This window comes from Ambystoma mexicanum, chromosome 4q (assembly GCF_040938575.1).
Source record: "Ambystoma mexicanum isolate Mex_15411 chromosome 4q, UKY_AmexF1_1, whole genome shotgun sequence".
Taxonomy (NCBI): Eukaryota; Metazoa; Chordata; class Amphibia; order Caudata; family Ambystomatidae; genus Ambystoma; species Ambystoma mexicanum.
In genome coordinates, this window is record NC_090928.1 from 1,200,196,851 (window position 1) to 1,200,268,939 (window position 72,089).

A 72,089-nucleotide genomic window follows, 5' to 3' on the forward strand; every position below is an offset into this window, starting at 1 on the left:
TAAGTAAGCGGTATATCATTGGCTCTCAAACTATAAGGCCCTTCATTATATGGCCCTTTACAATTGGTTGGCACGCCTTGTGCCATGTCTTGAACATTCGGTTCACTTAGCAGTACGTAAGCTCATACCACAATTAGCCAAACGTCTCCCATCACAGATGCCTTCTGCCATGAAGATTGTCTTTGAACTTGGCCTTGCAGTGTATTCTTGTCTCTGGGAATATAAGGGAGTTTGGCAAGCATCGTAGTCTTGACTGGCTGGCTGCCTTTAGCCTTGACACCAGGCCAAGTTCTCAACCTTTCCTCTTGATGGGTTTGGGCTTACTAATTCATTACACCGATGTCCAGTTTCTATATAATGGCAGCTCAGACTGCAGTCTAGACACTACATATATCCAGATTCTAAGATCATTTTATCTACTTGAGTTGCTGCATCTGTACAGTTATTGAACGGCTTGCATTTTCTGCAGTGCATCACACAAATGCAATCTTCTTTTCGCATATGCAAGTTTACTCAATTCTTAACTTCATCGTCAGTTTCTATAGGGTCCATGCATTCTTTTATCCAGTCTTCATAGTGCGCCACACTCATCTCTTGTGACTCACATTCCTTCGGGGAGTTCTTCCCTTAGATTATCATCTCTTCGGGAATACATATGATAGGTTTTCTCAGAGGCTATCTTCTTTTAAATATTCTCTGTGGTATTGTCACAACGGCTGGTGTCAGGAATGGCACGATCTCAGGCTCCCAGCATACCGGAAGTAGGGGGGCCGGACTTCCTGCAGAGGCATTCAGCTGCTCCTCTACAGTGGCAAGGTTTAAGTGGCGATCTAAATCAGGAGCCATAGTCAGGCAGAATACAAGTGTGACAAAACACAATCAGTGGTGAGTTTCAAAGCAGTAATCCAAACTGGGAAACCTAGTCAGGCAAAAGTAAATGTGGCAAAATACAAACAGTGGCAAGAGTTAATGTAACAAACGTCCAGTTGGAACAACTTGTGAAGCGTTATGTAGGTGTGGCAAAATACAGTAGAGTCAATATTCAATGAAGACGTCCCATACCTGGAAGTAGCTGTGGAGGAGAGCGTGGCATCCTGCGGGGCTGCAGTGCCAGACAAACAGGGATGGATGGCGCCATAAGGAATGCACACTTTCCCTGTGTCCTTCTGGGGGCGAGCTTCAAATGTGATGTTCCAGGCCTCGTGACATGGGGAACAGCAATCGGATGCAGTGAGGGAGGGAGGAGGTGGAGTTGGCTAAGAGGAGCCAGAGAGCACGGCGAGGCTGCAAGAGCCCCAAGATTAAAAATAAATATCATATGTAACCATCCAAAGCGCGCCCCTCCCATTATGGGAGACTTCACATTGGTAAAGGAAAAGGCTGCTATGGTACGAGGCCCGTATGGGAGATGTGTCAGAAAGGAACATAGAACTGTAATGATGCAGCCCGGCAGCCTAAGGGAGTGCTCCCGAATGCCACATGCATTACTTAGGAGCTGTGGGGCATCCTGAGGGATGGCATCAGGGGGGCACTCTCCAGCTCATGGAGACGTGCCTTCAGGACTAATTTAAATCCAGTCCTTGGACAATGGCAATATCTTTTATTTCTGGGGGTAGGTAGGTCCAGTGCAAGGCCCCAGAAGTAAAAAAGGAGTGGCAACAATGTGCAGCACTGGGTGGACAGGGACAGACAGGTTGAAAACTGCTTGGAAATGAAGAGTCCGAGGTGGGAGTGACAGGGGAAGAAGTTGGCAAGAAGAGGGTTAGGGGCAGTCCACGGGTGGCTAGAAAGACAAAGGGCAGTGACTTGATCGGAGATCAATAGGACATTGACATTCCTTTGATGCGGAGGCAATGGGAAGAGCCTGTTTAGGATCTGTGAGGGGACGGTGGTGGCAGGCTATAGAGGGTATGAGTAACAATATTCAGTACTTTCTTGAGAGAAGTGAAGGAGTACAACAGGGTTGCCCAACTCCGTGCCTCGAGCGCTCGGAATCCTGATGGGTTTTCAGGGTATCCCTCATTAATATTCATGAGGAAAATTGTGCATACATTTAGAATCATTGTATGCAAATCTATCTCATGAATATTAATTGCGGGTGTCCTAAACACCTGGCATGGATCCAGCTCTCAAGGCCTGGAGTTGGACAACCCTGGAGTTGAGGAATAGGCGCATTTGGAGGCTAGAGCGTGTATTGAGTCAAATAAGAACAAGGATAGAAAAACAAGGTTTAGTGGAGTCCCTGAAAGGTGAGGACAGACTTTCCAGATGTTGAGGGGGTTCATATGAGCTGATGTCGCGATCGAGGGGAGTAACTCCCAGAGCTTGAGGTCACTGGGAAACCTAGAGGGATGTTGTTAGAAAATCAATGGGAACGGACGGGGGCGTTGGGAGGAGCGGGGGCACAGTTGAGCAGGGAGATAGATCACTTTTGACTTGTCGGAGCTGGGCATAAGGCAGAGAGATGCTCTTATGTGTGGGCTGATAGTATGGGCTCAGCGCCCAGATGCCCTCGGGTTGGGTGCGCTATACAAATTGCAAAATAAATAAATAAAAATACTTCATGGACGAAGCAGGGAAATGTGTAGTGGATTTGGGTGTCATCAGTAAATAGGTGGTAGACGAAACCGAATGGTGACATACGTTTGCTGAGTGTGGGGTTGTAAAGGGAGAAATGGAGGGGTTCAAGCACATCACTTTGGAGAGATCACAACGGCATGGGGTGGGAGTGGTACTGCCAGAGTTCCACAGGATGGATAAAGATCGGTTTGGTAGTTAGGGGCCAATACAGTTAGGCATTAAGTCTTGAATGGCTACATCAGTGAGGGTGAGCAGCATGGAAAAGTGCTTGACAACAGTGCTTTATGTGGGGAAAGGGCTTGAGGAGGCTCAGGCAGACCAGGGGGGGCATGCCTAAGTGGTGGGGGTGGGGGGTTCAGAGACAGAGGGGGGATAGCTGGAGACCAGCAAGAGCGGTGGAGTGCTTAGGTGCGTAGTCTCCTTTTGTTTCTTAATCACCGCTCAAAACCCTGCAGGTGAGTGTCTGAGCAGGTGATTAAGAAACAGGGTGCATCAAAAGAATTGCGGTGCTCTGTTTTTGTTTTTATTAGTGCGAGGTGCTAACACCTCAGGCAGCCCTTTAACTCAACATAGCCATATTGTTAAAGGGCTGCCTGCATAGTCGGGGCCTCTCAGTTTTTTGTAATCAGAAGCTCCAACCTTTAAGGCAGCCCTTTAACCATGCAACTCTTTTGCACAAAGGGGCTGCCTGAGGTGTTTGGTGCATTTAGGGCTACGTGGGGGAAGGGGGGGTGGTACAGAGCTCCGGGTCATGGGCACTTTTTGAAGACAGCCAGGGCTCCGCCACAGTTGCACTGTGTGTAAATACACAACGTATCACAACTATAGATATAGGCTGGAAGTATCCTTGGCAACAGAGAAGTCTGACGAATTGCAATACAACAAATGTAGTATATCTAATACAGTGCCCATACAATAAGAAATATATTGGCATGACGACAAGAGCCATAAAGATACGCATAGGGGAGCACCGATCCAACATCAGAACTCAAAAAAGAAATGCTCCTCTGGTAGAGCACTACATTGAGAAACAACACACAGAAAATGATTTAAGGTGGACCATATTAGAGAAAGTCAGATTACCCAAAAGAGGTGGAAACATCACAGCCCTCTTATTGAAAAGAGAACAACAATGGATATATAGGACCCGCAGCCACCTGGTGGGCTTAAATGAGGAGATCTGTTGGCAAACCTTGGCGGTCCTATAAAGTTGCTGGCCAAATAGAAATCCAGCGAAGAGGAACTGTCCGTCACCTTCTGACACTTTGGGCCATGGTCTCGACCACTGAATAGTGAGACCGCCACACTCACACTCATAACAGAAACTTACTGTTTGAATCCCTTAAATAAAAGGGGACTAAGTAGCTATATGCTGGATGTATGTGTTATGCATCACGTCAAAAATGCTTTTGAAAATCCTCAATTTATACAACACATTGGAGGATTGATATTAAATACTTCAAGAATCTTGGAGATCTGAAGTGGTCCACACTGAACCACAACCCATATGTACCCTGGGCTTCTGTTGTAGTTCCTATATGTTCAAGTGAACACGATACAATCAAGTGAACACAATATAGCCATTTATACAAACATGGCACTCTAGCAACCAATTACAATTTCTAAGTAATATTTGTGGTGAACATGATGCGGCATTAGATGCAATCATAGCCCTAGATGGCGCCGTTTCGGATCACATAACACTTTCTGTGAATATGGCACTGGAACTCCAACTCCCAGGTGACCCTGAGCCATAGTGTAGTCCACACGCGATCATGTGTGTGACGTGGCGATAAATGTAAACATCGCCCAAGATGGTACCGTACCGGATCGCACAATGCAAGGCGCTGAGAGAACAGGACAGAGGTAAGCTTATTTGGCGCCGACCACACTGTTTGCATTTAGATGCCCCGACTACGCTGTAGAGCCTTAGCCTGTAATCTCCCTTCTCACTCAGAACACGCAAGATGTTTAGAGCAACGGGGGGGGGGAACTATCTCAATGTCAGCGATACATTTGAGATTAAGGAAAGCACTTTTCAACTGTGGCCGCAAGCACCATAAACCGCGGCCGCATTGCCTACAAGCATGCTCCATATCACGAGATATACGAACCACAGGAAACATCCAGAGCAATAGATGGAGGTTCCTTAAACATCACTAATCATTATTTGTAATAGAGTCGAAATAGAGTAAATTATCTAAGTGTAGATAGTTTGGAATGCCCACAAAAGGATGTACATTACAATCTAATACTCCTCCCCACTACAGTGAATACAACTCAAGACAGAAGAGAAAGCCACACATTTCCCTTGAACATCAAAGGCATAACCGTGTATAATACAGCTGAGGCCAAGAGATCCGCAGCATATAACGGACTACATGACCTAGCACTTTGATATATAGAGGTAAGGAGAACTCTAATTCAAAGTTATAGCACCTTCTAATACATGTCTTTTAAAGGGTTTTATTAGTACTTGAGACTTACGACAGGCCCACCTGTCTTTCTTGTCTTTGTCCTTATAGGAGCAGGGATTATTCCACTAGACCCACTCTGGACCACAGAAGACATCCTATAACTCTTCATAATTTTGAAGATACTTTGAGAATACCAGAATTAATTAGTATATTTGTCCTGAAGAAAGCGGCCACTCAAAAATCCCGCTGAAACCGGTTGACTGTTTGTTAGGATGACTGGCTGATAACCCAGACCCCAATACCCTTAGAAACAAAGAAAAGGGTTTGATCAAAGTAATTGATTTAGTTATCATTTCAGATTTTCTCTCCATTACATCACAGTGGAAAGAAAACAGGTTGTTTTAAAATATTTCTATAGACCAGTTTGGTCACAGAGTCACTTTGTTGTTTTAATGATAAGACACACGCTGTGGGGGCGGAAGGATTAAATACAAAATACCGACCTCCATGTTGTGTGCACTTGAAGACATTAGGAAAGTGTTTAAGAGAGTTTAGGGTCAGGATCTCGACATCCTTTGTAGTCGGCTCAGCAGCACTTACTAGGGCCTTCAATCAATCGATACAAGATTTTTTACATTTAGGGTCATTTAGCTTTGTACTAGGGCTTCAGCGTTAGGAATAACTTTGTAATTAACTAGCCTTCTGTTTTTGGTGTGATACAATATTGAGGTATAAACGGGAGGCAACTGCCTTTCAACTCCACTTTGTAGTTACTCCGCCACAGTTAGCCAGAGCCCACTTAAAGCCCTGGTTGACAATATGAAAGACTGTAGATAGATCAGGGAGGATGGTAATAGAGGAGTGTTGTGATTGGTGAACCAAAGTGAGGAAGTTAGAGATGTGTACCAGTGATGGTCTCTTGGTTCAAATTCTGCAGACCAGGTGACCAGGTTTAGATGCATAATGTAATTATATAATAATGACCATGTGTTCAGGGAATACCAGAATTTCAAATTGTCTACAGTGCATGTTATTTCTTGAACCTCCACTAAACTCATTATAGAGTGAGTTCTATCCTTCGATGGTGACAGGCAAACATGTTTGTCTCATAAAGCACTTAATCGAAGAGGGTTCCCCCTCGATAAAAGAATAGGAAATATGAATGAACTGAAGAAAAGGCGTTGACTTCATGATTGTGTGAGACGGGCCCAGGTAGACAGCCCAGTGGAGATGCTTTAGAGATAGAACAGCCACTCATACACCTTGAGGCAGCCGGCCGGCTTATTAGATACACTTTTCATCTCCTCGTCTTAGATCCACGATGATGAGGTTTCCATTAAACTTCTCTAAGGCTTAAGAGAGAAAACGTGTCTTTGGGAACGTATGTCTGCCTCGAGTTCCTTTTGTAGATTGTGCTCAAGCGAACAGAAACCCTAAATGATATGATATGATATTTTATTTGCATCGCGCTCGTACACAAGTGTTCAGAGCGCGACTAGGCAAGGGAGGGCAACAGGGGAGAACACAACACAACAACAACAACAATCTTACTAGGCCCAGTGACATTGAGAACGCGCAAGTGCATGGGAATGGGAAAAGGGAAAAAGTGCATGGAAGGGGGAGAGTGGAAAGTGCGGAGCAGAGGAGAGCAGATAAATAATAATAAATAAAACATCAATAGAAAATGGGGGCAATCAACAGTGGTAGTGCAGCCAGCAAGTGGCAAGTGCTGTGTTTAAGGCAGCAGACTGGGTAAGTCTGATAAGTGCAGAAAAAGAAGAAAAATGGGGGAGGGCTGTAAGGGTACAGATACAGTCCCCAGTACAAGGAGTGGCCAGGAGGGAGTGCAGGAGGGTGGCAGGGTGAGCTGGTCCCTGGCCCCAGGGGACAGAGGGTGGCCAGGTGCACAGTGCCAAGAGAGAGCAGATCAGCAGAGGAGAGGGGGAGCGAAGGCGGAAGCAAAGAGGAAGGTCTTAAGGTTCTTCCTGAACCGGAGATGGTTTTCCTCAGGTTTTAGATTGGCTGGGAGGCTGTTCCAGAGAGAGGCCACAGCTGAAGATAGAGATCTACCCCCAGCTTGTTTCTTTGAAAAACGATTGACCCGAAGGGAGTTAGAGGTAGAGGAGTGAAGAGCTTGAGAGGGGAGGTATTTGCGGAGGGATAGCTGAAGGTATTTTTCACCCAGGCCCCAGAAAGACTTGTGGACAATGCAGAGGGTTTTAAATGTAATCCTTGCATCCACTGGGAGCCAATGGAGAGATTTCAGGGCTGGAGAGATACGATCCCAGGGCTTGAGGCCAAGGACAAGTCTCGCAGTCCTGTTCTGGATAAGCTGCAGAGGGCGGAGAGTAGAGGCAGGTAGATTTAGGAAGAGGCTGTTACAATAGTCCACCATGGAGAGAACCAGAGCTTGGGAAACAGTGAGCTTCTGAGGGAAGGAGAGGAAAGGAAGAGTACCTCTGAGAAGGTGCAGTAGGAAGTTTGACTTTTTAGAGACGTCAGAGATATGGGCGGAGAACGAAAGTGTGGAGTCAAAGATGACCCCAAGGTTCTTAGCCTCACAGGTAGGGGTAGGAGGAGGGCCAACGGAGGCCAGCCAGAGGGTGAGGGAGAAGGATGGAGATGGTGCGCCGATGAGGAGGATCTCCGTCTTGCTGGCATTCAGACAAAGATCATTGGCGGCACACCAATCTTGGATGGCAGTAAGGCAGTCAGAGATGAGAGAGGGAGAGGAGGTGGCTGAGGGCAGCCAGAAAATGAGTTGAGTGTCATCAGCGTAGCACTGGAAATTTGAGCAGAAAATGGCAAGGCAGTGGGCAAGAGTTGCCAGGTATTGGTTGAAGAGCCAGCGTGAGAGGTTCGACCCCTGGGGAACCTCACAGCTAGAGAGGGAGATAGATGATAGGAAGGACCCCAGTTGGACCGGGAGGGTCGGTTAGAGAGGAAAGAGGTCAGCCAGGCCAGAGCCTGATCAGTGATGCCCAGGTTATCATGGAGACGGTTGAGCAGGATGGAGTGGTTGACCGTGTCAAAGGCAGAAGAGAGATCAAGAAGGGTGAGGACAGAGGGAATGTTGGAGTCCAGGTTGGAGAGCAGATCTTCATGGATATTCAGCAGAGCAGTTTCCGTGCTTCTGGCCACTCTGAAGCCAGACTGGTGGTCATGGAGACAGCCAGCAGAGTCTGAATGAAGGTTAAGTTGAGAGATGGGCAGCTTTTCCAGGAGTTTGCCCAGAAAGGGGGTAATGTAAATAGGGCGATAGTTAGCCGGACAGGAAGGATCAGCTGTGGGTTTCTGGAGAAGAGAATGCACAAGGGAGTGCTTCAGAGAGGAGGGGAAAGATCCTGAGGCAAAGAATTGGTTGCAAAAATCGGCAAGGGCTGGAGCGAGGGTGTCAATGTGGTCCTTGATGGTTTTAGAGGAACAGGGATGAACCTGTTTTGACAAGGCTTTCATAAAACGGACTTGTCTAGCGACCTTGTCAGGGGAGAAAATAGGAAAGGAAGAGAAGGACTGTGTTGGGGTTGTTAAAGGGGGTCTGCAAGCACAGACTGAGAGGGAATGGGGGCAGGGGAGGAGAGGGTGGATAGAATGTCCTGGGTTTTTTAAATAAAGTGCAAGGCAAGGGCATTGCAGAGAGCCTGGGAGGCAAGAGGAGGGGTGGAGATTGCCGCAGGGTTAGCAAGCTCCTTGCAGATTTTAAAGAGTTCAGCAGAGTTGTTAGATGCCGCAGAGACATGGGCTTGAATGTGGGCTCTCTTCTTAGTGCAGACAGAGAGTTGGTATTGCCTTTGGAGCAAGCGACAGGCCAGTTTGTCAGAGGATGAACAAGAAGCCCTCCATTTCCTCTCAGCCGCCCTAGACCTCCGTTTAAGTGTAGCTATGTCAGATTATACCAGGAATTGCACTTGGCTTTGGGCTTCAAGTGGATCCTCATGACAGGGGCAAGAGCATCAAGAGTATCAGAGATTGAAGAGTAGAGAAGGGACAGGGTTGTGTCGGGGTGTGAGTCAGCCAGAGGAAGAGGAGGGGGAGAGAAGATGGCAGCGAAAGCCTCAGTTTACACACGCTTCATAGGTCAGATGTCCGAGAAAGTAAGTGGCAGTGTTGGGGTGGGGTTTGGCTTGGGGGGAAGAGAGTGTGAGATGGGAGGAGAGAAGGCAGTGGTGACTGCAGGAGAGAGGAGTGGTTAGAGGGATAGAGAGGGGGATGCCAGGGAATATCAAGACATCAAGTGTGTGTCCTGCAGAGTGCGTCAGGCCAGAGGGGAGGATAGAGAGGGAGAGGGAATCGCACAGGTTGCGAAAGAGCAGAGATGAGGGACAGGGAGAATCGAGGTGGATGTTGAAATCACCAAGGAGGAGGAGTTGAGTGGTTGAGGCAAGGAGGGAGGAGGAGAGGTCAGCCCACTCAGAGAGAAAAGAGGTGATTTGCCCGGGGGGGTGGGGGGGGGCGCTAGAGAGTAGCAACTGTAAGGGAGTGGCTGGGAGAGATTGAGAGCCTGCAGACAAGGCATTCAAAAGAGGAGTAAATCTGAATCGGGATGATAGTGGCAGGAATCCACTCACTAAAGCATTTGGTTCTGTCCTGAGTCTCCAACTGCTGCAAGATAAAGCTCTGAGAGCAGCCCTGGGCTTAAAAGAAATCTGACCACATATCTAATACGAGGTGAAAAGCTCAATGGCTCCTCATCAAAGCCAGAATTATCTTTAAAACCCTATGTGTCACCCACAAATGTATTTCCAAGAAAGCTTCCACCTACCTCAACAAGGCGATCTCACTTAATAAGGCCATCAGAATACTCAGATCCAACAATAGTTCTGAACTCATCGTCCCATGTTACAAAAGTACAAGGGCAGGGGGAAGCAGCTTCCCAGTACTAGCCCCAAAAATGTGGAACTCGCTCCCCGTTCCACACTAGAATGGAATCATCCCACCAGCATTTTAAGAAGACGCTAACAACATGGCTGTTCAACAAATTCTAAAACAAATACTAAATGAGCTATTGGTTCGCTGGTCGTCCCATGAGTACTACCACTGGCAAATTTCACCCATGTGCACGTTTTTTTTTACCTACACCGCCTGTAACTGTATTGTGATATTATTATACATTACCAATCAGTATGAAATGTACATAACTGTTTTCACTGAAACCAGAGATTCAAGCACACTATAACCTTGCTGCGATCTCAAATGCATCACACTCTAAATGTGTATGAAAAATAACTCTATGTCTCACTGTAACCAGAGATTCAAGCTTTTCTGTAACCTACGCCGTGATACCCACGGGTTTGGGTGTATAACAAATGCAATAAATAAATAAATACATAAATAAATAAATGCATGAATAAATGATTCCTGCTAAAGGGATTGGTTGGTTTTCTCTACCCAACTCCCACATGTGTGCGAATAGGACAGGGAGATGAGGGGTGTGAGTTAGGAAAGCTGTGGAAGAAGAAAGCTTTGTCATCCCAAACTGACATGATGGCAAGTACCCTAATTTTTCAAATATTTACATGTATGGATATATTTGTAAGAACTACATTTTAAGGCAAATCAGATGATGCTATTCTGAAGTCGGCAAGCCCTTCCTATGAAGATATACCATTTTTCTTAATTTACTGAGGAGCCGTATCAGTAAAAAATATGCCACTTCATAGTTCCCGTGTTAATATGCCACTTCACCCTCGCACCAACTTTCAAATCTCTCAGAATCAAGGTTAGGCCCAAATCAAGTTTTCATTAATAACTTTAGTTATGTTCATCACACGAAAATCGTTTTGGCATGTATTAAAGGGGCTACAGTCAACTTTAATTAATATCTGGATTTACTGTTGTGGCAAATTTGCTGCACTTTATAGGCAATAATATGTGTTTTCCTATTAACTAAACCCCAGTCTTTTCTTTATTCTTTTTAAGTTTCATTTCCCCTTAAGCACGTGATCAGCTAGAGGCTGGCTCATGTTTATCTTCACCGTCCCTTCTTGGCCTTGTAATGGCCCTGGCTGCAACACTAATGTACATGTTATGGGAGTTGTAACCTCAAGGTCACTTCTGCTGAAACAAACATGCATGGCCTTATCTGTTTCCACTGTGGTTTAAATCTAGGCAGTGTATTTCTTTGTATATTTTTAAGCAATGGCTGTGATCGATGGTTGACAATCAGTCCTCTCTCTCCAGGAACAGCAGAGGAAAGGTCTTGGAGGTTAGGTTTCATCTTCAGGAGAAATGACCAATTGCATGTAAAATTCTGCAACCAATGGCTTTTACCTGGGCCTTATATTCATGTGTAGTGTATTTCTTTAATCTCACAGTTGCAAAATACTTGAGTATCACTTCTGGATTGTCCATATATATAGGGGAGTTGTATGAGAAAACCATGTTCAAACTCTGAAACCAAGTGAGCACTTCTCATGGCATACTGTCATTTGGATGAGGAAAATGGAATTTCTTTTATTTCTTATGAATGCAAGAATCTTAGTTTCATTTAAGATTTCGGGATCACAGTCTCATGCTGCATAAATATGTTGTACATGCTGCTATGTGTCTCTTTAAGTAAAAGTGCAGCTCTCCATGGATTTAGTAAAACAGCATTGTCAGCCACATGTCTTTCTTCACCTTGCTGAAATGCACTTTTGAGATTTAAGCCCACTTTCTGTCCTTTGAGATTTAGGCCTGTTTTTGGTTCAATATGCCTCATGTCTGACATCACCATTTATGTGCTGGCCTTATATTTCAATGGGACCTCCCAAATCACTCTGGCCTCATTATTTCAGGTATTCAGGGCCTATATTTCACCCGACATAGGCCTTGGGATGCCAAAACATGAACCAAGATTTAAGAAGTTAACGCACCACACCATCTGAAAGACCAGATGTGTAGGGAGATGGGCCCTAAATCCTGTGTGAACTGTATTGATTAGTGGGACACTAAGTTATCTCTTGGGGGGGGGGACTAATAAAGAGGAAAACAGAGAACAACATGATCTACGTTTTGTGCTAGGGTGAGCTAACAAATGATGCCCATACAGTGGGGAGGGCATGATGGGCCCATTTATGTTTGTGGATTTAGCCCGCTGCTCTGCATTGAATGCGCCTCACAGTACTTCCCCATTGTTCTACCATGTTTTATACTCTATTGAATTAGCCTATTACTTTTCCCTGATTACGCCTACGGTACGAGCCTACTAATTGTTGTGTTTTTAGCCTCATTGACCTAGTCCACTGTACCTTCCGGAACATGCTCTTTGTGACCAGTTTACCAATCTTTGTGCCTTACGATCTTTGAGACTAGCCCTCTGTACCTTTTGAATGTGACCGCGGGGTCTAGCATACCAATCATTATGGTTTATGCTTCACTGAACTAGCCTACTGCACCTTATTGATTGTGCCCTCTGGGACTAGCCTACTTTTATTCAATTGCTCCACCACCTGCTCACTATGCGGTTGCTAATGCACTTCATTGCTCACTGCATCCTTATCCTATTGGCGAACCCATCCACTTTGCGCTATATACTTGCATCACTCTATAGCTCCCACCATCCTACCACCCTTGATACTACCAAGTGTATTATACCACGTCACCCTTGCCATATTGCACACAATATGCCTGGACACCCTATTACATCCACTCTCTGGCCACCTTCACTTCCCACACCTGAACTCTCCCACAACTGTCAGCACATTTCCTCCAACCTGGCATCTAATCCGTACCTCAACCCTCCAGCCCTCTCGCTACAACATTTGCCTCTAAACCTACACCCAACCAACCATGCACTCTCCTCATCAGAAACTCGAGACTCAGGTCCAGATTTCCACATATACCTCGCCAAATGTGCACTTCTCACCAAACAACGAAAGCTCCTTTACTATCTACTCCCGCTCTACCACCAAACACAACAAACATACCCAAAGTGACGAAGATCAAGGGCGCTCTCATTAACGCCAGGTCCCTCACAGCCCACACACTTGACATCGCCGACCTTATCACCACCCATGACCTTGACTTCATCGCCATTACTGAGACATGGCTTCATACTGCATCTGGCCCAATCCTTTACCTTGCTATACCCAATGGTGACTCCATTATCAGATGCAACTGTAATTCAGGCCAATCTAAAGGCGGCGGCGTCGCCTTTATACACAAAGAGAACATCAACATCAGAATTATCTCTAACATGCAAATCCCGTCAGCGGAGCTACTTTCCATCAAACTTGCCATCTGTCATGGCCACTGTGAGGGGGCACAAGTTGTGCCACAAGCAGGCTCCCACCAGAACCCTGAGGGCCTTAAAACCACTGCAAAAGGGTTCCTGGAGCCAATCCTGGCCTTTGGCACCAGCCTCATATGTAGGAAGGAAGGGCTGTTCAAACTAGGTCCCATTTATGTACATGGGCCTTTAAATCCAACTTGGAAGCACCCACACAGTCTAGTCCTAAGAACCAAGCCATGCGGTCTAGTGTTTTGTGTGTGGCAGGCCTGGAACTACTTTCCCTGGTACTACTTTACCTGGGCTCTATAAACCACACCCTGACTGCAGAACATGCTTCGTGTTATTCTGCAACCAGCAGTGTGAAGCTTGCCGTGTCCAGCTCCTGGTCTTCAGCATCTTCCTGTAATCCTGCAAGAACAAGAACACGATTATTCTGGCTTACCTGAGAAAACACCATCCAGCACTCAGCATCTCAACTGGGCTGCAATCTGTGGAAACCGAGAGAAGAAGAAATATCACTCACCTGTGAGTACTAGCTTAAGGACTTCCGGCGAACCGCTACCACAGCTGCTGTTCGAACATTGTGACCTGCAATAACGAGAAAGGAAAAAACAATGCATCGAATTCCATCAGTCTTACCTGAATTCCATCGCGCTACTCCACGCTTCCATCCGGAGCACCACAGCAACATCTGCAAAGGAAAAGAGACATATTCAGGTTCGCTTTCAGTATTAAACAACCTCACAGCGCTGTACTACCTTAACGGATTCCGGGGGGCCTGTTTTTCATCGCGCTCTCATCCACTCGCAGCACCACAGCGGCCTGTGAGGAGAAGAAGAAGAAAACACAGGTTAGCTTTAAAAGACAATAAAGGCGCTGCGCTTTGCGCTTTCTCTTACCTAGAAATGTGCCTCTCCATCCGGCACGGCAGCATCAAGACCTTCGCACCCGAAAAGAAGGAGATAAAGACATTAACAAATTCCCACCATAAACAGAACAAAGACTTACAATTAACAAACCTACCTGCCGACCAGCAGATTCGGGGTCACAGCAGGCCTGGGCCCAAGGAAGGCGAACTGCACCAGTGAAGCAACTCAGGCAGCTCGCCAACAAACATCAAGCACCCATGCACAAGAACCGCAGGACGGATAGCTCACCCTACAAATAACTAAGATTCATTATTCAGCACTGGGCAACTACGCATCCAGGGTTCCAGATCTCAGAGCCTTCCAGACGCCCCCGGGGATATCAGGTGAGCGTAACACATCTCTCCTAACAAGACTGCTACTCTGCACCTCGTCTATAGACCTCCTGTCCCCCTCAATACCTTCATTGATGATTTTACATCATCCCACTAGAGAAAACTAAGTTGAATTCCCAAATCATCCTGCTTTGCGCTATTAACCTAGGACTCCTTGACCCTAACGACCACCATGCTCTGGAAACTGCTAGCACCCTTTCCAATCTAGGCTTCACACACTGTGTATGTGAACCCACCCACAATAAAGGCTGCACCTTGGATTGGGTAGCTGACCTTAATTGTAATATTAACATAGAACAGAACATCCCATGTGTGTGTGGTCTGACCACCACACTATCCCTTTAACATCCCAGCCAACAACATGCATACTTATCAAGATATTGCGCCTGCCATAAGTACAAGAAATAAAAAGGACATCACATGTGACAAACTTCTCCCCATCATTCCGCCCACGCTTAATAAAATTGCACCTTAATTGACTGACCCCACTACCCTTGTGGATGTTTACAAACGCACTATGCTCAAAGCCATAAACACCATAGCTCACTCTAGACTCAGGAAACCTAAACAGCGAGCGCACTTCAACTCGTGGTTCACCCCTAATCTGAGAGCGTTAGGCAAAGATAAATGAACCGCCGAATCCCTATGGAAAAGCCTCCTTTGCCCATCCAGCAAAGACAACCTCATTATTGCCACTCTCAACTACAAAGAAGCTATATTCCAAGAGACGTACAACACACGCATAACACAAGCTGAATCTAATACCAAGGAGCTCTTCAAAATACTGAAGGGGAAAGAATCACCTTCCACCCTTCCTGACACCTTCAGCAAAGACAGCACCTGGTGTACCAACATCCAAAAGCACTTTTTGACAGGATAGCCTTGCGCCAGCTGAAAATTAACAATAAAAAAAACGACCTCCAAAAAGATACACAACCTAAACCTGCAATCATACCTCCGGCGCACACGCCTGCACCATTTAACTATTCTCCACTCAGTATCTTAGAAGTTGAAGGTATTATCAGCAAACTTAAACCTTCCAACTGTCAGGGTGACTCTTGCCCTGCCCTCGTGATCAAGGAAGCTGCTCACGAATTAGCCCCTTTCATTACGGCCCTTATCCACTCTTCATTCAATACTGGTTCTGACCCCGACAACCTCAAGGACGCCTGGGTCATTCCCCTTCTAAAAAAAACAACACTGGATGCAAGCATACCAGTGTTGCCCCAATTATAGGCCCATCACCACTGTCTCCTTCCTACTCAAAATCCTAGATTGTGCGGCTTATCTGCAGATACATGACTACCTGGAATCAAACAATCTCCTTGGCCTTAAACAATCTGGCTTCCGCCCTGGGCACGGAACAGAGACTGCACTTATCGACCTTAAGACACAAATCGAGGTCATTAAAGATAATGGTAAACTAGCCCTGCTACTCCTCCTTGACTTATATGTGGCATTTGATCTGGTCAACCACCCTATACTCTGCCAGCATCTCAAAACTGCTGCTCACTTCTCTGACAAAGCCACCACCTGGTTCAGATCATTCCTGAACAATAGGTCCATGAAGGTCATCTCCCCATCCGCCTCGGCTGAACCTTCACCAGTCTTGTGTGGGGTCCCTCAAGGATCCTGTGTCTCCCCCACACTCCTTACCACCTCCAACTGCACCATACTTGCTAGGACGTTGGTTATGTCCAAACTGGATAACTGTAATGCGCTGTACTTGGGGACTAGTCAACGCAACTTAAACTAACTCCAGGTTACTCAAAATAATCCCAAAGAATCTCACTCAAAACACTTGCTCTCACACATAAATGCGTGAACAACCAGGCCCACACCTATCTGGCAAACCGCTTTGTTCATCACTCCTCTGCACGCCCACAGAGATCTGCCCAAAGTGATAGTCTCCTTGTTCCTAGATACAAACTTCAAAAAGCTGGCAGGGTGAGTTTCCCTGTCCTCGCAGCTAAATTATGGAACTCTCTGCCCAACCCAATCAGAAACTAACCATCTTTCGACTCTTTCAAAAACAAAGCCAAGACTTGCTTGCCATCCCAAGATGTCTAAACCAGCACACTCTACACCTATCCTGTATTTACACTGCTGTTCTCTTATTATGGTCCTCTTAGCCTGTATTACTGCCTGCCCTATGTACAGTCCTCTATGCTCCTGCCTTTTGTTTATTCTATAATGCTTACCTTTCACTCATGTTTTAGGTAAATATGTGCAATTGTACGCTAATGTCATTATGTAACTGTAATTGAAGATATGCGCCCAGATGCCCCTGGGCCAGGCGCGCACCACAAATAAAACAAATACAAAATACAAATGCAAGGACAGTTCTTCTGCGAATAAGCACTGACTGCTGCTGCCTTCACTAAGGTGAAATTGTTATGTGTTGTTCCCTAACATGGTATGTGTAACATGCAGTTTTTGCGATAGTAGAGTGGTCGAAATCCACTTTGACAACACAAAGGGCTTCTGCATATGGAGTAATACTGTCAAGCCGTCCATTCATATTGTTTGTTGCAAGACAGTGAATCAAGCTACTTTTTTGATTAAATCCATTACTGACGATGACGAGGTGCATGACTGTGTCATCTATGATGGACCAGAGGATGGTATGCCTAAGGCCAGTGACTACGCTTTTGATGAAGGAGAAGTATATTTTGTTGACGGGTTGTCAACTAACGGCCAGGCGACGGGTCAGAGACATACTGGAGCAGTGGTGGAGCATCTGATTGAAGGAGAATTTGAGTTTGTTTTGCAGCAGAGGCTGCCAGGTTATTATTCAGCAGAAGCAGCTTAATTGATTGTCCTCATTGAAGTGCTTGAGGTAATGATATATTTGGACACGGCATACGTTACGCTTGTCGAGATGGATGAGGAGAGGGTTTCGTAGAGCAGATGGATCTCCCTTAAAGCATGTAGCTTTGTTGGACAGACTCATTGCTGTCCTCGTGCAACCTACTCTTGCAGGCACTACAGTAAAACAGGCTGCTTATTTGCCAGTCCCAGAGATACCTGAGCATCCAGCATTTGTGAACATGCAACTTCAGTTGCAGGTCCCATACACAGCCCTCCCTGTTACAGAAACAATAGTTAGTGTGGCAAAAGAGATGGTGTGCACAATCTTCCAACTCATTTGATGCAGAGGCAAATTAGTATGGGGAAGGTTGTGATACCTCAAACACTGGCTTTGGTGGCCTTTGACCAGTTCCGCTACCCCACCATCTAAACAACATATTGCGACAGATATTCAGGAAGAATTGTATGTGCCTAATATTCAGAAATTGTTATCTTTGTTTACATCCCATTGTGTTGTGTGCCAGATGTATAGCACATGGAAAACTAAAAGGCACCTTGGCACATCATATTGGCCCGTTTCTTGATTTACATTTAGCTTTTATTGACATGGGAGAGAGGTGTAACTAATTTCAGTACTTGATAGTGGTTGTTTGTCCCTTCTCCCATTGGATTGAGGCTGGTGCTTGTGCACATCCTGATGCCAAATTGTCCAGCAAGATTTTGGTGAGAGAAGTGGTTCCCCGACGCAGAGTGTGCAATACCTTAAGAAGCGATAATGGCACCCACTTCTTCAATGAGCTGTTTACAGTGATTGCAGCTCTTTTAGGAATAAAGCACAAGTTGTGTATATTTATCGTCCAGGGACAACAGGATTGTGAAGAGGACGAAGGGTTTACTTAAACCAAAACTGTCCAAGCTGTGTGCCACACTGAACAAGAATTTGATGCATTGTCTCCCCTTGGCCTTGTTCAGTTTAAAGCCCCAGCACTGTAAGCCTATGCAATAGGCTTACAAAGCCTATGGCAATGCTCCAGATTACCTCAAAGAGAGAATGACTCCATATAAGCCTAGCAGACACTTAAGATCTATGAACACTGTGTTACTAGCATGCCCTTGTCCCAAGAAAATGAAAGGAAATGGAAACTCCTTTGCCTATAGGGCCTGACAGGCATGGAATGCCCTTCCGCTAGACCTATGTCTTGAAAACAACCTTCTATCCTTTCAAGGCTGAAAACCCACTTATTTGAATAAACAATTTGAAGTACATTACCTTTCTCGCGTAGTACTTCTTGCATGTTTTGTGTTCATTGTTTTGTTTTTGTATTTTTCTGTCAACCACACCCTGATGCTCGTAGAGTTACCAGCGTGTAATAAAATAACATAAAATAAAATGTTGTTGCATGGATAGGCATTAAAAAGGGGAGATGGGAGTGTATTAGTGGCATTGAAAAGGAATGGGCATATGTTCACATTTGTGATACATTTGTGAAGCTACAACACCAAATGATGAACATCTAACCATAGTGGTAAATTTTAAGCAGATAAAGATACAGGACACTTCATTATGGGATCTCAAGATACGACTAAAAAGGAGTTTAGAAGAGGAAAACGAATATGAACAGTACAAAGGAATAGTGCTTGATATAATGTTGAATGTGCACCACCCAGAGTTTAACAATGTATGGTACAGCTATATGAACTCAGTGGGGAAACAGAGGTACAACGGGAGTTGTTATTTATGCTCCCTCATCCCCCGTACGTCGGGGGAACCCAAAATGTTAGTACCTCAGGAGATGTTGCCCTTAGATGCTCAGTGTTTGGTGCACTTTGTGCTTTGTCGGCTTCGAAATCTGTTCCAGGTGCACAAAGTATAAGTTGTACTATTGGACAAAGATGAAGAGAAATGTGCAAAGGACAACAGTGCCCCCCGATGCAAGCCCCGGCCTATGTTGAAATTGGATGGTGTATTGTTTATATCGAACAGATGGGAGAAGGCGGGGTGGTGAATTTTGCAGCAGGAGGGTTGACAGGTTTCGGAGAAGAAGTTATATGCAACATCAATAAGAACTGCTTCGAGCTATGATTTGCACACACATCTAAGCTAACATGGATTGATGCATGTGAAACACCGGTAAATGTGCAGGCGAGGGATGAATATCAGTTTTGCATTCAAGGGTATGAAACTGTTCCAGTAGGCAATAACATTAAGTGCAATAAGACATTGTTCATTTCAGACCTTGGAAAAGGAACAGCAGCATTGATGGATATGTTCTGGTTATGTGGTCAATAAGCATACCTGCCTCTCCCACCATTTTGGCAAGACACTTCAGCATTGACAACCAGACACTCAGCTATCCTGGTGGTGCCAGAGGTACACCTGACAATAGTGTTAGAATGTGAGGTGTTGCAGTCAATTATGTCACCTAGCCAACACCCCCAGGTGAAGAAGAAAAAGTGATCGGTGAAGTTGAGAAATAGGAGATCAAATTATCTGTTGGAAGAATTGTCCAAACTGCATAAAACAATTTGAGACAAGTATCGGCTGTATACCAAAACAGAATTATTCTTTGCTTCACTCATGACTCCAGGTATCCAGGTGGCAGTGAATGCTAAGTGGCTGCAGATTGTTCGATGGGAGGTGATCCAGTTGGCGATTGACACTGGACAAACCCTTAATGCTATCAAAAGTGAATTGAGGGCTACCCGGCTGATGATGTTTCAAAATAGATACTTTCTAGATCTACTAACAGCGATGGAAGGTGCATGTGCAAGAAGGTCTGGTTGTTATGTTGCACGTGTGTCATAGAGAACGAAGTAAACATCAACCCCTCCCTCAGATCACCAGTTCTAGTAAGAACTCTATACCCAGTGTGTGTTGTGGGATGTATTGACCCACTTTTGCACTTCTATGCTGCATCACTCTCTTATGATGGTGCCAGAAACAGCAAAATGGCCACAAAACCCTTGTGCGTGCCAAAACCCCTGAAAATCGCGCTTTTCCATGCACAAAAAGATGGCTGCCCTATCTGCCATGCATGTTGTCAGTGGTAGAACAGAGCTCTCACCACTGAAATGTGTCACCGGGCTCCACAACAATTGAAAGTGGAGTGCAGAATGAAAAAGCAGTGCTTTGCTAAATGAAACTCCAAGATTGCTTTAAATCTCTTTTTCTTTGTTGCTGAAACTTCAGAATGCCGGTACAGAACACCTTTTAAATATTCGAAATTCTTACTGGGTGCTATAATTCACTTAGTTATGAAATCATTGTGAATTTACAAGGTCCCGAAAGGCTGAAAGCATAGAGAGATTTTCACAGCAAAGGTGGCCTGCCGGTGGATCTGTCAAAAATCTCTGTGCAGCAGAGGGCTACTGTAATGACAGCTGTCCAGGGCCTGCCTGATTAAACTTTAACATGTACAAACTGAAAGTCAAATGGTTGCAATCTAGCAAGGCCTGTTACTAATAGTAATCCATATTGTAATTGTTTGATCCCATGGTTTAAAATCTTGAATGAGAATGCTAGCTGTATTTGATACAACAAGTTTGTTTTGTGCTAAGGAAAAGGCCACAGAATTTAACAATTAATTAAAACCTGGCTGAAGCTGCAGAACTTGAATAGCAGGTTTCTCACAGAAGGAAGGTCTTCCCCCCAGCAGGAAATCACGCAGAGGTGTTAATTATAGGGTAGGAAAGAACCGGGTCTACAGAGGCAAAAGGAACATGACAAGCTGCAACTCAGGAAATTTGAAGTGTGAAGACAGTCATAAATGGCCTTTGCAAGGAACAAACATGGGGGATGGCTCCTTGGCTTCCAGAGAGAGACCAAGAGGTGGAGCCAAGTGACCATTTGTTGCTTAAGAAGGACAAAGAACACATTTTAAAAAGAATGATAACTTACTAGTCAAAATTCTGAAAAATATAAAAATAACAGAGTTGTGAATGTAATTCCGGCTGTACGGGTGAAGAGGTGCCCAAACTGCTGTGACATGTTCTGGACAGCAATGGCAAGAAATGTGATTTTACACAAAATGTATTTCCGCTAAAATTGGGAACCTTTATACACTTATTATCATGTCAAACACGCACACCTGTAGAAAATTGCTGAAAAATTGGACATTGTGTTCCTAGTGAAAAGGGCAAAATTCTGTCAAAAGCAGAGACAAGATCCCACAGCTACAGGGTTTTGAGGAATAGCTGCTAGGTAAAATATGTAATCTGTATATGTGATTTTTATAGAGGTTGCACATGTGGAAATGTGTATTTTGCCAAACGTAGATTTTGTGTTCCAGGGGCTAGGGGTGGATTCTCAGCCTCGTAAAATCACACCATAAAGATGACACTGTTTATCTCCTCCTATCACAGCAGAGAGCAGACTTTGACCCAATCACATTTCAAAGGGGCAAGCTTAGGCTAAACCGGCCCACACACACCTTCTTTACGATGTCATTTCATAACATAAATAGAGACTGCTCACTACTCATAAGGACAGACAAATTCACTCACTATCCTGATGCTGGCGGAGCACCCTGCTGCTGAACTCTACATCTTCCCTGCTCCAGACTCCAGAAACTTACCAAAGCAAAAGGCCTATTATATAGCTGAAGCATTCGCAGCTAGGCCTCAAATTCCAGAACAGAACCCCACAAGCCTAAGGGGAAGTAACATAATACAGCCGGGCTGTGCTGTTACTGCTTGCCTGCTGAGAATAAATATCCTCAGAACCAAGAAGGGCAGATCCAATCCAGTCCTGTGCCGTGCGGTGACCAGAACGCCTTGCTGACCCTGTCCAGTCCGATGTGCCAAGCTGTCTTTCCTAAACCAGATCCAATTCCCTGACCCGAACTGACGGTTCTATTTAAAAAACTGATCCAGTGAGTATAAATTGGAAGAATTGTGTCACTAGCACATGTACTTGCATAGTCTTATCCCTCTCATAAACCCATCCTACCTTGTATTCAGAACTTGTATTGGTAGGAGTATCTTTGCATTGTCTGAAACCTCTATCCTATCCCATCCTATTTTCCTCCAGAACTAGTATTGTTAAATCTATCTCTGCGCTGATCCTTTTCTCTTCTGAAGAATGCGAGTTTCCTTAGCAGGCAGTCACCCTGATCAAGTTCTGTGTTCCTGTGTGGTATTCGTTTTTTTCATAGTCATCCTCTAGTGTAAGAAACCCATTTGTCATTTTTAAATGTGCATTCCTGTTTTCCATTCTTGTGCCTATCTCGAAAAAACAACCTCTACTAAAACGTCTGTAACTTCCTCAGTTTCTGTGATAGAAACAGAATTTCCACTTCTGCTTGTAGCTAACATCCATATCTATCAATCCTACCATTATCTTGAATAACGCACAGTGAAATGTTTACCGCAAATGTTCGTTTTGGGAAACTTTTACATGTGTAGGACAGCTTTTAATTGCTTCCGACTTGAATTTTAAGATTTCAAATGTTTTCTTAGGATATAATCATTGCTTGTGTTTGTGTGCAACAATCCAAAGTGGCTCCCATAAGAATTCATAACAATTTCATCAATTCTGACCATGTTTGTTGTTTTTGCCAAGTTCATTCTAAGGATAACTTCAAAAGCCATTCTGACATCTTGACAGTTAATTCTGTTTTTCTCTTGTGTTTGCTGGGGGAAAGTGGGATTGATATTCTATTTGATTTCTGCAATTCCTGAATACCTATTCTCCTCCTATCTCTTTACGTTGCCTATTGGCGGTTGAGGGGTGTGCAGGGGGAACCTCTAACCACAGTGCTATCTGATCTGAACCAACACAAAAGTATTATTTTCTATGCTAAATTGCTTTGCTCACTACTTACTCGTTGTGTATTAAAGAGATCATTCAGTGTTACATCACCCCATTGGTGATTGTTGTGTACCTATTAAAACATATTGTGATTAACTTTTAAATACATAAATAAATATTTAGCTTTGCAAACCAGCCTGATTCCTGGTTCAGTGTGACCGGGGGGAGGAGGGGTTCCAGGAGAAGGGCGTTATATGAGTGGTATATCGTTCAGAATAAAGAACTTTTAGAAAAAAATAAATAAGGGTTTCAGGTGTGCACTACATGCTAGGCATTGACTTGGGTGTGTGCCGGATTGAAATCACTTACAGCTTATCTCATTAGAAATGCACTGCACCTTTATGTTCTTCTTGTGCCTACAAGACCATTTTTATTTTTGCTTGTTAAACACACTCCATATTTCGTCATAATGTTAAATACATACATATAATGACAAACATTCAACATTTAACAACATTTTCCTCATACAATATGAGTTAGGCTATTCTCAAATGTGCGCCCCATGTGGGGCTAGTATTAAAAGTGCTTTCATTGCAATCACAGAATCAGTTTCAGAGTTTTGTCCAATGTTGAAATGGGTGGCTACTAACAACCAAATAGTTCTTACATCTAGTTGTAAAACAGTTTTGTTTCACTATCCCCTGCAGTCTGTTGACTTTAGTTTTGGTTGTATAGTAACATTTGAAGCACCCAGTGGCTACATGTAAGTGTACACAGTCACAACTGTTCAGCTTGTTAGTTGGATGTTGTTTTTGATAGATGCATTGACACGGGTGTTTCGGCCCTACCGGTAGTGGTGTGTACATCCAGGCGACCATACTGATTTGGGTTCTAGTGGGCCTTCATCAGGATGGGGAGGAATTAGAGGCATGATTTGAATCGATGTTCTCACAATTTTCATTGTGTGTGAGTCTCTGGCAATGACTCAGATCCTGTGGACAAGAATATTCCATATCGTGAGTGAATCTGTGCGCTCATTGTGATGTGTTCTAGCCAATTCTCAGAACCAATTCAGAATGCTGCTTCCTGTGGATGAGTGAAGACTTAAGGGCTTAACTAAGCCCCATAGGAAGTCTTCGAATAAATTGGAGATTTGGTTCGAGGATTACTGTTGCTGTGGCCTTCTAATCTGATACTGCCCCGGTGACTACCACTGCGACTGCCCTCATCCACACAGTGCTGGGTTCAGCAGGGTCTGTCATGATTCTTCCCACTCCTCCGGCTACCTGTTTAACTAGAGTGTTTAAGGAGAATTGGCCAGAACACATCACAACAGTCTCATAGATTCACTCACAATATAGAAGGGTGATCTACCATCATTATTCTTATTATTGTGTTATTATTATTAGTATACTATTTCTTGAGTGCAAACCTAGCTTTGAGAAGCAATGGAGCGCTTTACAGAGGTATGATATGATATGATATGGCATTTATAATGCGCATATACACAAGTGTTTCAGGTATACACCAATACAGGTATATAACAGAGCGCTTTACAGAGGTGTACAACATAACAGATGCATAATGGAACACTATTCAGTAGTAACAAAAGAGCAGATATACAGCAGGGTGTAGGATACAGAGGGGGACAGAGGAGGGTACAGCTATACCCGGTGGTGTCGAGGAGAGGGCGGGTGATATCTTGCAAGTCCTGTGCCACGGGGGCGACATGATGGCCTAGTTGTTGAGGAACGGAGACTCCTAAGAGAAGGTGGGTTTTGAGTTATTTTCTGAATTGTAGGAGCGTGGGACAGATCTTATGCTGATGGGGTGGAGGATCCATAGTCTTGGGGAGTAGGCAGAGTGTGGAATCAGAAAATACAATATTAAGGCTTTTACACCATGCACAGAGAAATACACTAACACGGGTTTGTAAAGATTCCCAGAATCTTTATTGCAACACTGAACAGTTTACAAAACAAAGTACACAAATATCTATTTGGCCGTTCGTACATCACAGAGACCACCAGCAGGTTCAAAGTGAGCAGTGAACAGGAATTGCTAGCTGGACATCAGCGTATTTATACAGTTTCTTCATAACAATGTCCAGCCTCCTACAAGTTAATCATGTACTGGGCTAGGGTCGCGCCAGGTTCATTCCTAATTTACATATCTCGTGCATGCGGTTTACTTCTTAATACATTTACTAACAAGAACTATTATTCTCTGGGTTTAACTTTGCACTCTTTACACATTTGCTTTAATGCAAAAAGCGCATGCGACAGGATCAAGGGCGGATGAGAAATAGCCGCACGGCCTATTCTTCCCTCCATGTTCCTGCGTTAACACAGCCAAAGCACATTAATCACGTTCATGCACATACAACACAAAGGCCTTTTAATAATTCGAAGTTCCTAAAACCGGCGCCGAACACAGCGTATATGTACAGACTGCTGCCTACATTAAATGATCACAAACTTTTGCCATTTAATAAAACATGTGAATATAACCTTATATGTTTTTCTAAAAAACAGGATGTGGTGCACCTTGCCATAGTCCATACGATTTGTGCCGCCAGTTTGTCACCAAATGTACGTTAAATAACTCTGAGACGGATGAATGTTTGCATCTACTCCAGCAAACTTGACCCTGTGGAATTAAGTAAGAGATTGCTCTGATTTGTTTGTCACTCAACTATGAGTTATCATTATGTTTTATGTAGTCTTATTTTTGAAGTGTACAACAACTGTTTTACTTTGTGCAGGCTACAGATTAGATGTACTGTCTTTTTAAAAAACATTTGTTATACATTGCAAACTATGTGAACATTACCAATAGAAGACAACTGCAATCTCTAAAAATCATGCATTTTGTCCAATGAATTAATTATGCATACATTCTTTTAGATCACAATGTCTCATCTAAACTACACATCAGCTTCATCATAAAGAAATTTGTTGTCCTGAAGATGGTCATTTTACTTACTCCTAAATGGATACCTGAGAACGTATCTAATCTGACTTCTGGCCGAAACATGTCGACACTCTCTTTCTCTAATAGCGTTTAAGCACAACCGCTATAGTCAAATTTCTCAAATGCGAAAGGAGGACTGATAAAATCTCCACTTTCCCCATTGTATGTCCTATTGTATAGACAGTCGTCTTTTGTGTTCTTCGTGATGCACTATTGTATGAATATATAATGTTTTTATATTTATCAATAAAATAAGATGTATACATATTTTTCCCACTTAGATTGCTCTATTTTTCCTCTAGTCCTAATGAGTTTCATTGCAATGTGTATTTGTGTGATATATTTATGGTGTTGTTAAGTTGTATGTGATGACAATCGGTCAATCTCTACTTCCCCTTGGGTTTTAGTAGTGAGGGGTTTTTCAATTCTCTGTGCTTCAGGCACCAATTTCTGTCTCCTGATTAACGTCCCTTCTTGAGAATTGGTTCCCCGAAAACAAAAAACTTTAGGGCTTTGCCCTTTATCTACATATCTGGTGTTCCAAAGTCCATGGCAATGGCAAAGAAATGCCCTTCTTTGTCAAAGCCAGCATTGGTTTAATTGTTAACGAAAAGTTAGGGATCCACAATCTACATTAAGAAGCCATACCTATCAGGGCTCTAACTTCCTTCTGTGTATCTGGGACAGACATGCCAGAAATAGTTTTTATTCGTTCAGGTGTCAACCTTCTTCCCTCCTTTGACAGGAGATAGCCTAAATAGGCGACCTCCTGACAATAATATTTTTTGAGTGAAGCTTTGTGGCCATGTTTTGCTAGATGACACAGTAACAACATGGTGCCTTCTTTACAGGCACTTTCAGAATCAGCAGCCAAGAGGAGATCATGTACATACTGTAGTAACGTGCAAGTAGTAGGCAACTCGAGAGTATCGAGTTGCTCTTTTAATGCTCTACTATAAATACTTGGACTCTCAGTGTACCCTTGTGGTGCACAAGTGAATGTGAACGAGCGTCCACCTAGGGTAAATGCGAACAAATACCTACTATCCTTATGTATAGAATACTGAAAAACGCGTTTTTGAGGTCAACAACTCTAAAGTAAGTGGCAGAAGCCGGAATCATAGTTAGTATCGTTGTAACATCAGGTACAATGGGAAATTGAGGAGCCACAATTTTGTTAATAGCACACAAATCAATTATAAACCGAAAAGGAATTGCATTATCACCTTTTTTTTTATACTGGCAAAATCGGGCTGTTACACAAACTACCTGTAATTTCCTCAATTACTCCACAAAGTACAAAATCAGAAACTATACATTTCAAAGCCTGTTCGCCTTCAACTGAGATCTTATATTGTGGAATGCGAGGCAATTTTACTCCATGTTTCAGAATAATTTTAACAGGTTCAATTTGAAGAATGCCCACATCATTATCATCAATTGCCCATAAGCATTCCGGAATATTACTGAATTCTGGCGGTAAAGGTTGAGTCAAAAACTGAGAGGCGAGTGATTGCTGAGGTGAAATCGTTAACCGCACTCCGTCCGGGGAGCAATATATTACTGCATTCAATTCCTTCAACAGATTTAACCCCAGCAAATTCTCCCCACAGTTTGTAGTAAGTAGAAAGGGACACTGCTCTGTGAAGGGACCCAGTGTTATCGGTACCGGCAAAGAGACCGGAAAAACTACAGGTGTGCCTGGAAACCCTACGGAAACGTTGGATTGCCCTGACAGGGGAATGTTTGAAATCCGTGAATGGTCAATTTAACACTTTTGTGCTCCCGTATCTACTAAAAATAGATGCTTCTTATTTCTCACCGCCATCTCAACGTAGGGGCCTTTCTGATGAACGGGAATAGGCTTTGGTTCCAAATCCTGCTTCGGGCAATCCTAACGAAACAGAACGTTGTCAAAAGGAAGCTCTTCAGAGAGGAACGCGGCAGAAGGGTGATCAAAAATGTTTCTATTATCCACATTCGAAAGTTGTTTATCCTGTGAAGAAGGTTGCTGTGATTCTGGCGCAAACTGAACTCTGCGCGGGCCCCCTACACCTGGGAAACCTCTGGATCGTCTACCCATGTCCCCAAATGACTTTTGCTGCAAGGTCGGACATTGTGCACGCCAATGACCTTCCTGTCGACAATAGGCACACTGGTTAATGGTTACCGGAGCCACGGGCATACTTCCCTGTGGAACGTATTGACCTCTACATTGCGCATTGCCCCCTCTAGGGCTTCTAACAATTTGTTGTAATAGTACTTTTGTTTTCAGGTCACCCTTTTTTTTTAAAGTTTTTCCTTTTAATCTATTCCACATTATACTCAAATGAATTCCTAATCCTTCAATAAAAACATTTTTCTCAGGAATACTTTTTACATTTTCGAGTGTGGAAAAAACATCAGCTTGCTCACCCTTCTCTATACAATGTTTAGCCCAAGCAATCAATTCATTCTTTTTATCTGGGGACACAGTATTACGAGTTACAACCCTTGATCCCGCTCCCTGGTCTACTACAAGCGATGCAGAATCACTTGGAAGAGGAAGAGTAGGCACATTCTGAATATCAACAGGTGGAGGCAAGGGGGCATGCAAAGGAGCGACGGCTGGAAGAACAACAGGAAGAACAACAGGGAGGACCGGAGGAACTATAGGAGGAGGAATAACAACAGGAGGGGGCAAAGCACCAAGAGGAGGGACGTACGGGGGTGGCGCAGAGGCATCGGGCCTTCGTTCATGCAAAAGTTTGTTAATCAATTCATCGGACGTATGAAAATCTTTTGAAGGGTACATTTTCTGAATGCCTAATTGAAACCCTCTGTCCGTGTTCCTAACTGATTCCAATTGTTTATTTTGATCATATAACCGTGCCTTTTCAGCACTCGTCATATGTCAACGCATATGTTTCTCTCTACTCTTTTGTTGCTGCAAAGTGTCATGATGCCTACCTCCAAGGAGCCAGGTCCGACCCAGCAACCCAAGAGGCAGGCATCATTTCCCCCAGGGAAGTGCCAGCGGGCCCAAGCTGGGGCCCTTTGGACACAGTCCTGGCGCCTTAGGCGCCAGGCTCATGTTGGACCCCTGTCCTGGCGCCTTAGGCGCCAGGCTCATAAAGCTAGACATGTGTTCAAGTGTTTTAATGTGCACTTACCTGATGCAGACCATGCTGCTACATCCAGGCCCTCTTGAGGCCTGAATGGAACTACTTTACCTGTGGGACTACTTTCCCTGGGTGTGGTCGGGGAAGGATACATACCTGATCGGTGGAAGGATACATACCAGGTACTTCTTCCAAAGTTATTTAAACCACACCCAATCAGCAAATCACGCTTCGCGTTGTTTTGCTCCTCGCAACTGGACGCTCACTGTGTCAGCTCCTGCTTCTGGACTTCAGCCACGTCTGTCAGCATCCTGGGTCACCTGCTAAGAGAGAATTGGAGAGAAAGAAGATGTTACCTGCTAAAGCAGCATCACAGAGACAGCACACCGACAATCCTGAAAGGGAAGACATCATTTTAAAAGCATTTCGATTCGATCGCTGCAGCGCTGCATTTCACTCACCTTTCCTGGGCACCTCCATCTTCAGCAGCGATCATCCAGATCCGCAGCCACTTCCCAGAGCCTAGAGAGAAAAAGACAAGAACACAAGGTGAGAGAAGGAAGGGAATAGGAAAAGCTCAGTTTCCTTCTAAGACTTACCTGTTGGGTAATTGCCATTTCATTTCGGGTCCTGCCGCTTCCTGGCATTCCGGACCCCGGCCCCTATGGGGAAAAAAGACAAAGACATTGAATGAGCGAATGCAAAGACATTACTCGAACGCTCACCCAGAACTAACCTGTCATTTACTGGAACTGCACGTTTCACTTCGGGTCGGCGCCATATCTCCGGCATTCCGAACCCCAGCCCCTAAGGGGAAAAAGACATAAGCGTTAGCGCTTGCTGCAATAAGACAATGAACATTATTATTAAGCTTGAACTTTTGAACTTGCTACAGAACTCTTACAGCGCCTTACCTGAATAGTCAAGCTTATTTGAACTCCCATCAAACCTCAATCCAGTGAAGTAACTGGGTTTCAACGCGCCCCTGCATCAGAAGCCGGATGGAGAGCTCATCCTTCCTGACCCTAAGGTGAGACTTCACGGGGAATCGAGGAAGGGTATCGTGGAGGGGTGGAAGGGAGTGGGAGGCTTGAGCATTATTCCGTCAGTAGGTAATACTCCCTTTTCACGCACAGGGGAATATTCCTGCGAGCCAGTGAGTCCATCTTCAGAGTCCTGCGCTTCACCATTGAAGAAGCATCAGCACTCGAAGCCAGACCTGCGCCTCCGTGGGAATCAGGTGAGCGTGACACAAAGCTTCTGTTTTCCAACTGTGCAATGCGTCAAATGCTGCAGGTTTAGCCTTTTTCTTTACCAATACAGACTCTAGATATTATATACGAGGGATTTCAAAGCTACCATTGGTTGGCCACCGAAGATTAGAATTATGTCTGGTCTGTCTGTGCCAAATGTCATTAAATGCTATACTACCAAAGCCTTCTTACAGTACATAGTACATGCCGGCGACCCCTCCTGTGGTGGGGGACTGCTATATTCCAAAGATTTTCTGTCGCTGCAGAATAATGCCCTGAAGCAGGCAGACAATTTCCCAGGCATATCAGAATTCTGGTGTTACCTGGTTAAATAATTTTGCTCGCGAGTACAATGTGCCAAATTCAAATTGTCAGGGTTAAATTAAGAATTGGGTCACGATTCACCTGACAAAAAGGACTGGGAGGCCCGATCGGGTTACTAAGGACAATTCTAAGGACCCACGTGCCTGGTGATTTCGGCAAATTTACCCACCTCGATATATGGACCCTCATCAAGACGTCGTCTCGGGCTACAGCTCACCGTTCAGGGATCGGATCGTGCTGTTCTGTCGAGGAATTCACTTCTCGTCCAGAGGGGCCGTTTTGTCGTCACCGTCCGATCCCGGTCCGATAGCCGAGCCAACTTTCAACGAGACAAAGTCAATCTTGAGGGTCCCTATTTGGGCGCCATCTGTGGAATCAGAAAATACAATATTAAGGCTTTTACACCATGCAAAGAGAAATACACCAACACGGGCTTGTGAAGATTCCCAGAATCTTTATTGCAATACTGTACAGTTTACAAAACAAAGTACACAAATAGCTATTTGGCCGTCAGTACATCACAGAGACCACCAGCAGGTTCAATGTGAGCAGTGAACAGGAATTGCTAGCTGGACATCAGCGTATTTATACAGTTTCTTCATAACGATGTCCAGCCTCCTACAAGTTAATCATGTACTGGGCTAGGGTTCGCGCCAGGTTCGTTCCTAATTTACATATCTCGTGCATGCGGTTTACTTCTTAATGCATTTACTAACAAGCACTATTATTCTCTGGGTTTAACTTTACACTCTTTACACATTTGTTTTAATGCAGGTCAAACAGATGTTTCGCATTTCATGTTTGAATAGCATTATTGTTCTTGTATAATTGTAGGTTAACATCGCCATTTCAAGTAATCCCCTGATCCCGAGGTCAACAAAGGACGAGGTCTACATGACCCTAACATGTAGCCTGCAGGCAGGTTGGACATTAACTCTCCTACAGAAGTTGAAGAGGTTAAAGTAAGAACAAGAGAACACAGGTCGGCCATTTGAGGCCACAGGGTGACTTTGCACGATAAACTAAAATGGCGGCTTTAACCTAAAATGGAGGCTTGATTAACTGAAAGTCACAACCTTGCTATGCGGATTTCCTCGCAAAGCGACTGGTCATAGGCCAACATATACAATGAGGACGAAACAATATTATATCAGTTTTAACAAGAGAAGGCTTGTTTTCTGGTCTTTTCCTTTTTCCAATGGCGGATTTCAAGTCTGCAGATGTCCTGGCTTCTGGTGGTGTGCTGTAGGCTGAGATGTTGAGTTTCTCCATGAGATAGCCGGGTAACTTGAGGGTAACTTTCTTATCAATGATGCAGCAAGACTTGAATGTGATTTGTGTGTGCAGTGGGAGCTTGTGAAGACTGTGGTGATGTGGTTGAATCTGTGTAGACCCTTGATGAGGTGTGCGGCTGTGTGTAGGAAACTTCTCAGGGGCAAAAGGGAGTACGACGGGAAGGGGGATGATGGGAGGCCTTCGAGGAGTGCATTGCCATCATGGAGGTGCGATAGGACAAGTGCTTGAACGGTGGTTCTAAAGCTGTCCGGAGGGAGGAAGGGCTTGACTTTCTGCAGGAGGGAGAGCTGATACCAAGCTGACACCAAGCTGTCTGAGTTTTCTTAGCTATGTGTGTATTTAAGAAGAGGTGATTGTTGATGTGGAACCTGAGGTACTTGGCATAGGAGGTGAGCTCGGGTTTGAAGCCCTCAGTGTTCATGATTTGATAGCCAAGTCGGTATGTGTGGGTGGTCAGTGATTTTGGTGAGGAGTAGGAATTTGGTCTTGGAAGGGTTCAAATATGAACTGGACATCCGAGACTGTATCAGCATGAGTCAGGTTTTGAGCCTATGGATGTCCATGATAGAGTCGAACTTGAGGTATAGCTGTGTGTCTATGGTGTATTGGTGGATGTGGATGTTGTGTGTGGCTAGGAGGGCTCCCAGCTGCTCCATGTATAGATTGAAGATCACTGGGGAGAGAATGGAACCCTGTGGGACGACGGGTAGCATTGGCAATCTCGAGGAGTCCATCTGAACAAACTGCTGGAAGTTGGCGAGGTGGGACTTGAACCAGCATAGGACAAGGTTGCTGATCCCCATGCACCGATGCAGGGTGTCTGTGAGTGCCTGGTGATCTACTGAGTCGAAAGCAGCCGAGATGTTGAGTAGAACCAGGAGACAGGGGTGGCCATTGCCAAGGATGTTGAGGGAGTTGTTGACCACCTGTATTGTTTCTGTGCTGGATCTGAACCAGTGTTGGGTTTGGGAGGTTTATAGATGATATATAAGGTGACTGTGTCCATTGGGTAAAGCAGGAAGTGGCAGGAGAGGACTTCAAAGGAGCCAATGTTGAATATGTCAAGTCTAGTGCAGGGCCATAAATGACTGCAAGGCCTCAGTCTTTGTTTGGCCGGTCTATGTTTTGGATGCTGTAGCCATCGGGGGCAAGGACGTCTAGAATGTGGGTGAAGGTGGTTGTCATCCAGGTCTTAGTGATGAAAATAGCATCATGGTCGTGTGTAGTAATGAGATTGGCGATGTCTGCTGCATGGGTGATAGCTGAGCGGATGTTGGCGAGCAAGAACTACTGTGTTGTGGACAGTGATGGGGTACTGATGGGCTTGAGGCTGATGTGGCTGAGGTTGCTGCATCACAGAGTCCATGCTTTAGAGGAGGGGCAATGACGTTGGCGTTGCCTGGTGATGGTGGGGATGACTTGTGGGGAGGGAGAGAGGAAACAAATGTTGGCACATGCTTACCTGTTGTCTGAGCAGGGGTTCTGTCCCTGGTCCTCCCGACCCAAGCAGGTCCTAACAGAAATTGCCCTTTTCTTTGTCAGTCCTTCACTTTGGATGCCCAGGCGAGAGACACCCTTGACCTAAGAGTTAAGAGCAAAAAGGCTGAGTCTGGGCCAAAAAGGTGGGTGGGACTTAGGCCATGTGCCATAGATCCACTTGCACCTGCTCACCAACCGCTAAGGAAAAGAGGCAGGAGAATGCTTAAGTAGGGAAAAGGGTGGCAAAACAGGAAAGCATCAACCGTTTAGCATTGATTGACAGGTAGGCGGGGTGTAGGCCAAATGACCTAGATCCACTTGCACCTGCTCACCAACTGCAACGGAAAAGAGGCTGGAGGGCTGCTTAAGTGGGGAGAACGTGCAGCAAAACAGGAATGCATCAACCGTGTAGCATTGATTGACAGGCAGGTGGGGCTTATGCCACATGACCTAGATCCACTTGCACCACCTGCATCATTCATGAGTGCATGCGCAGCTAGTGGAGAATGGAAATGTTAATTTCCCAGATCGTTACAGCATTTTCTCTGGGGAAAACACCACCTCCTACTATTGCACAGTCACTCTTTAGTGTGATGCATCCTCCCTATGTCAGAATCCATACATTCCCATTGAATTCCCATAGATGCCTCTGAACACTATGACCTCTGCCACCTGTACTGTACAGCAGAACTCTGGCATGAAAAGGGACATGGGCAGGAAAAGAAAGTAAACATCTTCTGTACCTGCTGGGACTCGCCGGAAGGAAAGGTGTGTCCATCTTGTATGTGAGCACAGCTGCCATGTCATCAGAACTCGTCTATGGCACCTTCAGTGGATCTCTGTGTCTCAGTTAGAAATTACATTTGGGCACACTGATGACATGCAAACCCCGTATACTGGCACGTGTCACACTAACGCTGCAACCGTGCATTATCCCATCCTGCAAAGTCTACTGGCATGTGCATGTTGTACCAGGACACATGGTGGCCGTGGAGAGGCGGGTTGGGGGAGGTGCAGAGCAGAACACCCATACGCGGCATGGTCATGGAAAGTAGGTGACAGACATGCACAGGGGTGTCTGGTTTTCAGGGAGCATTGCAATCCCCAGGTATGGTGTCAGAATGGACATGGTACATTAATGTGTGAAGGCATGGGAACCTTCCATGCTCTCCCCTACATGCCTCAATACCTGGAAAGGTTGCATGTGAGAGAATGTGGGACAGCACATTGTAACCCTTAATAAATACTTTCTCTTGTGTACAACTGGCACACCAGATTATAATCACCGGTCCTGTGGATCACACGTACTAACATGCAGGAGCTTTGAGGGCATCCTTGACCATGCAGAGAGGTGTGAAAAAGATGCATGTGAACGAAATCTGTTACATGTTCTCTATTTCATATGTAACTTGCCTACAGTACTAACATTTGAGTCTCAATTAACGGGGACCAGGATGACCCCATGGACAGGGGCATAATGGGGAGGAAGAGGAAGATGAGGAAGATACCAGTGGGGGGTGAGCAAGCCTGACCCTTCTGCCGGTGTCTCACCACCTGCCAATCACCACTCTCCACCAGCCAACACTGCAGGCCTAGTGAAACCACCACAGTGTGGGCACTTCACTGCGGGCACCCTATTCTGCCGGGGTAGGATGTGCTGCGGGTGTTAAATGTGAACAAAGAGTACCTCTCACCACTAGTGCACTCACTCTACAATGCTTAATCTATCTTCTGAGTAACAGAGACCGGCCACTCCTGAGACCACAGCCGTCCCAGCCTCCTGCAACCTTCCCAACCCCTGCGACCCACTCCCCAGACTGATACTGCTCTCCAAAACATCATGGACAGACTTGCAGTCATGAAGGCAGGCCAGGCACAAGTGGAGGAGAATGGAAGAGGCAGGTAAGTGTGTATCGCATGGACAGGTCCTGGTAGAGATGTGGCAGTCATCACGCTTAAGTAGCAGAGGCTGTGTCTCCCAACATGTTGAGGGAGGATCCGTTGAAGGAGACGCCAGGGGTATTTAGGGAGGTATATCTGACATGCCAGGAGGCTACTGCTACTACCACAGAAGCTGCAGCAGGCACTGCCCAAGCTGCCGCTGATGTGCTGGCACTTGACACGAGGAGGTGCCCACCAAGCCTGAGACGTTGCTGATCTAGCCTGAGTTCAAGGGCCAAGTACATTGGTGCCTTAGTTCATGTTATCTGCAGCACTGAAGCTTCCTCCCAGTGTGTGCCCACTCTACCCTCTCACTCAGCGACCAGAGGCCAGTGGACAGACGGTGTCACCCCAAATCCCAGGACTCATTGGCTACTTTGCTGTCCCACCAGTACGGGCAGCAAAGCAATCCCTGTATATATAGAGGCATTTGTGGGATCGGAGGGAAGGACCCTGTCTTCCTCTACTGTCTTCTCTACCACCCTCTGCCTTGCCAGAGCAGCCCAGTGCCAGACATTGACCCTGTTTCACCTGCAGGAAGCCACAGACTGCTTGCCACAAACAGGGCGCAATGTCCTTGGTAAGGAACATTACTGGATGTGTCCTCCTATCACTGAGTTGTTGGTTTTTCTTTGCCCTGGAATGACCCTGACATTTCATTCGCTGTCTGGTCCGTCGGGCTCTGCATGCCCAAGGGGCCGGATATCTGTGTGCTAAGTTTACGCGTTACCTCCCGACGCGCTCTTTGAGTTCGGCAACAGCTGGCTTACTTGCTGTCCCTGTGTTTCAGCGCACACGCAGCGGTGAACGTGCCTTTTTTTTTCGGTCGCCGCAGCCCGGCTCTGGAGTGGCCTGCCGCTGTATTGGAAAAATTTGGTGAACTACTTTGCCTTCAGAAACTCATTGAAAATGTACCTGTTTTAGGATTTGGACTGTCGCATATCCTGATCTCTCTCCTTCCAGCGCCATGATGTCTTCGGGCGAACGTGCGCTTAATAAATGTACCTAACATAACATAACATAACATTCTGACCCTTGATGGTTTTATTTTCACCATTATATAACAATGGTTCCCATATGCAGCAAAGAAAACGGGCTAAATTTAAATACAAGCAAAAAAGGTGTTGCTGTCAGATAATGGTTGTATGCAAAATTACATTATAGCGAGTTTATCTTATCTAATAGGCGTACCCTGTGTAGTGACAGCATAACAACAATGAATGTTGTGCATGCAGTTAAATGTGACAATCTAGAATACATATCATATTAACAATCATATTTCTTTATGAAAAGATTTTTACTACAGATTCAATTTAGAAATCGAAAACAAAAACTATGAATCCAATTTAAGTCAGTTTAAGTAATTCATGACTAGCGAGAAAACATATCACTAAACACAATTAGAATACATATCCTGGTTGATAGTCATATTTCATTTGCACCGAGGGAAGGTCGTTCAGCCAATCAAGTGGATAGTAGGGGAGAATAAACATTCTCCGCTCGCTGTTCCAGTCACCGGAGGCCATTCCCCGGGTGGCACTATTATTTTTTTAAATTATGGGGAGCAACGAGGAGCCTGGTTGCCTCTCCACCTCCCCACTCCCACAAAATACTCCAAACATCTTTCCCACCCCCGCCCTCCTTCCCCACTTACCTGCCACTCTAGAGCTGTGTGCTCCAGTCCCAGTGTTCCTTCCATCTCCCAGGTGGCGCCATAGAAATGGAAAAAGGACATGGCTGCTTTTCCCAATGGCAGAGGCCATCTTTGTTTCCTCCTCTGTAGATAATCTTCAGAGGAAAACAAAATTAACCATAGGCATCCTGGTTAAACCACAGGGTGTGAATGGATTTCACCCCCGCTGTGGGGGGCAGCCATGGATGGTAATGGCCCACAGCCCTCGCTGAGGCCCTTGCTTCGCTCAGGCTTACCTTGGCTCACTCTGGCGGGCCTTCACTGGCCATGGCTGTCCCCCACAGTGCGGGTGAAAGCCATATTGTGTAGGATACAAATCAGATTTGAAAAAGAGAATATGAAAACTATAGATCCAATGTGGGTAGTTCATTATTAAAGAGAAAAGATATAATTAAAAAACTGTCAGAAAAATGACAGTGAACAAACATAACCAAATCTACATAAAGTGGAAGACACTGAATTCAGTTACCTCGATCTTGATTTGATGTAGTTTTACAAACCAAATGTTTATATAGTACAGAGCCGTAAATACATATGGCAGTTTCTAAGCTAGATTCATAAAAAACTAAAATGTGTTAACTCTGAGAAAAAATATAGTTTTAATAGAAAATTCAATGATTCTTGACTTGGGCAATTATTCAATTTCCATTGTCTGAGGTTGAGCTCTCCTCAGTGTGATCTTATTTACTTGATCTTGCGTGAACTTGCCAGATAGTACATTTTGGCCTTCATCATATACCAGTTGCACGCCTTCATCAAGGCGAAGAACAGAGCTCATTAGGCAATTGACGTGATGGTACAAGGTGCAATTATTCACTGTATAACAACGATTTGGTAGTCTATGGAGAGAATAGGTGGGAAGGATAATTGATATCACGCTTTCAGAGTGAATAGGATGTGGATAATAATATGTGTGTACTGTTCTAGACCTGGTCTTTTCGTTACAACCTGGCGGCTCTCTGGTGTTAAGTTTTCATCAAGCATCGGTGAGCACTGTACTCAGTCCCCATTACTGCTCTGTAAACAGCAGATTATTCTCATTAAACTAGCACTATTCATTAGGTTAGTGCTATAATTAATACTTACTACTGCTATGTATATGCCAGAGATCTTTCTCCTTAAACTAACATTATACAAGCATAATTGTTCAGATTGAATATCAGCAATCAGAGAGATATACTACATGAGCAGAATAGAGCTTGGTCATTTACCCTGTACCCAGAGGTACATACATATGAATTACTCTTTCTTTACCAAATTATAGTCTCTCGTGATTTGCTCAGCAGCCATATTTTGCTGCTTGATTTACAATCCACATAGAATTGCATTAGGAATCGACTACCTGTCATATGTATTATAGATGTGCAGATAAAAGTCATGAATTAAGCGGACAGAGGCTATAAATATGCAAGCCTGGATACACTAACCTGAGCATATGAATGGATCACAGCTGAAGGCAGCATGGAGCGCCCCAAAACCTCCGGATCCCTGATTGATAAAGGCAGGGAAATCAGGAGTTTCAGGGAAACCCTGTGGGGAAGAAAACCCTGATGGCAAACGGTGGAGCAGGATCAGATATTGCAGATGGAGTGGAGGGGGCTCAGGTGAGCGCCATTGAAGGAAGCAGGATGGGCAGACTGTCAATCCCAAAGGCTCTGTAGGTAACACACACGGCAGGGCAACAGGGGCACGTGCCCTGGGCCCCCGCCATGGAGGGGGCCCCCACATGGCTGCCTGATTGAAATCAGTCAGTGCCCATTTGTTTTACAAAACTAAAATAACACACACCATGTTTTATGGTGTGCTGTTGAGGTGCCACACCTGCAGCCAGGCTGCTGCAGACCAGTACATTTGGCTTGGATCAATTAATCCTATAATGCTTTTTGTGTCTATTGTTGTACACACAGTTTGTCCAGTCGTGATAGAAAAACTCCTGTAGTATTCTCACCCTGCTGGGGTTATATATAGATCATGTGTCATACCGAAAGTTGAAATACATATTGATAATTTTGAGTGCCATTATTGCTCCAAAGATAGCTCTTTTAGTTAGGTACTGGTTACAGAGATGTGTGTTCATATGCCAAATCACAGTACTAAATTCCAGCAAGGCAGACTCAGCCTTTTCAGGTTGATAAACTTGCATTTATATATACTTTTGTGATAGTATCTCTTAACGTGTGCTACACAGCAATCTAATTGCACCAGTTAGAGCTAGCTATAGAAAATGACATAGCATCCATCTGGTTCAGGCATAGAGCTTTGTTCCTCCAAAGCAGAGTGCTTGATATTTCTTTTCATGTAGGTTATTTGAGTGGGAGGGGTTCTAGACACAAGAGAGCCGACCAAATTTCACAGACCACTGGCAAACATATGTTCTAGTCTGTTCATTCAGCAAAAAACAATCTGCTTTATTATAAGGCTTGACTATTGTAATGCCCTTTTTTTTGGAACCTCCCACAAGAATCTTGGCAAGCTTCAACTAGCTCAGAGCAATGCCCTTATGGCAGCAACGGGCATCTCACGGAGGGACCACATCTCTGGGTCAGAAGGCACGTTCACTGGCTCCCCGTCAAGGAAAAGATTGTCTTTAAAACCCTTGCCCTGACACACAAATAATAATAATAATAATTTGGCATTTATATAGCGCTACGAACCGGATTCGAACCTGCGTTAGCAGGCTCTGCACAGATGTCAAAGCGAGCGCTCTACTCGCTGTGCCACTTGATCGGCTGTCTCCATGAGCGTGCCCCTCCTTACCTGGCCCAAAGGATTGTCAGACACATACCATTTAGACCTTCTAGAATGGCTTACTCAAACCAAATCACCATTCCCCTAACTTGCAGAGTGCGTTCGGGTGGCACAAGCTTCCCCACCATGGCCGCCACTTTCTGGAACATGCTCCCATACCAGATCAGGGCCATTGACCCTCATTCGGCATTCCGCAGAGCCATCAAAAGGCTCTTTGTCTAGGCTGCATTCCCATATGTATGTATCTCTTTGCTTGCATCTAAGTAACACTGTATCAAAAGCACCTTGTAACAAAACATTCTGTACTAAGCAATATTCTGTTGGGCCGCATCTCTGTAACCCTTAATCAAGTTTTCTTATGTCTTCTCATAGAGCCTCGATGCCTGTGGGCTGTAGTGTGCTCTACAAATCCAAAAAATAAATAAAAATAAAATAAACAAAAAAGATACAATTTGAAAGGTACTTCTGCACATACTAAGTAGCAGTCTCCAATTCTGTCTTTCGCGTGTATGTATTAAAATAGAATTGAAAATCCCATATGAACCCGTTAAAACTCACAATAATTAAATATGTGGTGCTAGCATACTTTGGTGATAGTGAAACATAAGCTAAAAGCATAGTCCTTTTGCTAAAATACTTCTATAGTGTTTGTCATACTGGCTTATGTGAATTCTGCGCTTTCCAAGTTAGTTCTTAAAACAATAATGCTTTAGTTTAGTTCATGAAGATAAAACACTCACAAATAATTGCACCTTGCTCCATAGAGCTGGAAAACAATGTGGTTAAGTGCAGGAATTGAAGATTGGGCTCAAATCTCAGCTTCACCTCTTAAACTATGTGTGTGATTCTGGACAACTCATTAAACTTGTTTTGCATAACCTGTTCAGATTACATTTCCAAACGCTAAACTTTTGAAAAGCCTCAGGGCATGATTCTGTTCAAAACGCAGTGAACGTGGTAACCACCATGCTTCATTGAGCCTTTTCTTGATGCCCAGGTACCGTCCTCATTCTCAGGGGTTATTGGGCATCGACACAGAGAATGACACTGCTGTGCCACAAACTGCCTGCATTCCTCCTGTTTTTTTAATTAATAAGCACATTACAAGCTTTCGATAGCAGTTTCGTATAATTGCATGACATTCGCAATTTAACAAAAGCGCTTCCCAAAACAACCCTTTTTGCATTCCATTTATTTGTAAGCTTTCCACAGCACTGTGGAACAATCCTCACTAAGCCCTCCCAGCAACGCCCCTCAAGACAATAATTGGGTAATTATAGGAACGCTGCAGAGTTATTTAAAATGATGTGCATTATATCTACTTAGACCAACACAATTAGGATCCGGCATACTTTTGAGATTTCTTTTTTTGAAAAGCACTAAATCTCTCACGCTTTCTCATCGTCATGTTCTCTCAGTGCAAAGGCACATGTCTAGTCAGATGTGTAAAGTAGGTTGTGACTGGGAGGGAGATGGGTGACCTCACCTCTGTTCTCTGGTCACGCTCCTCCACAGTAGCGAAAGTGCAATAAGCGGACAAACACCAAAGGAGGTAGTGTATGCGTCTGACATATTTATACTGTCGCTAATGTGGAGCAGTGACACCAGAATCCACATGCAAATGACCTGTTTGCGGAACTGGTGGTTGCCAGGTTGGTCTTCAGCTAATGCTAGCAACAGGTGCACAGGTTCCTGAACTGGCGCATTGTGAGTTCCCTCAATGGAAGCCGAAACCATCAGAATAGGTTTTCATTTCCGAACAAGTCGGTAAACCATAAGCAGACATTTTGGGCAATTTAAACCTAGCTGAGAATCGGGCCCTCTGTCTCTAAGGGTCATTAAGTTATAAGGGTATGCTCTTAAAAAAAAGACTCGCTCATGGTTTTACTGGCTACAGTGTTGAAATGTATATAACAATCGTGACCATTGATATATTTTACACCACAAAGTCATGTGTTTCTTTGCTAACTAATAGCAAAACATTTGAAACCCATAGCTTCTAATTTATATCCACAATCCACTCTACAAAAATTGAGACTGGAGGGAAATTTAACAACCCAGTTAGACAACCCCTCTGCAGGTTACTATCCCTATTTAAACAACAATGTTAATGGGTCAAATAATGTCAGAAGAGTAAGGGTCGCGTCTAGCATCACACAGGTTCTCATTTCTTTCAATATCTCTGAAAAAACTACCAATTTGAAAATTTACAAAAATATAATTTCTTATTTTATTGATTTTCTTTCAATCCAACATGAAAGTCATTGCAGCAGTGCAACGCGAAGAAATAAAGTGATTCATGCTCTACAATACATACAGTTAATTACATAATACTATACATTCATTTCAAATATCAGTTTTACCCTATCATACAAATCATACTCCATTCACACAACATGTTTCATTTCTTTCTCTATATTACAAAGACTACTATAGACATTTCTCAGGGGTTTGCTGCCCCCTGCTTTCCTTGTATACAATCTCTGGATCTTGGGGTCCCACAATCTCTTCTACTTGATACATCTGGCTATAGTTAGCCCTGGCAGACCTAAACTTCTCTTCTGAGGTAGTCTTGGATTCAATCACGAAGACTCTTATTTTGAATTCTAGTGGTGCATTCTGGTACCGTGAGGTGACACCGGGTTGCTTGTCTGTACCCTGTACCCACAATCTACGCAATCTGTCTACATGGTTGAGCACTTTTACTTTTAATGAGACTACTAATCTGAGTCTTCTCCCTATGCTGGGGTATGTGTGCCTTTTCCATTTGGCTACTTATCTGTGCCATGCATTTGCACTACATCTTTGATGTGGCTGCTATTGCAAAAATGTTTCCTGTACCCATGCTTGAACACAACTACCCTTGTCCTGGACTGAAAATGTTGCTCTTCAAATGCTGCTTGTTTATTATTCCAATTCCAGCTGGTTTGAAAGAGGGGAAGGGGGACTGGTTGGGAGCCCCATGCATATTTTCATTGTTGCAGGACAACATTTCAAGCTTTAGGTTGAGATTGCGGTGTGGAGGCAGCGACCAGGGATTTTGTATCCCGTAATTTCTTTAGTTCAGAGAGGGGCTCCAAAGGAGTCTGTGCCCCAAAATACCTTAAGATGTGACACACATTCAACATATACTGAGTGCAAAGGCTCTATAAGTGACAGACACACAATCTACACAGACAGGTACGAAACTGACTAGAGCCTCAGTGCTATATGAGTAGTGATGCGTTGAGCTCTGTGGTTTCATAGCATTTGATGTTTTCCTCATTTGGGATGTCAGCACTCAGCAAAGCATCAACTAGACTGCTACATAGGGAATCCGAAAACGTGTCGGTAAGAACCGGCAAGAAAGAAAGAACAATACAATGGATCCCCTTCCACCAATGCCATACAGACTATATCCTGTGATAGGTCATGACAGTATGCACCCCTCACAGGAGGAGAAGACCCAGGTCTCCCCAGATGTATGCTGTGAAAGCGATCTACCAATCCCGGAGCGTGGACAAGTGCAGCAGGTTACCAACTGCATTCTGATGGACTGCACCCTTTCCAATCCACAAGGTAACTTTAGTCTCCCTCTGAGGTAACGAGAGTTACAACTGACAGATATTTCATATTCGGGCCCAGAATCAGTGTCCACTGGAGGGGACCAAGGTCTTGTGTGGTTTTACTTGAGAAATATGAAATACTGGATGAATACGGGACCAGGATGGGGTTGGGGGTAACTTGTAGTCAACAGTACCTCTTGTAGCCAAAACCTTTAACGGACCAAACTATTTAGGCGAGACCTTAGAGGAAATCAGGTGATGAGGAAGAAAACGAGAAGCAAACATATCTCATCTCTTGGTCAGAGGACTGGTGCCTGTGTATCGTACAAGTATGCATACTGCTTAGTATGAGAAGCACCAAGAGCCACAACAGTTGTCTTGTGTCCATCCAGGATATCTGATATCAAGGCATCAACCACAGGAAACCGAGTCAATGCCGGATCCACTGAAGGAAAACAGGAGGGATCATACCCGTATGTGCAATGAAAAGTACTGACACCCAAAGCAGACGGTTGAGAATAATTATAGGTGAATGCCGCGAGAGGTAGGAGGGTGGTCCAGTTGTCTTGTGCAGCTGAAATAAAGCACCTCAAATAGCCTTCTAGTGTTTGATTCAATCTTTCATCTGCTCATCCGTCTGCGGATGGAATCCGGAACTAAGGGCTCTATGAATACCCTATGTCTTGCATACAATACGCCAATATGTGGATGTATATTGTGGCCCGCGATCCGAAAGGATAGGATCTGGTAGACCATCACTGGAAAAAATGGAACTCAGGAACAGGCGAGCCATATGAGGGACAGTAGGTATTTAAGGCAAAGGCAAAAAGTGTGCCATCTTGATAAAAAAAATCGATTGTCACCATTATAGTCGTAAGGCCATTAGTACGAGACAAACGGCTATAAAATCTGTGGAAATCATCTGCCAAGGCTGTGATGGTAAATCAGGTTGAACTAAGTGTCCCAATGGATGTCTTAGAGGCTCCTTAGATTGAAGACAAACCACACTGGAAGAAATGTAGTCACAGATATCCTTAGACACACCCAGCCACCAGAAATGGCGCTGGATAAGATCTAAAGTAGTCTTCACCCCTCGATGCCTAGCCACCACGAAATCATGACACTTATGTAGTACAGTCTTTTGTAGTGTCGGTGTAGGAATTAAAACTTGTTGAGCATAAAAGAATAGATCCCCATCTTGCATGAGTTTAAACTTCTCTGCATATATTTTACAGATCTGCATATACAACCGGGGTCACCACGTAAATATTGGAGAAAGTCTGAGACAAAATCCAGAAAGACAGCTTACGGAAACATCCTTTCTGGCTGGAACCTGAGGAACGTAATTCCGGTTTTCCTTGACAAAGAATCAGCCATGAGATTGGGTTTCCCAAGGATTACTGTAAAAGTGATGTTGTAAGGGGAAAGATATATGCCCAGTGAGCCTGGTGACTGTTTTGGATTTCAGCGTTTGGAAGGCTTAAAATTCTGATGGTCCGTCCTTACTTCCAAAGGAATGCGAGAACCCAAGAGAGGATGTCTCCATTCTTGGAAGGCCCTCTTGATGGCCAATAGCTCAGTCTCCAAGATGGTGTTGTTAAGTTCTGAAGGAGAAAGAGTATTTGATATATATGCCACTGGGAATTCAACACCCAAGGGATCTCTTTGCGTAAACACTGCTCTCAATGCACTATGTGAGACATCAGAGTCCACAATAAACTCTTTGTTTTAATCCAGGATCCAAAGTATGGGTGCAGACGTGAAGGCACTTTCATGGGGCAAAATGCCCTATGGGCTTCAGGCGTCAAAACATATTTAACCGCTTTCTTGAGTAAGGCAGTCACAGCTATCAATTTGGGAGAGAAATCCAGGATACATTTTCTGGAAAATGGAACTCAATTCCAATAACGGATACGGGAACAGGCCAGTCAAGCATCCCTGCAACTTTGTCGAGATCCATTGAAGTGCCTTGTGCAGACAACACATAATCAAGGTTGTGACTTCTGGCTGGTGAAATTCACACTTGTCAAGTTTAACAAAGAGATGATTGTCCCTGAGCCTTTGTAATACAGCTCTCACATGCAATTCATGGTCTGTGATGGTCTGAGAAAACACCAATATATCATTCAAGTAGATGTTAACAGAATGGAGGAGGAGGTCTGCAAATACATGATCCATGAAATACTGGAATACAACAGGGGCATTGCAAGCGCCAAACGTCATAACGCTGTACGAATGTTGACCGAAGGAGTTGTGAAGGGCCGTCTTCCATTCATCTCCAGGACGGATGCGAATGAGGTGATAAACACCCTTAAGGTCAAGCTTAGTGTTAATGGACGCTCCCTAGACAGCTTCCAAAATGCCAGGTATGAGGTTCATGGGATACCGGTCGGGCACCGTGATCTAATTGAGCCAGCGGAAAATCAATACAGGGGTGTAACTCTGTGGTTTATTTCTTCGGGATAAAGAACAAAGATGTCCCGGCAGCGTATTTAGACTCCGAAATAAGTCCATTATTCAGGTTGGTCTGAAGATATTCTTTAAGGATGTCTTTTTCTTTTTCAGAAAGTGTATACATATGACCAAAAGGCACTGGTTTATCTGTTTGTAGTTCTATTGCACAATCATCCCGGTGATGTGGAGGCAATTCTTTGTATTGAAGATCCGAAAACATGTCCTGAAAAAAGGTGACCATTCCAAGTTTGGCGGGGCAGTATTTCCCCATTTCACCATGGCCCTTCCCCATTCCCATTTTCCCCCCATAAGGCTCAATGGGACTGGGGAAGGCGCTAAGTACGGTACTGCAAATTGTGGTAGCGTAATTAGCACCGAGGTCCCTTTGCGGCACCCTATTTTAACGGCTGGTAAACCCAGCCGTTAAGGTCGGGTCCTGCAAAGGGACCTCGTAATCAGGCGTTAAGGGTTTAACGGCGCCGACACCTTTTACGGCGCCGTTAAACCCTTAACGCCAGGATCGTAATGACCCCCAATACCACTTGCACAGATGGGGGGCAATGAGCAACTTCAAAAAGTGCCAGTAACATGGGCATGTCAAGGCAGATGGTGGGTAGAATGGGCTGGTTAGTCAGGTCTATGGCTGACAACTTGGGCCTGTATACCCTTGTCATGCACCTCCTTTGCACTCTTCCCCTTTAATCCTCTGGTACTGCTGCTTGGGGGATGCTGTCTAGGTTGATGGTTTACTTGATTGGTGGACCCTTGGACAGGCTGATCGGCTACTTGGTAGGGTAGAATGCTGGGCAGGTTAATGGAATATCCTATGGGGTATACTGCTGCTGGTTAATCAGAACATCTGCTATAAGTAGCTAGATTTCACACAAGGAAACGAATTGGTGTGCTGATTTTGGCACCATTTAATATGGTTTCTAATGTAGAGTATTTCTTGGATTATTCAGTCATCGGTAAATAGTGTGTGTGCTGAGTGACTCCTGACCCCTTATTTGCTCCATTCTGAGCAGGTGCTAACGTGAGGTGTTATTTTGGATTAAGGTTTGCTTGTCTGTATTTTTACCGTGGGGTGGGGGCAATCTTCCCATAAAATATGTGAGAATTAACTGTTTTTGGTAATCAAATTGCACAGATTATGTGTGTGGACGCACCACCTGTTACCAGGACAGTTTTTCAGAACAGATATTGCAGGCATTATATCTGCCCCTTTTCTTGGGCAATACAATGCAGATTGATTTTGCAAGGGAAAATATCAAGTGATATTTGTTTTTTCCACATTGAACATTGTCGTAAAATATATAAAATTAATCTATCATTAGTATTCATCTGTAGCTCCCGGTTGCCAAGCAATTAGTGGTGAACCCGCCAGGTGGGACACAGACCAGGTTAGTCCAAGTGGCTGACTCAAGCCCAACTCGAGTTTCAAGCCACTGTCTGCCTAAAACACCAGCTGTGCCCTACCTGCTTGCCCCAGGAGAGAAAAAATAAACATTTTGCCGGGGGTGTAGGAAAGGGTAGCGTTTACCTTATTTCTGGTACACCCCAGCAAAGACTCTTGCTCTTCAGTCTACACCAAGCTTCCTTTCTGCCTTCTTGGTGCTGGTTAGGCAACACACAGAGTTGGCAGACATATCTGTATCAAATTGACCTCTGCCCTGCAGGAGTACCAAGATGAATAGAGGCTAAAATGCTACTCAGCCCACACACTTCTACAAACCAAGAGTTAACACAATCATAAAGGTAAAACAGGCACAGTTAAGAGGTATACCTCCTTCGCCTTTCGTGGTAACATGGGACAACAGAAGGCTATGGTCTTGTAGTGGCTCAAATAGCACAGTAAAACAGTCCAAAATAGAGAATGGGCCTCATTACACGGATGGCGGTAAGGATTTACCGGTCTAGTACCGGTAAATCCTTACCGCCTTACTACAAGTTCCCTTTGCGGGTTGGGGGATTTAACGCCTGCTTTTTGCAGGCATTAAAAACCAACCCGCAAAGGGACCCAGGGAGCTAATTACGGTACCGCAATTTGCGGTACCGTAATTAGCGCCTTTCCCATTCACATTGAGCCCTATGGGGCAAAAATGGGAATGGGGAAGGGCAATGGTGGAAGGGGGAATTACCGCCCCGCCAACCTTGGAATGGGGCGGTAATTCCCCTTTCCGCCAAGGCGTGCCAGTATTTTACCGGCATGAACCATGGCGCTAATAGCGCCATGGTTCTCCGCCATCCGTGTAATGAGGCCCAATGTCCAATTAAGGTTCTCTAAAATATCTATAATGTAATCAAACACACCATCTGCAAGAAAACTAAATAGAAAACACGGTACAAAGCCACCCCTGTTTAAATAACAGAGGAGATGCAACAAATAGAAGAATGCAGCACGCTCGGCATTAATACATGGGAGATGGGGAAATTATGAACAAAAAGATTAGGTTTTTGGATCAAAAAGCTGTGCAAATGACCTAACCAATCTCTAGGGCCCACAAAGAACAAAGAGAATGTAATATGTTGTTTTGGTTCTTTGGCGGGTTGACAGCATCAAAGGTCACCAGGATCTGTTCGAGGTCTTTCAGAGTCGAGTAATAACCGCGGAGACGGATCAATGAGTGATGCTCCAGCAGTTTGAGTTGAGTTTGAGTTGGTGTACAGTGATGATTTGAAACAGCGATCCTGGTGCGTCGGTGTGCATTAAGGCAAAGAAGTGGTTCCAGGGTGAGTCGTTGGTAACCTTGGTTTATAGTGACATTTTCGAACGTCACATTTCTTAAATGCTATTTTGTCGGCACAAAAATGCGTGCGCATTGGTGAAGTGCTTGGAAGTGCCTGTCGTGGCTGATCCTCTTACCAGTGCAAGGAACTCTCTGCTACGTGCATTTTGGAGCCATCAAGTGACTTGAACACTAAGCTCCGCCCACCCTTCCCAGAACTCTATTTCAAGCAAAGGCTGCGCGCAATTGGCGCACGCGCATTGGTGAAGTGCTTGGAACTGCCTGTCGTTGCTGATTACCAGTGCAAGGAACTCTCTGCTACGTGCATTTTGGAGCCATCACGGTACAGGATATTTTGTGCCTCACACAGTGGAAAAGGGATTAACACAAATCTGGACTATATACTGTGGACTTGTATAAGTAATATCTATTTATATTTATTATTTAAATACCTTATTTTTCCTATTCTAGTGACTTGAAAACTAAGCTCCGCCCACCCTACTCAGAATCCTATTTCAAGCACAGGCCGCGCGCATTGGCGCGCGCCCATTGGTGAAGTGCTAGGAAGTGCCTCTCATTGCTGATCCTCTTACCAGTGCAAGGAACTCTCTGCTACATGCATTTTGGAGCCATCACGGTACAGGATATTTTCTACCTCACAGAGTGGAAAAGGGATTAACACAAATCTGGACTATATACTGTGGACTTATATAAGTAATATCTATTTATATTTATTATTTAAATACCTTATTTTTCCTATTCTAGTGACTTGAAAACTAAGCTCCGCCCACCCTACTCAGAATCCTATTTCAAGCACAGGCCGCGCGCATTGGCGCGCGCCCATTGGTGAAGTGCTAGGAAGTGCCTGTCATTGCTGATCCTCTTACCAGTGCAAGGAACTCTCTGCTACATGCATTTTGGAGCCATCACGGTACAGGATATTTTCTATTTCACAGAGTGGAAAAGGGATTAACACAAATCTGGACTATATACTGTGGATTTATATAAGTAATATCTATTTATATTTATTATTTAAATACCTTATTTTTCCTATTCTAGTGACTTGAACACTAAGCTCTGCCCACCCTAGCCAAAATCCTATTTCAAGCACAGGCCGCGCGCATTGGCGTGCGCGCATTGGTGAAGTGCTTGGAAGTGCCTGTCGGCTGTCAGCTGTTGGTGGGTGGTGAGTGTAGCTTTTGATCTAATAACGCCCCCCTCTCCAAGTGGGGACTCAGAGCAAATCTCATATTTTTTATTAGATCCTTTTTGGACACTCTGTGCTAACCAAAATGGTTGTCTCCCTAAAGCAGGAATGCCATCATGGACAGAGATTGCAGCCTGTAGTAAAGAAGCTGTACACACTCCAAAATCATCCTCACGGACAATCATGCTGACAAGAGCATCCAAGTCAGCCACAGTTAACAGTGTTTGTTCGGCAGCGGTGGACATAAGGAAGTTTTGCGCGCATGGAGGAAAGACCGCAGTAGAAAAAAAGTGTCTGCCGACAAGACCATAATGGATCTGAGGGATACACCACCTGATTCTCTGGTGGCGGCAGGTGCTCTAGAGGAACTTGATCTGCAGCCGAGCAGTGAAGGAGAGATTGAAGCTGCTAATAGCAGAAATACTGACCACACTCAGCCGATTAAGTTGCAAGTTGCTAAGGTAGATAAGAATACCCATAAATCTGTTATTTCAACGATACCATTTGATGTTGAACCCTCAATCAAGGGTAAAGGTAGCGGGGAAGCAGAATTAAATATTAATGATGTTTCAATTTCCTCAGATAATAACAAAAGTGAGAGTGCAAATGAAATCTGTGATGAACTAAATTTATCACAATCACCGATGATGTTTTCACCGACTGCAAATAATTCATCGGCTCTCACGCATTCATTCATTCACCCAACTCCGAGGCGAAATCATTCTGCCCCCATTGAGAAGCCTCAAACTATGCCAGGCCAGTTTGTAAAAGCTTTAGAAACCTCATTGCAAACGATGAATGCTGCTTTGTTTTCTTTGATAAAATTATACGATACATTGGATACGAAAATGAATGACCAATATGCAAATTTAGTACATATGATAAGAGAATTATGCTCTAAACAGAGCTTGTGTGATAAGTGTAAAATGCAGCAAAAAATCATGGAAGATGGTGTACTCGGTGAACGTATAAATATAGAGACCCTAGAACCTGGAAATGATGAAGTTCTGCTGATTGACTGTACCTAGAGTCAACAGGCAATCCTGCAACTTAAGATGAAGACAAAGAGCGTACAGGAAAATAATGTGGATCCTAACAAAGGAAAAAGTAAAGAATCAGAGAAGATTAAAGATCTTCCTTTGAGCATGGGGCAAACATCAAAAGAACAGGGGGAGCCATGTAAAGAGGGTCAGAAATGTGTCCTGAAGAAAATAATGAAAATTAAAAATATTGAGAATACTATAGGATGCCCTGACAAAAACAAGCAAACAGTGGCAGATGAAACAAATGGCAGGGAAGTGTGTGCTAGTGGCAGTGCACCTATGTACAATATATTTGGAGAAAAAAATAAGAAATTACCAACGGGATCAGAAAGTGCTAATTTGAAAAAATCAAAAAATGTCAAAAGTAATGCAAATTCAAAAATTACAGGTACGCGTCACTGCGTACAATCCTTGCCATTGCCAAAGTCTGCTTTTGCTATAGCTCGATCAGCTATTGCGAAAACATGTAGAAATGTCAAACAGCAAAAAGCAAAAAAACAGAAGAATCTGACATCTGATCATTCATATGAACCTTTAGATAGTTTGATTCGATTGAGTGAACAACAAAAAAAACAGCAAAAAGAACTGATAAAGGGACCTAAAGTGGGCGAGCAATCCAAACAACCAGTAGGACATCAAGTGGGCTTGCCTCCTTGTAAACCAATGGGACCCCCGAGAAATGAAACTTTGAGTGCGGGTGTGCAGATGACAGCAGCTGCTCCTAATGGTGAAGGGCGAATCACAGCTGACGACTGGAGAGGTGAGATTGAACAATCATTAAAAAGACTTATATTACAAACAAACAGACAGGACTCCCAGTTACAAACTGATAAAGGTTCTAGTCAATGTACCCCTATGCTAAACAATTGAAAACTATTCCAAGTCCCAAAGCAAGCAAGGGGAAATGTAACCCATAGTGGGGGCCTCAAATTACAATCAAGAAATCCAGACCGCAATCACCTGATTCTACAATGTCGACCCTATCCCTTCCACAGTGTTGACCTAAATAGACAATCTGTAATGAATATACTGGCAGATGTACCTGATTTGGAGGGAATAGGCTCTGGAGATTTTGATCAAGTTGAGTTTTTCAAAGATCATGACCTATCTGTGGTCAAACTCTGGATGAGATCAAGGATTGTTAAAAATGCCTTGTGGGTGGCCAGAGGTGAATTGTATGATCTAGGTTTTGTGCTATTAAATGACTCTATTCCATAATATCAAAAAATATCTATGGGAGGAAATCAGTATGTGTCCAAAGCAGATGGGATCTTAAAATCCTCTGGGGCTAACCACCAAAGGAGAGTTTCAGTGAGCAATAACCAAGGGAAAGAAGAAAGTGAATGTAGGTCGTTTAACAATTAACTAAGCTTTTCCTGTGAGACCCTTTCTCTAGCCTCATGGAATACAAGGGGTTTTAAGCATTTAACCTCCTCTAAAATCTATTGCTAAAATATGATATTGTAGCTTTTCAAGAAATTTGGCTATCAATACCACCTGTATGGGATAAACACACAGTATTCTCAACTCTTGCCATTGTTCCTGTAAGAGGCAGATCTATGGCGGGTCTGATGGTGGCAGTAAAGACATCATGTAATATCCAATTAGAACCATGGCTGTCTCCAAATAGCTTTTTTGCAGATGGTGAAATAAAAATTAAGGAAAAGAGTATAGGTCTTATAAACATATACTGGAATCATGTGCCAATAAATGAAAATATATTTTTTGAGGCTCTGGAAGAGTTATGGGATCGAACGCTACTTGACTCTAGATGTCAACATGTTGTTTTAACAGGAGATTTAAATATGGATTTCTATGAACAGAATAACAAAATCCTCACCCCAGCAACCAAAAGATGGAATTCTCTGTTGACAGAACAAAACATACTCAGAGTTAATGGTACAAAAAATTGAGATATTCCACTGCCGCCCACTTGGCATAGAGGTGTGCAGTCCGCTTTTATTGACTATACATTTGTAGATTGTGACTTATTTTCTCTAGTCACAGAATTTCATATGATCCATCAAGATAAAAGTGGCCATAACATCGAGACTATGCAATGGAAGGAAGTCTCAGAGGGGGAATCTCATGAGGCGTTGAATAATGCACAAACTAGATTTGCGTTCACTCCAGTTACTCTTGAAGCATTGAATTAAAACTTAGTGGATAGCCATGGACGTTTGCAACCTCTTGGGTCTAACAACCAAACATCTTATGTTGAAGAGATGCAGTTCTTTATAACCCATAGGAGTTTGAAAGGCTCCGCTCGACCCAAGAGATTGCATGTCTATGATGATGAAGTTGCGAGTCGGAAAACCCAGTTTAGAAAAGTGAAAAGACAGCTACTAAAATCAGACTCTCCTGACTGTATGGTCCGTCTAAGATCGCTAAAAAGTCAATATAAAAACTGGCTGAGATCTAGACATGCAGTGATGTATCAACATGACGGGGAATCAATGCTAGAGAAATTGAGTTCCAAAAATACAGCAAAAATATGGGCATTGTTGAAAGAATCAGGGCGCAGAGAACAGCTGGTGCATCAAATGAATCCCATTCCACAAGAGGTGTGGGCCTCATATTATAAAACCTTATATGCAAATACAGATGTAAAGAGCCCAGATAGCATCAACACCCTTGGTGAGCGGGGAAGATGACATCTTGTTCTATATAATGAAGCTCTCGACATCAAGAGCCCCTGGTCCTGATGGCCTTTCAAATTTTATGATCAAAAGACATCCCGGAGGATGGGCGGAGATATTTTTCACTATTTTTAGTCATACTGTAAGAACTCGTATGATTCCTCCATCTTGGAGGAAATCAATAACAATACATATATATAAGAAGGGTAACAACACAGATCCCGGAATTACAGACCGATATCACTGTTATATATTCCTGGAAAACTTTTTGCGAGATTACTGTTGAGAGATCTGAATGTGTGGCTGAACAAATCTAAGACTCGAGATCCAAACCAAACAGGATTTATGCCTAGAATGGGCACTGCCATTAACTTGCATATTCTTGAATTCATTAAAAAACAAGAAGAAGTCAAGAAGCAGCCGCTATATATGGCTTTTATTGACTTTGCGGCTGCGTTCGACTCTGTGTGTCTAAAATTACTAATCAGAAAACTAAGAGCAGCAGAATGCCCGAATTATCTAATCTATTGGATACATCAACTACATTCTGAAACAACTGTTCAAATAAGATTGGCACTAGATGGTACTTTACCCAAGTCAATTGAAATGCTACTCGGACTAAAACAGGGATGTATCCTGGCCAGCACTCTGTTTAATTTTTTTCTCTCTGAACTCCAGCACAATTTCATGTCGATAATCTCTGATGCCCCTTGCACAGGGGGAAAAGCTGTTCCTTGATATTCTATGCTGACGATTTAGTACTATTAGCGAAGACCCCGAGGGGACTGCGTTCTCTGTTGCTGATGTTGACTGTGTTTGCAGACGCAAATTTATTAAAGATAAACCAGGACAAATGTAAAATAATGAAATGTGATCTAAAAAAGAAGTCTCCAAACAGAAGGGAGGTGTGGTCCATACAAAATGTGATTATCGATACAGTTTCTGAATATAAATACTTAGGACTTAAGTAATGATCCAAACGATAAACCCTTTCATCGAGAGTTGGACTGTAAAGTCAGAACAGGTATTGCACAAGCAAAAATCATACAAGCAAAGTATGGAAAATGTTCTCTGTCTCCAGCTATAATATTTTATAATCAGCAAATAGTTCCAATGTTGACCTATGGTGCTGAAACCAGAAATGTTATATCTGAACAAAGGTGGTTAAGAATAGAAGGTTGTATTTGGAAAGACATATGTGGTTTACCCAGATCTGTATCCATGTGTATGGTCTGCCACGAGTTAGGTTTGATATCCCTTTATGCCATGTATTTATGGAAAAGTCTTTTGTTGTACAGGAAATACTTGATGGTGACAGACACAAATTGCATAATGTATATTATGGGAAAATACATGTTTGAATCTGACAAGAGAAAGATCACTAGCTGGCGTACATTCATGGAGGTAATAATGGAGGAAGCGGGGATTGACAATGACCTTCTTAGTACTAACCCCCAGAGAGCCAAAAAGAAGCTGTGGATCATGAATTGGATAAATAATAGAAATGCCTGCATGAAATTGAAAATATGTATTAATCAACCTTATGGGGCTAAAGAACTTAACAAAGTAGAACAGTACTTGTTATTGTTTGCAGATCCTAAATCCAGATTATCATATATGATAATTAGACTCAATATTTGTGCTGCTAATGAAGAACGGTGTATGAGAAAACTAGTCGATAGCGATAACTGTAGATTCTGTCAACAAAGGGGGGAGTCAGAGACACTGAAACACTTGGTGGCGGTGTGTCGAGCTTTGTACGAGGAAAGATCACTGTATTTTAAGCATTTGGTTAAAGGACGTCATCACAGATCCTGAAATTTTATGGACTGATTTATTTAACAGTCAAAGTGTTAAAATGAATATAGCAATGATCGGCTTTTTACAGAAACTACACATTGACGAATAATTGATGGTGTTTGATTTTTTTAATTTTTACTAGACCTTTGTAATTAAATCTTTGATATATTTTTATTTTTTTAGAAAAGAAATTATATGTTTACCTTTACGTGTACAATTCTTACGTGAAAAAATTAGTGAAAGAAGGTAAACATACTGAGGCTAGCGAGTGATGAAATAATGTGTCTGATCTACTTCGAGTAGTCTTTGCCTTTTCTACTTTTTTAACAAAACTGAACACATTTTAGAGAAATTATATGTATTGATTCTGTTAACCGATAAGTTAGATGATTATGATTTGATCTTATTTTTAGAAAGTGATCTTTGGGATTATGTGTTTGATGACATACTGTTTGTGTTTTTGTTGTGTATGGTTATTATGTTGATACATTTTGAAGGGCTGCTTGTCAGCCATGTCAAATAGTAAAAAATAAACAAAATGCCGGAAAAAAAAAGGAATGTTTTTTTTTTAATTTTATTTTTTAAATGGGGGCTTCCCCCCGCCGGGGATCCCCCAACCCCCATTTTTTTTATTGACACTTTTCTTTACTAACGAAACAAAAATAAAACATAAGATAAAAAAGAATACATTCTTATTTTTTTTTCTGAATTATTTTTCGGACAAAATGGCATTTTGAAAATGTGTTTTCGAAAATTTAACTGGATACCACTTGGTTTGAGTCTGCAAGTGACCGTCCAGCGTTTTGAGGTGGTTCCTGGTGTTGAATGGTGGATTTGTGTCTAGCACGTGACAGGCTCAGTAGGAGCATGATGCAGTATCAAGCGGGCTCAAGATGCAGGCACTGTAGTTCGAAGGTTTGGAGGAGTGCCATAAAGTAACACCAGCGGGATCCCTCGTCATCAATGGCGTCAAGCTCAGTTTCAACAGCAGTTCGACTGGCTCTGATGCAGCAGAACAGGGAGCCATAGATTATCTGGTCCTCCAGATTCTGTGAGACCCACTTCAGGGGCTCGTAGACCAGAGTAGTCCTTCTAGGTTCTGCTCTTCTAGGCTATGGAGATTTTGGTGCAGAGTGGAAGGCCCTGGTATACGGCAAGAGTAACTCCCAATGTACCCTGTGAGTGGTTAGGGGGCAGAGCTCTCCTATTCCTTGGCCAGCACTAGTTGCACATGAGTGGTTGAGCTCTTTGGAAAATGCAAATCTCGAAAAAGAGGTTCAATGAATCCTTTGCTGGTGTTTTTTCCAGAGCGAACCACATTCACACTCCTCTTAAGTGCATAGCCTTCCCTCTACCCATTTTACCACGAACATCTTATCTGTGCCTGTTTTACCTTTATAATTGTTTTGGCTCTTGGTTTGTAGCAGTGTGAGAAAAGAGCGTGTATTTTAACCTTTACTCATCCTCGAAATTCAGCAGACCAGCAGACGTAAATTTGTCGCATTGGTGGCAGCAATTGGGATTGAGTCAGACTGCACCTACAGATTGCTCAGCCAAACTAAAGGTGTTCATCTAATGATAGAGTCAATGCCAATGTATTTTTAAGTCTGGAAGAGATTGGAAGCACAGAGGATGAACTCAGGAGAAACCCAATTAAAGTTAAAAAACAAATTAGACGAATGGGATTGGATAAATACTTTTGAAGTTGCATCCAAAAACAAATTATCTGCAAATCTCCCGATGAATACAAAGAAGGTGAAACAAGTCCTGGGGCACTTGGCAAAATTAACGCACAAAAGATTGCGGAACACCTACATGCGTGCCCATTTAAATCTCCTAAAAACGAACAGGATCTTGCTATAAGAGGCAAATCCAGTACCAACAAGTGCCGTTATTGCAAAAAAGGTAAGGTGGAAACAGACACTTGTTTCTATCTTGCGTTGTAAGAAACGAAGCAAGAAACATCTACCTGGGAGGCCTTTTCACCGATTTAGAGACATACGAAGAAGAAGATTGGTGGTTTTGCTTGACGAGTGGAGAGAAGACATCTTGGTTGATCGCAGTGGCACAGTTCCTTTGGAACATTGATTTTGAAAAGGAAACAGAGAAAGAATGCACGGACAAGCAAAGGAAGAGCATAACAAAGAACAAATAAAGTGGATGAGGATACCGCAATAATGAGAAGAAGAATCTAAAAAGAGAATAACTCAGGACGAGACTGGAAGGCTGAACTACAGCTTTGGCTATTTTATGGAACCTTTTTTTCTGTTGTGAATTTCTTTCTTTCTGTTTGAAAGTGAATGTGTCTTGGGCACACATCCCCGAACAAGTATTCTTGTAAAAATTGTAAATCAATTTAATCAAGTAAATAAAAAATGTAAAATAAAATTACTATGATGTGGTTCTCCATGAACATAGTGCAGGGCCTTGGAACGGGCTGCCTGCACAAGCCATTTGAGAGGTTGGGTCTCCCATATGGCAGTAAAAATAGAAAGACTGAATTGTTGAGACATCCCAGAGCATTACTTGATGATGGGGGAATGTTATTTGAATAGGAATCTCACAATACCTCTAGTGGGGAAGGAAGTATCTCAGGTAGTGGTACCCAAGGACAGTTTAGGGGCCACATCCCGAAGGATGTAGTACAATCATCTGAGGTGGGGAGTAAACCTTTTGAGGCATTTCTACATCAGTCCTTAGACTATTGGTGTGGATGGGATGTAAGTGACAAAGTTGATACAACTCATGGCATATCTAACTCGGACGCGTGTAACAATATCCTTGAAAAGTGAGCTAATGGCCCTTGAACATGCATCTAAGGCTGGATTTGATTACACTAAATAACCAGACAAACTCAAGAAGATGGCAAGTTGCTGTTTTATTAACAATCATCTAAAACAGGTAGGTTACAATGAACATCAATGGATGTACATTCAGTTTCTCAGCGATTTCCACAAAAAATAGAATTATATGCATCTTTATGCATCAGAGTGATGTCATACGACATGGCAATAGTGAAAAACCTGTCAAGGGTTGGGATTGGTTAAGGGAAAAATCTAGATATACAATCATATAGGAGCTAGGTTTGTTATCGGCTGTCAAATATCAGGTGGACAACTAAAGCCTACCTCTTCTATGTGTCATTTAAGAAAAATCAGTTGCATAGGGTTTAATTGGTTTCTTAAGCTATAAGGTCCTTCATTATATGGACTAATACAATTGGTTTGGCACACGTGTGACATGTCTGGAACATTCGGTTCAATTAGCAGCATGTAAGCCAAGACCCAGGTGCAAGCAGATAAGACATGAAGCTGCAGTACCACCCAATTAGCCGAACATCTCTCATCACCCATTCCTTCTGCCATGAAATTCTCTTTGTACTTGGTCTTGCAGAGCATTCTCATCCTGGGAATGCAATGGGATAAGGGAACTCCGTATTGTGTCTGGAACTCCATGTTCAAACCCTATTTCCATCCTTGACTCATGTGACAAGAAACCACAATTCTATTAATTCTGCAAGCTTTTAGATGCTTTAAATCAATTAAGACCTGGCATGCTTTGTGTTCTTTCTTGCACCTTAACGTGAGAGGATTCATCCTCCGCAAACACGTTCTTCTTCAGAGTAGATAGCTGACCTCGAATTCTCAGTTCTTGACTTCAGGCCAGACAGCCCCCCAATGCAGCTCCATTAACCTGCTATTCTACTGCGACACAGCTTTTCATTTTTTCTCAATGTTTTCTTGGCTTATTACTTCATTGTACCAATGTCCAGTTTCTATACAATGGCGGCTTCGCCTGCATTCTATTCACTACTTGTAGCTAGCCTATACCATGACTTGATCTATCTTGCGTTAAAGCGTCTGTACATTCATGAAACTTCTGCTTTATACAGCACTTTTTACCATGTAATCTACTCCTTTTAACACTTTAAGGTTCACTTGATTCTTTACTCTGTCATTTCTCCTCTAGGATCCATACATCACCTTCATTCAGTATCTCAGGACGTCATGCACACTTTCTTATGACGTCATCAGTTAATTTTCTTAGATCTTTCTCATATTCCTTCAGGGATTTCCTCCTGCAGGCTGCCATCAACGCGTGGGTACATTCGATATGGTCGTCTTAATGGATACTGTCTACCATAAGCTTGCTGTGGTATTGGTACAGTAGCTGATGTTAGACAGGACATGGTCTCATGGCTCCAATAAAGGGGAGTTAGGGGGGTAGGGTCTCCTCCAGATTTGTATGTCTGCTCCTCTACAAATGTGTGAAATGGAGTTAAACACGTGTTTAGGGGACACGTGTAAGGGACATGTGTGACACCAAGCCACTGGAGTCTGAGAAGGCTGCAGGCAGGTACAATTCCACAAAAAGGCTTAGTGGCAAGCATCCAAATCAATGGTAACTGATCAAGGTAAATGCATGTAGGGAAAGGAGAGAGGTTCTGACCCTCTTCTAAACCATAGCATACTTCTGCCTCGTCCCAGCCCTACAGCTGGAACTACGCAGGTGCTGCCGTCGAACTCTTCGATCAAACGTACTTACGCGAATCAAACCAACTCGATGCTGCCTGATACCTTTCTGAGCCTATCACCAGCCTGGCTGAATTAATTTGCTCCTTGCTGACTCTTGGCTCAAACCAACTGGACGTCACACGCCAACTGCCATGCACCATGCTCTATGTTATGTTATAGTTGGAGCTTACCCTGTTTCTAGTGTGGGATACTCACAATCATGACATTTTGGAGCCGGAGGCATATCTTAAATGCCACCCCTGTGCTGCAGTGACTTTGGTTGTCACTTCAGTTGTCAGGAGGGCACCTCTGACCAGAACCTGCTCCGTGCCACTCTAGGGCAGGCACTGCAATCAGGCTACTGATGCAGCAGTGCACAGGTGTACACTATGCTTTGGCATGGAGCTTATGAAACGGGTATCTGATCAGGAGACTACCCTTTCAGAGATGGAATTACCCACATCATTGTATTAATTAATTAGACTAAAAAACACACGGCTTCTACAACCTTGCCAAATGGCAATCCATCAGTATATCCTTTTGACACATCTCGTCAGTCACACATTTCAGTGGGACGCCATGTATGTGTGCACGCCAGCAGACAGGGTCAGAAGAACAAGTGTGATTGTTGGATGTTATGAAATGGATGGGCACCGCTGTACCTGAAGTTCCTCCACTGCAACTACTACGTGCCTGTTTCCAAGACAATAAAGTGACTCACAAAACAACCACCCTCCCTTCTTAAACTGTCTTGTTTACTTTATCTTCTCGTTTAAGATGAACAAAAAAGGGATTTTCTTTTTGTGGAATCTCACCTGGCCTTTACATCATGCAAGGCCTATGTCAAACAATGATTGGAAGCAACCACCTTTGTCACACAGTACAATCACTCAAGGTCCGTTTGTAAAACCCAGACAGGATTGTTGGCTGCCATTACTTAACATTCTGGTAACTTTGGTAGTGTTCATTCACGAAGGGAAAAATAAAACTAGAATCATACTCTTTGTCCTTAAAATAAGTGCTTACATATTTATCTGGTGACTGTATCAAGTAGATTTTGCACTTTTTAACTCTCTATAAAAGAGTATCATTTTAGCTCTTAAAAGCTACACATGAATGCATGCAGTCCTACATTCCAGTGTCCCCTATACCATTGGGGAGATGGCGCTGTAGTCCAGTGTGGGTAGTTCTGCATTTCCCCATTTTATATCCAGGACTTTAATGCACAGAAAGAGAAGAAAAACACAGGACTGGACTTGCAACTGACAAATGGAATGGGGCATGTTGGCATGTACGACCATTCTACGAGTTAGAGCTAAACAGATATGTGGTTAAATGGCTGAAATGCAAGCTGGTCTCAATTCCCGACATACCACCTAAGTAGAGTATGTTATCCTGAGAAAATCATTTGACCTCACTGGGCTTCACCTGCCTTAACATGCCAGGTAACGGGTTTGTGTTGTGGTGGTGGGAAGGCAGAAGGTCAGGTATGGGTTCTGTGTGTACTGGTGGGGAGGCAGGAGGCCTGATGTGGGTATTGTGTTGTGGTGGGGAGGCACAAGTGCAGGTAATGGTTGTGTGCTGTGCTGGGGCGAGGCAGGAATCACTGTATGGGTGTTGTGCTGTGGTGGTGGGAGGCAGGAGGCAAGATATGGAGTTTGTGTCGTAGTGGTACTGAAGCAGGAGGCCAGGCATGGGTTGTGTGTTGTGGTGGTGGGGAGGCAGGAGGTTAGGTATGAGTTGTGTGCTGTGGTGGTGGGGAGGCAGAAGTCCAGGTAATGGTTTTGTGTTATGGGGGATTGGGAGACAGGAGACCAGGGATGGGTTTTGTGTTGTGGTGGTTGGGGGGCAGGAGGCCAGATATGGGTTTTTACGTTGTTGTGGTAGAGAGGCATGAGGCCAGAAATGGGGTTTGTGCTGTGGTGGTGGGGAGGCAGGAGGCCATGTAATGGTTTTGTGTTGGGGTGGTAGAGAGGCATGAGGCCAGATATGGGGTTTGTGATGTGGGGGTGGGACGCTGCAGTCCAGGTATAGTTTCGAGTTGGGTGATGGACAGTCAGGGCACGACAAATGGTTCATGTATTGAACGGAGTGGAGTGGCAAGATGTTGAGTAAACATCTTATATTGATGGGGGAGCTTGGCGGCAGCATGCAAGTTATCTAGCGGTTTTGTGTTTTTAGAGGTGGGGCGCTAGGAGACCAGGCATGGGTCATTTGCCAGCTTGGCTTGTGTTTGGCTCTAAGGGCCGAGCCAGGTCCTTGGCTCTGCCCTGGCTCGGATCTACTTATGGGTTGTCTGTCCCCACCATCTCCTCAAACATAAGGCGCAATCTCTATATACAGGAAAGTGAACATGGAAACCCAGGGAAGCTGGGGCGTCCTGGGTGCTTGTGATAGTTCCTTGAATGCATCCACATTAGCAGTTCATCAAAGATGTTCTCGGCACTGGTTCTAAAAAAGATGACACGTGCATGCATGTACAGCTTACATAACAACTTAGACAATTGTACCATCAAGGACAATCGGAGTGACATGTCAACTCATTTTATTTTCAGACACTTCATTATCCCCTGCAAAGATAACCCAGTGCAAACACCTGTGTGTGGGGGTGGCATGGCATGCTGTGTCTATCTCTGGAAAGCAGAAAACAAGAACAAGGCACAAAAAAGGAAGAACATGAGGGTCTGTATTTCGGGAAGCCCTGTAAAATAATGGTTGTATAAAAGCCACAGCCTCTTCATCTTATATCTTGTTTCTACATGTTTTAGATGTTAGTATTAATTATAAACATAATCATAATTCCGAGAGACACTTGAAATTGTCTTCGGAACCTAGTTACATTTTTAAGTACAGCATTTTAAGGTCGTGTTCATCTCCCTCTTGTTAGTTTTGGCTATTAGGTTTCGCTTTAGCACCATCTAAACGCTGAAACGATTACATTAGAGTACAGGTAGTAGGGAGAGGCATGTGATGAGGGATGCAACTTGTGAATGTTTGCATTAGCCACCCATATGCTGCCCATGGACATTCTAAGCCATATGGCCATTTCCAAGCACGCTTGGCCCGTGCCCACCCAAAACACACCCTCATGGGATCTCATTGAGCTTCCTCTATCAACCAGTAATATCAAATGGTTAATAACTCTCAGCAGAATACTTAGAAGTAACACTGGCATGTCCAAAGTTTGATATGACTGGTTGTAATATCAGACATTGGACATGTCAGTGTTACTTCTAAGTATTCTGCTGAGAGTTATTAGCTGAATTGCAGCTGCCAATGCTCTGCTGGTGTAATACAAATGTCTCAGCCAACCGTGCCTTCAGCAACTTCATTTATTACTGTTCCTTGCACTGAATTTCTGTTTAAAAAAAACAAAAAAAAACAAGCATTGACAAAGCTTAAAGTTTTGGCTTTTGTATTGGTAGTAGATGACATTTTCCAGACACTGCTTACATATGCCCATGTAATAACAGAATATTCCCTTTGATGACATTTTATGCCCAGGTAGTGTGGTTATGGCTTTGCCTTGCAAATTCGCGCCCCGTGGCTACAAAAAAATCCAAAACCGCTGGATTTGCCAATGCTTGTTTGGACTAAACTGAAATATTCTGAAATCAATCCATTATCTCTCCCCCAATTCTTTATCCAGATTCTCACAGACCATATACCGAAATATAGTTTCCTTCTTGAATCTGTGAGGGTCATGTGGCTGTTTCACAGATGTATTTATTTTAGGCATCTATTCTTAAACATTAGATCTTCTATCCATGACTAATTATGCCTTCACCCTCATACCAGATTTCTTGGAATGTTTGCAGGCAACTTGATACGGTCACTGATGACCCCCTTCCGCGCAAGAGTGAAGGAGAAATGCAAACGAGTAGCCGGCATGCAATGGAGATTGCTCCATGCACTCACGTGCATGGAAAGGATCTGCACTAGCCACACCATAGTTACAATGACCACCTCCATTGCAACCACCTGTGCATTGGTTTTCCTAGGTTGTGCTTGTTATTTGCTGGTGCAGCACAACCGTGCACAATCAAGGAACTTCATCCAAGTCTGCGAGAAATGGAATATCCATGTCTTGCGGCATTACGTGCCGCATTGTGCACACAGGGGTGCTGGGTTGCCACATGAATGAAAAATCTGTGCTATTGACAGATTTAGTATAAAGCTGATTGAGAGCTAATTCATTTCTATGAGATTGACACAGGCGGTGCAAGAGCCGACTGATTATATTGATTAGCTAGGAAATGTGTAGTATTTGATTTTGTTTGACGTGGTCAAATGCTCCCTTGACAATCAAATAAGGTGGACCATGCAGGTTAGAAGAACTTCCCAGAAAGTTTCAAAAGTAGTAAAGACATGAGCAAGAAAGTTCACTGTGTCAGCTGGTACTTGGATTCATACCGTCGTTCCAGACCTATTATCGCTGTTGTAACCCTAATTGATTTCCTCTTACTCTTTTACAGCGCTCCTCAGCTCTTGATATATGTTCCCGCTATGTAAAAATGAACTTGAAGAATTCTGTACTTTTTGATAAAACTCACTATGGCAGCCACAGGAAAGAAGGAAACAACCTAATAACAAGATGTGTGAAGATTACACTTTGAGAATAAATCATTAGACTCATTCAAAGAAATATAAGATCAAATGTTCTCTTCTATTTTTCATTTGTGAACTGGTTAATCAAAAGGAACCTTACACATAGCACAAATATGGAAAAAGAAAAAAGAAAAATGAAAAAGAAAATTATATTACATAATAAACATAATAAAATCAATCACAGTTGTTTCTTTCTAGAAATTCCAATCAACATGGCAATGTTATATCCACATCAGTGCTAAATTACCTATATATAGTCATCCAAGTAATAAAAAACAGATGTTCAAAAGGATTACAATATTACCTAAGTAAAATTCAATTCCATATAAGAAACATAAAATAAATGTTATTATAACTATTATGTGATAATTCATAATAAATTCCCTGAGCAATGTATCGTATAAACTGCTAAGTGCTGCTTTGGAAGTAAAGGGCCTAGTGTTGAATCACAGATACATAGGCCAACCTATAAGCATGTTAAACTCATAAAATGCTTTTTTAAAAAATGTATTACCATCTAATCAAAATCCTGTTGATGTGAGTTAAAAATTTGAGCACAGCTATTGTCAATGACGTTTCGTGACTACTCGATATTCTATCCCAAAACTCAATCTTCAATTATGAAGTACCATATAGTGAATCAAGAAATGTTGCACATTTTGAATATTTTCCTCATTATTACAAAAGTGGCAACATTTGGTAGTAGGATTATTTTGCTAACGGATGTACTGGATTTCACCTGTCAGTAATACGTTTAGTCAGAAGCTCAGGAACTGAGGTCTCCAGTGCGAATTACGGAATTTTCAAAAGTACCTAGGGATTGATCTCAATGTTTTATCCCCTTACGAGGAAATTTAGGATACAAATATTCATTTCGTAGCTATCAGTGAAAATTTGAACATTTTTGCGATAGTGACCAAAATTGATCACTAGCAAAAGAAATGTATAAAGTGCCCGGAACACAAAGTTTGTCTTTGCCTTGCAATTTGTTTTGAGACAACAGCATCTCATGTTATCCGCTGATGAGGAATGACGTTGTTTCTTGGCAGAACGTACTGCTGCACACATATTTCAACTATGTTCATAGACTTAAATAACCCTGGTTACTGTGGCGCATTATAATACCACCCTGTATGGTGCTGTAGCTGATTCCTGGTGCCTGGTTTTGCTGCGGCCTCTTAACCAACACTACACAAGCAACTTTGGAACTATTTGATTAACAAATACTTAAGGATTTGACAAATCTATCCTAAACAATTGCAAATACATGAGATTTTAAAAAGTATCAGAGTAGTATAAGGATGAGGCACTAACTGTTCAACCTGCTGACAAGGAGGAGCCAGGGCAATTATGAATGCTGTGCTCTACAATGGGAAGTGTTGCCACCAAATCAATACGATTAAAGTGATATGTAATTGGATATAGATCCAATATTAGAATTTGAACATTTCATTATTGAAGTCCTTGACAATCATGAAATTAGGCTTGGATTGTAAATACATCCAAACTGTATCTTATACACCAATGTCCAGTCATGCTAGTGTTTTACACTCGTCATAAAAACCTTCCTCATCCCCCATTAAGAACCAGGTTCTAAAAACTTTGGCTCACTTGATGCATTTGGACTATAACTCCAATCAACCCTAACCAGCATCGCCAATGGTGAGGGAGCCTGGGTGTTGTAGTCCAACACATTTGATGACACACCGTTGATATAGACCAATAGCAGCAGGGAAAGATAATCGACTAGAACCTCTGTATGTGGAGACGATTTAGCAAACACTTGTTCAAATGCTGTCCATGTACATAAGAAATATCATTGGGCCTCATTACACAGTAGGCGGTAAGGGTTTACCGGTACCGGTAAGGGCACCGGTACCGGTAAACCCTTACCGCCTTACTACGAGGTCCCTTTGCGGGTCCTCCCTTAATGCCTGGTTTTTCCAGGCGTTAAGGACGGGACCCGCAAAGGGGCCTTGGTGCTAATTACGGTACCGCAATTTGCGGTACCGTAATTAGCTCCTTCCCCATTCCCATTATGCCCTATGGGGGCAAAAAAGTGAATGGGGAAGTGCCTTGGTGAATGGGGAATTACTGCCCCCGCTCACCTTGGAGTAGGACGGTAATTCTGCCATCCACCAAGGCGGACACGGTAAAATACCGGCGGCAACCATGGCGCTAATAGCGCCATGGTTACCGCCTACCGTGTAATGAGGCCCATTGACTTTCTTCCAAAAATCAATATCCAACAGGACATTCCATTGAATGCAATATTTTTAGATTGGATCTCGGGAAAACTTTTCACGTCCATTCTTCATAAAGAAAGCTTCGAAGCTGTTGAATGGTTGTTAGTTATCAGCAGCAAAAGTGTTAGTGTTGCAGCTCTTACTCTCTTGTATATTTGTTTTGTTGTCAAAACATAATTTTTGAAAACAACAGGTACTTCAATGGACTCTTTGTTTGTCCCTGGATTTGAAAACACCTCTATAAACTACTTTCAAACTGAACATATTTGTCTTCCCATGCACTTGCACAATCTGAATGACACCTGGCCTAGTAAGATCGTTGTCTGTCTTCCCTTTGTCCCACCTCCCTGCCTCGTCACGCCTTGAAACACTTGTGTATAGGCGCGTTATAAATGCCATATCATATCATATCAAAGAGGAATGGTATCATCTAAATATAATATGTTGGTGCTGTTACATTATTGGTATTGGAAAATGGAGTGTAGCAAAGGAAGAATTAACTGCTTTATTTGAGTATACCAATAACCTCCATGTGAGAATCAGATTCACAATGGAAATTGATGATCTTTCGGTTAACTTCTTGGATACTAGTAAACTTATTACTGAGAACAGTTTCACAACAAAGGTTGCTACCAATTCTTCTCACAACTACAGTATGTTGCCTGCGCCAAGGATTTATCCCAACAAACTGATACAAGGTTTTCCATCCAGTCAATTAGCAAGAGTGAAAATAGTGCTATTTGACTCTATAATGTTACATGAACAAACTTAGAAAAAATAAACCCCTTGTTAAAGGATATGGTGAATTGGCAAGGAACAAGTCTGAATCAGAATTCATTTACATGAGGAAGTGCTCCAATCAGGAGTAAAGCATTCCCTCATATAGTAGTGACATGGAGATCCTACATCAAGACAGCAGATTGAAAAAAGAAATTCCCAAAGTATCCTTTCATGACTTACAGATGGAGATGCAATGTGCAATGCATGCTAGTCATATCTGAACAATATAACATAGAGCAGATGTCTGCAATCTTTGTCTCCCCAGACATTTTGAACTACAACTCCAATCAACCTTATCCAGCATCGTGAATGACGAGGAATCATGGGGATTGTAGTACAACACATCTGGCGAGGTGGCAGACCCTGACGTAGATGCACAATAGCTTCTACAGACACCTAGGAATGGCATGTGTTGTTGCCTGCACTGTTATAAGATAATAATGAGAGTTTCTCCAACATCCCCTTACAGACACAAAGGGCCTCATTACGAGAATGGTGGTAGCCATGGAGCTATGAGCTCCATGGCTGCCTCCGTTCAGGTCTCCATTACCGGGTTCCTGCAATGTGGAATTACCGTGTTACTCTGACATAGGAGGACCAGGTAAGTCCTCCTTGCAGGAACAAATCCCCATTCCCATTTGAGCTCCCATAGGGCTCAATGGGAATGGGGAGGGAGGTAATAATGGGCAGATCACATCTGGCCCGTTATTGCCTTCCTCGTCCCCTCGCGGGACCAGGAAAGCATGCCTGGTTTTACCAGGCGTGCGATCCGAGTCCCGCAATGGGAAGCTCGTAATCGGCGCTCCCGTAATGAAGGGGGCTGGACCCTTACCGGCCCCCTTCATTACGAGAGCGCAAGTCTTAGAATGAGGCCCAAAGTCGGTTTATCACACTTTGTAACATGTGAAGATTAAGCTACAAATGACATTAAATGTCCTTGCGCAATCGTCTGCATAGAAAAACCTAAACAAAGGTGAACGTCCTTTGGGTGAACTAAAGTCCCAAATTTTAATGAAAACTCTTTAATATGTTGTCCAAAATGGACATAATATCTCACTGGTTAATGTTACCATGCTGGAAGTTTTGACAAGGCCAAGACGCTTCTGTGCCTATAATAACCAAGGTTCGGACCCTACGCGGCAAAGCCCTCAGAGTACAAGGACACAGGTGTTTGGCAGTTATGGGGTAGCAGCGCAAATTGTGAGCGCAGACGACCTCACCCACCTTTCTGCATCCGCAAGGTTAGAAGGTGCGGAATGCTACCACTGCAACACACCACCCAACCCCCCTGACCCTTATGCCCCTCTCCCTCTGCACATGCGTTGCCTTGCTACTGGTCTTCCCACGCACCATTGTGCTTGTTCTCCCCTGCCTACGTGCGCTCCCCCTCAACTTAAGCTGGTGCGCTTTCTTGTAGCTAGGCCGCATGCACTCCCTTGAAACTTAGGCCTTGTGCGCTTCCTCGTGACTAGGCCGTGTGCGATTCCTCGTAACTAGGTTGCATGCGCTCCCTCGCAACTTAGGCCACGTGTGCTCCCTCATGGCTAGGCTGTGTGTGCTTCCTCATGACTACGCCGCATGCACCCCCTTCGCAACTGAACTTTTCCCGATGCTCCACCGTTTGCTCTGAAAAGAGGCAGTAACATTAAGTACCAATTGTGCAATTTCCAGGACTTAAAGAGGAGGATACTATCCTCTCTTGCTGGAATTTACACAACACCCCAATTGTGGATTTTTCCATGCTGTATGTGTACCGCATGTCAATACTCACAAACCAAACAGTGTTCATACATTACACAATTATGTGGCAGTTGAAATCGGTTATAACCATGTTCAATTTGGTGCACATGCCACAAAATGTATATTGGAATGACCACAAGAGCGATATCTACACTAATATTTGAACATTGGTCAAAAATGTGCAATAGATCGGAACAGGCACCATTTGTGAAATATGTCTTACTGCATAACCACACAGAGTTAAAGAGAGTAGACTTTCACAGAGTTCCTAAAACCAGATTGCAACCATTTTACATTCAGGTAGGCTTCAAAGGTTGGAAAAAGCTGGACTCACAGACACCCCAGACATGTTACCGGAATTTATGAAGACATCCACTGGTAGACTTTAATTTGTTAAAAGAATAAAAGTATAACCAGTTTAGTAATTTGGCCTTCTATCATAACCTGTTTTTCTCAGGCAATGGAACTGGCTTACAGGATCTACTGCCATCTTGGTGTATCACCCATTCATTGGACACTGTTTGCCTAACTAACCCATCCCTAGAAAATGGCAACTGGACCTACAATAGTACCTCCAGCACAGTGTATACACACACACTGGTATAGCCTTTCCTCCCACCAAAATGGCGTCTGTTTAGCCCATACCTTATTTTCCGAACACTGACCAGTCTTCAGGCACATAGTCCACACATGAAATATTTATAGTGCGACAGCAACTTGCTTTGTGCGGCTCGGGAAGAGATGGAGCTATGAGGAGAGGATGGTTTTCCAGGAGATGTTTTGCCTTGCTTGTATGATACGGGAGGTACATTTATTTTGAACAAAGCTCTTGCATTCACCAAATTTAAAATGTGTATAAAGTTCAGTTAAATATATTTCAACAACAGGAGATTTCCATTCTAACAGATGCGCAAATGAATGTGCAAAGCTTACCCATAAATGGCATCCTGTCTTGTCAGATGCAACATCCACGTTGGTGTAAGAAAGTTCGAATACAGTTGGTACAGAGACTATTCATTATAGATTATCATTAAAACACACAACAATGATTGCAATCTTCTTATGTTATTTTAGTGGTGGAGATTATTGGTAAGCACACTGCTCTAGCGACAAACAGCCCTTTGCAAAAAGATTCAGAAAGACCAAGACCTTTTCGAATTGTTTTATTATGGTTTGATTAGGGGACTAAACATTATGCTGCATGATTTTTCTTTTGTAGAAACTGCAGGAAGAGGACCTGAACACCTCAGTTATTCTGTCCCACCCTGAAGAAGGCCTTGCGACAACCCCATTAGCTGCATTGGCCGAAACATAGTTGGTGCTGTTGTAGTGGAAAAACCAGTGCTCATATGCAGATGTGAAATAGGCAAATGGAGCAATGCATCTCTATCTGTTCTGCAGGAGAGTTAAATATCCCATGCTGATTAACAAGACAATTAAGCAGTGCTGTTCCTCAGAGGTCTAGATAAGGTCAAGACTTAACGACAATGGTTGTATAAAAGGGTTTTAGTTATGTATTATTTCAACATTTTCATAAAGCGCAAACAAGGCAAAACATGTGAGCACTGTACAATATGGCATATATAATGAAACACAGTTCACACTACAACAATAAATTAGTCAATCAATCATGCTAGAACGATTTTTAAAAGGTTTTTTTTAAAAAGCAGTCCAAATCCAGGCTTTAAGTATCTTTCTGAATCTCAAGTATTTAGCCTCTTTCTGTTTAGTCACAGGTATTACATTTCGGTGCTTCATAGCCGGGCCAGAGAAAGATCTTTTGAAGGTGTAAACGCACCGAACTGATGCACTTCAAGAAACCGAGAATCAGAGCTACAAAGCTTTCGAAGACCACTAGAAATCTTTGGTTTGTCTGTTGAATACAAATGAGTTTTTAAGTAAATTACTTTACGTACAATGCACAGTCATTTAAAAATAAATCTCCCATTAAGAAGCAGCCATTTGTTAATGTACATGGTCTCCGATGTGCTGGGTTAAAAATAAACACATTTTAAAAAGAAAGAAGCAGCCATTGTAATTCCATTTGAATTTGGGGTAACGTGGCCATACCTCCGAGCTCCAGAAACCAGAATGCTACTGCATTCAAAACTGCTTTCAAGGGAGCCAGAGAAGAAATAGGACGGAATGACCAAACTCAGGGTGAGACAAAACAAGAGACTGAACCATCCAAGGAAAGTGAATAACAGAAACAAAAGATGCTACAGTAATTAGAGAAAATAGCTGATGCTGATCAGATTGGGCACTAATCGCAATCTGGCATCAAGTTTAAAGCCCAATAATTTGGCTGAAGGAGAAAACCCCCTGGAAGAACCGAAAAAGTATGAGGCAAGGAAGAAAAAAGCACCAACTCTGTTTTAGACTGGTTTGGGATTTACTGGCATTTTCCCAGCAAGTCCCACTTATCTATTTGTATTCTGACCAACTCTGTAGCTCATGTTTTCGAATCCTACTGGATGTTCTTTCACTGGAATAGAGGCCCATGTTCGCACCTGGGCTATTTGAACTTTTACTGCACGACCCTCCTCTAAACAGCCATATCCAGTAGGCCCTAGTGCTACTGACATCATACAGCTTACCTCCAAAAACACCACACTTCTGCACTTAATTATCTACTGTAACTTTGCTGAGCCCCACTGCATCCAACCTCCCACAAACGCTGTTGGCTCTGCCTTATTCCGCTTGACCTTTATATCAACCCCTGATGGTCTTCACCTGGCAAATGAAGTTCCAGGGAGGCCAGTGTTTATATCTGTTTGCAAAGCATAACAACATTAGAGGTGCAAACAGTTGCATGATGTGTGCAGTGCATGAAGCAGTTGCTGCGGCCCTCTGTTGTAGGTAAAACGAATCTCAACTGTTTCAGCGGTTCAGGGGTTAACTATACTGAATGTATACACTGGGATGGAGCCCTGTGATTGCACCCTGTTA